Below are 72,089 nucleotides of genomic sequence, written 5' to 3'. Positions count from 1 at the left end.
GAGAATGGATAATCTGAGTCATGGCTTTTGCCATTCTCTTCACTTCTGGATAAGAGTCCTCTCTCAGAGAGGGAAAGGCAGGAGGAGAGGCAGAAAAAGGCAGGAAAACTCAACTCAACAAGGCACTTGTTAGACTATTTCAGTGAAAGTGAATTTGTAACCAATGGAAAATATTAAAAACTTGCATGACGTAAGAGTTTCGCCGTTGTGTTCTCATATCCCTACTGCATAGGCATTAGGGAGTCAGTCTCACAAAATTTGATCTTTACTTATTAAAAGAGTTTCCTAGGACTGCCAGAGCAAAGTACCACAAACTGGGTGGCTTAAAACAACAGAAATTTATTGTCTCACAGTTCTGGAGGTTAGAGGTCTGAAATTTAGGTGTTGGTAGGACCATGTTCTTTCTAGAACCTGCAGGTGAATCCTTCCCTCCTTCTTCCTAGCTTCTGCTGGTTTGCCAGCAATCTCTCGTGTTCCTTGACTTGCAGCAGCTGCATCACTCCAATCTCTGCTTTTGTCATCACATGGCATTCTCCCTGTGTTTCTCAGTCTTCGCATGGCCGTCTTCACATAAGGACATCACTCATATTGGATCAGGGGTCCGCACTACTCAAGGATGATTACATCTTCCTCATATTAACTCATTACATCTACAACAACCTTATTTCCAAATAAGGTCACATTCTACGGTACTGGGGGTTAGGGCTTCCAAGATATGTTTTTTCTTGGCTGTGAGGGGAGGGAGGAAGGAGGATACAATTCAATCCATAACACTGTCAAAGGACATCAGCTCGTACCAGAAATCGCACATAGGATCCAAAATACATTTTTCTACCTGGAAGGAAAAACCAAAACTCAAAAAAAAAAAATCATAAACTGTCGTAAGATGCAGAATTTTGAAAAGTTAAGGTTTTACAGAAAGAATTTAAAGGCAACTTGAATATTCCATTCAGGTTGATAGCATGGAACATATCAGAAAGCAAGATTAAAAAGCTGACAAAGTGACATCAAAAATTAAAGGTAGTATATTATAGTAAAATAGAAAACGAAGCAATAGGTAGTATAGTCTAGTGTCAAATCGTCTTCTGGTTTCAAGCAGTTTACCATGTCAGCAATGCCATAATCTAAACCATTTACCTCATTTATGGTGAGAACAGCATCTAAGCACTTCCTTCCTAAAGCCAATCACAGAATCCTAACATTGTTGTATGTCCACATAATCTGATTCAACATGAAATAATTTGTTTATTTAGTCAGTGCTACACTTAGCTGCCATAACTAGAAAAGAACAGATGTTGTGAGAGGAGGTCTATTTATTTAGGATTTTCACAAATGTGAAAATTTAATCTTCAACCTACAAAATGTACCCTGATTAAATTCTTCATGGACCGTGTAAGTAAGACCAAACTGTATCTCATATCAAACACTATGTGTGTGATTGAATTTTGGTCAACCTCATCGTAATACAAACCAAGAGTTGGCAAGCTTTGTTCGTAAAGGGCCAGATAGCAAATGTTTTAGGCTTTGTGAGCCATATGGTCTCTGTGGCAACTCTTCAGCTCTGCTCTTGTTGCACAAAAGCAGCCACAGACAATACGTAAACAAATGGGCAGCATGGCTGTGTTCCAATAAAACTTTATTTAGAAAAACAGACAGCGGGACAGAGGGCAGACCGTGTGAAGACACAGGTAGAAGACAGCCATCTACAAACCAGGGAGAGAGGTCTCAGAGGGGACCAACCCTGCTGATGCCTTAATTTTGGACTTCTAGCCTCCAGAACTGTGAGAAAATACATTTCTGTTGTTTAAAAAAAACACAGATATCAGCCGAGATTTGGTCCATGGTTGTAATTTACTGACCCCTAGATTAAACATACTAGAAGGCAGCTTGTTCTGTAAACTAAACTTGTAAGGTGTTCTTTATGACATAAAAAAGTCTTTTTTTTTCCCCTGTTCCCCTGCCCCACACACTTTTGTTTTTGAAATTGAATTTAGAATATTGGATTTGCTTTAAACAAGGTAAACACATACTGAATGTGATTTCCACTAGAAGGAATCTTGAGCAATGATTTTGCTTAGTCTCCTAACATCAAATAAACCTATGTCTAAATTGCCTCAGAAAGATGAGAATTTGACGATCCACTAAGAGCTGCAAGAAAGAGAGATCCATAATTGCCTTATAGTCCATGCTCTACTCAAAATAAAATCGTTTTTCCTAATAGCTAATCCCATTCTCTTCCAGCTACTTAAACCCATTTCTTCTATAGAGCGAGTGGGCATCCAGCTTGTCACTTCCTTCAGTATCGCCCACCTCAGGCCAATAATTTATTCATAAAGTCCGCCAAAGATAATCAAGGATCATTTGGCTGTAAGATAGCTTGTCCTCTTGGGCAGTTCTTAAAGCCACAAGCACGTTCATAGAGGCAGTGATGTCTTAGCACAGCATTTATAATCTTTTATGCGTCTTTTTTTTTTTAATTGGGGTATGGTTGCTTTACAATGTCGTGTTAGTTTCTGCTGTACAATGAAGTGAATCAGCTATATGTATATATATATCCCCTCCCTCTTGGACCGCCTCTTTTAGCAAGCCTTTATTGCCATCCCCATCCCCTCCCTGCAACACTCCAAGCAGGTACAGTAAGTATTAAAGAAATTAAATGGTCATTGGACTGGTTAAAATATGGTTTTTAAATATCCATTATTTAGTCATTTAGCACATTTGGCTTCCTCTGTAAAACTCATGCGTGAGCCTTAATAGAGCTGACCTGTGAGAGAGAACTAGAGAAATCCACATGGGAAATGTACAGTCTGCCTGCAGGAGGAATCTGACAGGCTTGTCACATCTGGGACTCCTCTAACCTGGCCGATGTGGTTTTACTGTGAAACTTCAGGGCCCCTCACTGCATGCACCTTCCAAGGCCCCAGGGAGGAGTCCTAGCTACGTGCTCACACAGTCAGACGTTTCTGTAAAATATGCAAAAGTCAGTGTCTTAGTTCGGGCTGCTATAACAAAGTACCGTGGACTAGGTGGCTTAGACAACAAACATTTCTTTCTCACAGTTCTGGAGGCAAGATCAAGGTGCAGGCAGATCCGGTGTGTGGTGACAGCCCACTTCCTGGTTGGCTGTTTTCTTGCTGTATCCTCATCCGGCACAGAGCAACGGGAGGGAAAGCAAGCTCTCTTGTTTTTTTTATAAGGGTACTAACCTCATTCGTGAGGGCTCTGACCTAATTAACTCCCCAAAGCCTCACCTCCTAATCACATTGGGGGTTAGGATTTCAACATATGAAGGGGGTCGGGGTGGGGACACAAACTTTCCGTCCATAGCAGTCAGATACTAAAATTCCAAACAGCTACAATGCTGTCTCTTTCCACTCCAGCTCAAGTTTCAAGTGTACAGCAAAGTGGTTGAGTTTCATATATATATATACATATATATATATGTATATATATATATATATATTCTTTTTCAGATTCTTTTCCATTATAAGTTACTACAAGATATTGAATATAGTCCTCTGTGGTCCTTGTTTATCAGTCTCCAAAAAGGTACTCTTTTTTTTTTTTTTCGGTACGCGGGCGTCTCACTGTTGTGGCCTCTCCCGTTGCGGAGCACAGGCTCCGGACGTGCAGGCTCAGCGGCCATGGCTCACAGGCCCAGCCGCTCCGCGGCATGTGGGATCTTCCCGGACCGGGGCACGAACCCGTGTCCCCCTGCATCGGCAGGCGGACTCTCAACCACTGCACCACCAGGGAAGCCCCAAAAAGGTACTCTTCATCACACTTTCCCTCCTGTAGTGTGGCGGCAGAGTGGCTGTGGACATTCTTAATAAATATTCACTTCAAATTGGATTTACTTCTGAATAAATGTTCACACTCAAATCTAATTTTGGATATTTTTTCTTAATGTGAGCTCTCACCCACCCCCAAACACACACACACACACACACACACACACTCACACACACACACGCCATCCCCAAGATCTATCTCTGTATCCTGACTATAATCTCAGAAAGGAAAAAGACCAAATGTGGTTGGAACACATGGGATGGAAACTAAGTCAACTGAATTGCACCTGTTTGGAGAAAGTGTGGCCCCAAAAAGGGAGTAGTCAGGCTCCAGACTAGAAAAGGAAGCCCAGAAACCCAAAGTGGGCCATGTTTATCCTACACTGGCTGAGAAGAAACACACACAGCCAGGATGAACAATCCATTGAGCTTACTCACCACATCTCTCTTGATTCCATCGTTACTGCTTTCTTCTATAACAACTCATTCATCTCTCCAAATTCCCTCAACAAGAAGACAGTTACTATGGCCAAGAGCCATGAGTCTTCTGGCAATTGAAACAGTATATCTCCCATGCTAAAAGATTGATAAATTGTCATTCTGCCTCTTTTAAACATGGGTCAGCCCCTTCAGAGTATAAACAGTGCTGTGACCATGGAAACCAAAGTTCAGGTTCTGGATCTGCAAGGCTGAAGCCAACCTGGTCAGCCTGGTCTGGGCAGCTAGCCAAGTCCCCAAGGGACAATCCTTTATCTTGATGTCGCCACCTCCAAACTATGGCGCTTTAGAGAAAAGGTGATATCCGGGAAACCAGATGGACCCTAAACTGTTTTTGAATTAGATCACCACAACCATGTCACATCCAGGAAGATATTCTCAAAGAAAAACAGATTAATAAGTCCCCAAAATGTATTCATACTTCTTGGGTGATGAAAGAGAATCTCAAACTTTGTATAGGAAAATAAATTTTCTACTGGTTATCATGAAGAAAAATCCTCTCTGCTGTAGTTCTGAAGAGTTTCTCTTTCCAATTCTCCACCCCTCAAGCCTACAACCATCTCTTCTGATCACAGCTACTATGTGCCAGGCACCAAATATTTACTACTTGCAGTTCTTCCAACTGCCTTGCCAAGTAAACATTATTGCTTACACAGATGAAGAAACCGGTTGAGTAACTTGTCCATAATTACAAAGCCATGAGGTGGTAGAGCCAAAATTAAAATGATGCTTTTCAAAGTATTCTGCTCTCTCAGAATTGCTAGCATTTTCCAGACTACTTTGAATCCAGAGTAAATAGTGGGATATCAGTTCTACCATTTATTCTTTTTAAAAAAGTGCGAATATATTGACAGTAGGTGTTAGGCACCTAGGTATTCACCTGTGACTGGAGTGGCAAAGGAGCAAAGGCATATATGAAAATGTGTTACTTTAAAAAAATATACTTCTCCAGGGACCTCCCTGGTGGCGCAGTGGTTAAGAATCCGCCTGTCAATGCAGGGGACACGGGTTCGAGCCCTGGTCCAGGAAGATCCCACATGCCGCAGAGCAACTAAGCCCGTGCACCACAACTACTGAGCCTGCGCCCTAGAGCCTGTGAGCCACAACTACTGAGCCCGTGCTCAACAAGAGAAGCCACTGCAATGAGAAGCCCTCGCACCGCAACGAAGAGCAGCCCCTGCTCGCCGCAACTAGAGAAAGCCCGTGTGCAGCAATGAAAATCCAATGCAGCCAAAAATAAATACAATTAAAAAAATATATATATAGATACTTCTCCAAAGAAGACATACAGATGGCCAAAAAGCACATGAAAATATGCTCATCACTAATCATTAGAGAAATGCAAATCAAAACTACTATGAGGTATCACCTCACGCCAGTCAGTCAGAATGGCCATCATCAAAAAATCTACACACAATAAATGCTGGAGAGGGTGTGGAGAAAAGGGAACCCTCCTACACTGTTGGTGGGAATTTAAATTGGTACAACCATTATGGAGAACAGCATGGAGGATCCTTAAAAGACTAAATATAGAACTACCATATGATCCAACAATCCCACTCCTGGGCATATATCCAGAGAAAACCATAATTCGAAAATATACATGCACCCCAATGTTCACTGCAGCACTATTTTCAATAGCCAAGACATGGAAGCAACCTAGATGTCCATTGACAGATGAATGGATAAAGAAGATGTGGTACATACATACAGTGGAATATTACTCAGGCATAAAACAGAATGAAATAATGTCATTTGCAGCAACATGGATGGACCTAGAGATTGTCATACTGAGTGAAGTAAGTCAGACAGAGAAAGACAAATACCACGATATCACTTGTATGTGGAATCGAAAAAAAAATGGTACAAATGAATTATTTACAAAACGGAAATAGAGTCACAGATGTAGAAAACAAACCTATGGTTACCAGGGAGGAAAGGCGGGGGAGGGATAAACTGGGAGATTGGGATTGACATGTACACACTACTATATGTAAAATAGATAACTAATAAGGACCTACTGTATAGCACAGGGAACTCTACTCAGTACTCTGTAATGGCCTATATGGGAAAAGAATCTAAAAAAGAGTGGATATATGTATATGTATAACTGACTCACTTTGCTGTACACCTGAAATTAACACAACATTGTAAATCAACTATACGTCAATAAAAGTTTTTTTAAAAATTAGAAAGTAAAATAAATATAAAATTTTAAAATATACTTAAAAAATTTTACTGCCACTTCAAAGCTTCAGAAGAGGAGGCCTCTTTTGGATTGAAGATTCTTGGCTTCACTAAATACCATGGAACCTCTGGCATACTGATAACATTCTCTACCTTGATTGGTTTCACAGGTGTATACTTAGATGAAAATTCATGAGTTATGCCCTTTACTGGATGTATATTATACCTCATTTAAAATAAAGAGCATGGTACAGGACAGTGTGTACAGAAAGCTTGCATTTGCATAAGAAAGAGTGGGGAGATTCTCTAAGTACTTGCTTGGATAGGCATATAATGTGTCTGGAATGATGCAGAAAGAGCTGGCAACAATGGTTGTTTGGGGCACTGAGCGATGATATAAGGTGGACGGAGACATTTGCACTGTATATCCTCCTGCATCTGGTGAATTTTTACTATGTGAATGGCTTATATATTTTAAAAATTAGTAAATAAATAATTTCAAGGAAAAAGAAACACACAAAACCCACAAAATTTCCATGTATGTACCAAAATCAGTCCAGAAAGTCGGTCTGCATTTGTGATGCTTGAGGGAGTGCAATAATAAAGTGGAGATTTTCAAATACGGTATTCTATTTTTTCAGTAGCAGGAGAAATTATGAGGATTTGCACTCCCTCTCTCCACGGTAGTTGCTATGACACTCAGGTAATGATGGGGGATGAGGGTGAGGTTGGTGGGTACATGGAAAAGGAACAAGGCAAACCTGCGTTGGTAATTACCATGAATGAATAATTGTTGCTGGGTATGATTTTACATTTTTGCTTTTGTCTTTCAACTCTTTGCTTTCCTTCTATTTTTATTCTTCTCGAGTATGTGCATGTCATAGAAAGTAGAGATGAGAAATTCAGAGCAAACTCTGTTCAGAGGGCATCAATTGAGATGCTATTGGGGTTAAGGAAAGAATGATGTACATGAAAACTAGAAAAACAGATCAATCCATGTGTCTCGTTTAGACCCCTATTCCAATACTACTTGTCCTTTTCCTCCCCAACTCCCGAGATGGCTTGTTCTTTCGTTAGGAGGTGTTTGTGTGTGGCAGCTGTCATCTCGAAAATGTCGAGTTATTTGTCCCTTGTTATCTGCAGATTTCAGACCACTTTGCAAAAAAACACATGATTATTTTAGATCTAAATGAATTAACAAATGAGGAACAGAAGAAATTAAATGATGAGCACAAGATACCTCAGTAAAATAATTTCACAAGCACAACAAGGATCATTAAAAAAAACAAACAAAAAACTTTTCTTCAAGTCTTTGTTTCCTCTTAGTTTTACTGAGCTCTCCTACAGTGTGTTGAAAGAACTTTATGCTCCACTTTGTTTCTAGGTACCTCTAGAGATAAGTTTACCATTTCCTACAACAGGTTTCTCAGCCTCAGCACTACTGACATTTTGGGCTAGATCATTCCTTGTTGCAAGGGGGCTGTCCTGTGCATCTTGGGATGTTCAACAGCACGCCTGGCCTCTACCTACTAGATGCCAGTAACACACCCAAGTCATGACAACCAAAAATGTCTCCAGATATTGCCAAATGGCGCCTGAGGGGCAAAATTGTCCCCAGTCGAGAGCCACTGCCCTAAAAGTTAATATCTAGAGATCTTTATTTTAGGTAATACACCAGCATCTCTTATTTCCAGAAAACAGGCACATGTGTGCAACAGTGCATATGTATACCCACAGACTCCGGCCTTAAAAAAAGAATTTATAAGCTTTTAAGAGGAAGTGGTGGTCATTTATTTTGAAATATTTTTTTTAAATATGATGGAATGAGTGATAGATTGATAGATAAGTGATAAAACAAGTACAGTAAAATGTTAATTGTAGAATCTAGGTGGTAGGTATATGAGTGGTCACTGCAACATTCTTTCAACTTTTCTGTATGTTTGAAAATTTTTCATCATAAAATGTTGGAGGAAAAGATTTTATGAATATTTGACTATCGCAAGCTAAAAAGCAAGAGGTTCATTTTACTTAATTATCTTAGAGAAAAAAAGGAAAACATCTCACTGTCAGTGCTAACAGGGATATTCTTTTTCTTCCAAACCATGTTGTGAAATCTAAGTAATCTAATCACATAAAAGAACTACCTAATTGTCGTGAGGCAGATCAAAATAGTGAGCATTGATTATAGCTGAAAGAGGACTTGGTTTCTTCATTTGCAAAATAGGACCCTTAGTGAATCTAAGTCCAGGAGAGAGCATGCCCTGTATCTTTAAGGAATTGCTTTAGGGACTTCCCTGGTGGCGCAGTGGTTAAGAATCTGCCTGCCAATGCAGGGGGCACAGGTTCGATCCCTGGTCCGGGAAGATCCCATATGCCGTGAAGCAACTAAGCCTGCGAGCCACAGCTACTGCAGCCCGCACGTCTAGAGCCCATGCTCCGCAACAAGAGAAGCCACCGCAATGAGAAGCCCACGCACCGCAACGAAGAGTAAAGAGTAGCCCCCGCTCTTCGCAACTAGAGAAAGCCCGCACGCAGCAACAAACACCCAGAGCAGCCCCAAATAAAAATTAATTAATTAATTAATTTAAAAAAATAAAGAAATGCTTTAGACAGGAGTCTTTTTCTAGTCTTCTAGTTTCAAGGATTCTGTCAGTGAACGTTTATTTTAAAATAATCTTAAACACTATTTCCCCCTGGGAGCCTCAAGGCCCAATAAAATAAGATACTGAAATATTCAAGTTAAACCAGATACATCACCTTCTGAAAAACCCTTCCTACCCTTATAGTGACTGTTGCCTTTAAGCAGTTCATTAGACCATAATTCAGCCAATGTTTATTCAAAATATCATATGTCAGGAACCATGTGTACAGTACTGACCGTGAGAGCATTGTGAATTGTAGAGATTTATACCAATGTGAAATGGCTGTGCTGTTGTCCTGTTGTCCTAAGACTTTTGGAATCAGATGACTCCACAGGTACAGGCTAGATTCTTTGAGTTTAGTATTTTACAAATTTTTAAAAAGCAGGCACGGAATGAAAGATGCTCAAAAATCATCAGAAAATGCAAATTAAAACCATAGTAAGAGACTACTATACATAACCTCCCCCCAGAATGTCTAAAATTCAAACACCTGATACTTCGAGGTGTTGGCAAGGATGCAGTACAAACTGGAACACTCATACGTAGCTGGTAGGAGTGCACGATGGTACAGCCACTTTGGAAAACAGTGTGGCAGTCTGTTATAGAGTTAAACATAATCTACCATACAACCCAGAAATTCCACTCCTAGATATTTGCCCAAGATAAATGAAAATATGTCTAAACAAAGAACTGTACACAAATGTTCATAACAGCCTTAACATGGCAGCTAAAAGCCAGAAATATCCTGTATCTATCAACAGACAAATAGATAAACTGTGGGTATATTCATACAATGGAACAGTAGGCAGCAACAACGAGGAACAAACTACTAACACAACATTGATTCATTTCAGAAACGTTACACTGAGAAGAGGATTCTCACACTTTGAGAACCACTGCATTACTCCAATACTTACAAATTGTTCCATCTCATATAGCTACTTGTTTTCATGATATCTTTTCTCACTGATGCAACAGACGTGACACTCCATGTTACTATGAGCATATGGTCTAAGAAGTAACTTGTAAGCACTGCAACAGTAGAATCAGTTTTAGAACTATACAGGAATTGTGAGGTCAACCACCACAATTTCCCAACCCTTTTCAAAAATCTCCTTAAAGTGCACCAGTTCTGCCTTTTCCCTTGTCAAACCCAGAATGCTGAAAAACAGAATTTTCATCAATTTAGGACCCTGCAGTTCTTCATCTGAAATACCAATTTTTATTTTATAACATTGACCCATGTAGACAGCAGGAGATATGCAGGTTTATCTGGGTCTTTGTGGTTTCCTTTGATTTCTACTCCTGCAGCTTCCCATCTCTAGCAGTTCTTTTGGACTTGGTTTCCCCCTTCCCCTCTCTCGTCCTCCCGCATTGGGTCAGTTTATTCTCAAATTAAGAGCACTTCTTTCATTGATTTTTTTTTTTTTTTTTGCCATTTTTTCTCAGTCAATAAATGACCGATACTGACAGGGTTTTTGTTTGGTTGGTTGCTTTTATGTTGTTTTGTTCTGATATGTGTCTCTAGCTGTAAAAATTCTATCTCTACAGTTTTACATACCTTGATTCTTTCAAATCTTTTCAGACTCTCCAGAAAATTTGCTACACATGTGCCGTTTTCCTGACATTTTTCTGAATATTTACATAATACTTTCACATAAAATATGTTCTCAAGCAACCTTGACTCGGGGCGAGAGATTACAAATTAAATTACTACCCCCAGGCACCTAAGCACTGACTTTACTAGCCAGCTGATCCCATTCATTCACATTTGGCCAGAGAATGTCTATCATCTCAGCTTCATCTACACTCCCAATCAACTCTTGCTTTATAGAAAACAAAATCACCTCTACTCCTTTCAATTTAAAAATGAACAAGTGGGGACTTCCCTGGTGGCACAGTGGTTAAGAATCCGCCTGCCAATGCAGGGGACACAGGTTCGAGCCCTGGTCCAGGAAGATCCCACATGCTACGGAGAAACTAAGCCCATGCACCACAACCTGCGCGCCACAACTACTGAAGCTCACGTGCCTAGAGCCCGTGCTCCGCAACAAGAGAAGCCACCGCGATGTGACGCCCGCGCACCGCAGCAAGGAGTAGCCCCTGCTCGCCGCAACTAGAGAAAGCCCACACAGCAACAAAGACTCAACACAACCAAAAATTAAAATTAACAAAAATAAATAAATAAATAAAAATGAACAGGTAGAATCCCTGGCGGCCCAGTGTTTAGGACTCTGTGCTTTCACTGCCAAGGGCCCAGGTTTGATCCCCGGTTGGGGAACTAAGCTCCCACAAGCCACGCGGTACAGCCAAAAACAGAAAAAAAGAACAGGTAATCTGTTTCTCAGATTACCATAAAGCAGAAACCCTCCAGTGTAGTGGAGGAAAAAGCTCTCCTCAGCCCTTTTAGGGTCCCAGGCTGGGTCTGAAAAATTAAACCGACAAAGACAGATTAACAGGAGAAAAGCATATAAATTTATTTAATGTAAGTTTTATATGACAAGGAGCCGTCATAACGAAATGAAGACCCGAAGAAACAGGTCTGGGAATATTTATGCTAGGTTTGATGAAGAGTGGACAGTTGTGGACAAATAGGAGAGGCAAGGAGTACAAGATATATGTAGCAAACTGGGGGAAATTTAATAAGACCTCTTTGGACTCTTCTCAGGGTCCCTTTGTCTTTGGAGATAATGATGCTCCTTTCTTCCAGGTATAGGGAGGGTACCTATCACATGAGGGTTTTATGATCTTCTCCAAAAGGGATGCGGTGGAGGGGATCAGAGTGACCTTCCTGCTTCTGCTCTTTCTCAAACTCCCTCAGCTTAAAATATTCAATACACCAAGGTGTTATATTTGGGGGAAGCATATTCGCAATCCCAACACCAGTCTTTGTTAAAAATAAAGGTATTCATTCGAAAAGATGAATTTTCTCCAGTTTTGGCTATAATAAATTATTGCACTTCCTCAATCTGAACAGCAAATGTAAGGCTCTGTTTCAGCTCTACAGCTTACACAAATTTAACTTTTTAAAAAAGAGGTTGTACATTCACATGATTAAAAGAGCAAAGTGAGGGCTTCCCTGGTGGCGTAGTGGTTAAGAATCCGTCTGCCAATGCAGGGGACATGGGTTCAAGCCCTGGTCCGGGAAGATCCCACATGTCACGGGGGAAGCCTATGCATCACAACTACTGAGCTTGCACTCTAGAGCCCACGAGCCACAACTACTGAAGCCCACGTGCCACAACTACTGAAGCTTGTGCGCCTAGAGCCCATGCTCCGCAACAAGAGAAGCCACCGCAGTGAGAAGCCCGTGCACCACAACGAAGACCCAACACAGCCATAAATAAATAAATAAATAATAAAGTAAATAAATTTTTAAGAAAACTAAAAAACTTGCAGAAGAAAAATAGGAAAAAAAATTTTTTTAATCAAAATGAAAGTGTGGGTATTCTCACTCTCAATATGATTCCTTTAACCCTACTTCCTCCCCCACCCATACAGATAACCACTTCTATTTATTTCTTATCTATCTTTTCCTTTTCCTAATACATCCAAACCAACATGAATATATTTCATATATTCCTAACTCTTTCAGAAAAGGAAGTATCCACTATTCTTTACCTTGCTTTTCTCATTTAATAATAAACACTGTTGGTTTTTTATTTCAGTATATAAAGCACTTTTTTTTTTTTTTTTTTTTTGCGGTACGCGGGCCTCTCACTGTTGTGGCCTCTCTCGTTGCGGAGCACAGGCTCCGGACGCGCAGGCCCAGCGGCCATGGCTCACGGGCGCAGCCGCTCTGCGGCATGTGGGATCTTCCCAGACCGGGGCACGAACCCGTGTCCCCTGCAAAGGCAGGCGGACTCTCAACCACCGCGCCACCAGGGAAGCCCCATAAAGCATTTTTATAGCTAAATGGTATTCTACTGTGTGAATATATCATGATTTATTTAATCAGTCTCTGATTAATGGCCACTTGGGTTGTTTCCAAACCTCTGCAATTATAAACAATGCTGCAATAAATAACCTTATGCATATGCCAACAAAATATAATCATGATTATCTTATCTCTAGGAAATAATATCATGGATTTGTTTTCATTATAGTTTTCTCCATTTCTAAACTTACAATTAACATGTATTACTTTTATAAGGAAATATAATAAATGTTATCATTTTTACAGGACTTTTTTTTTAATAAATAAATTTATTTATTTATTTTTGGCTCATTGGGTCTTTGTTGCTGTGCACGGGCTTTCTCTAGTTGTGGCGAGCGGGGGTTACTCTTCTTTGTGGTGCACGGGCTTCTCATTGCGGTGGTTTCTCTTGTTGCGGAGCGTGGGCTCTAGGCATGCAGACTTCAGTAGTTGTGGCACATGGGCTCAGTAGTTGTGGCTTGTGGGCTCTAGAGCATAGGCTCAGTAGTTGTGGTACATGGGCTTAGTTGCTCCACGGCATGTGGGATCTTCCCGGGCCAGGGCTCGAACCCATGTCCCCTGCATTGGCAGATGGATTCTTAACCACTACGCCACCAGGGAAGCCCTCACTTTGCTATTTTAATCATGTGAATGTACAACCTCTATTTTAAACTCGTGTAAGCTGTAGAGCTGAAACAGAGCCTTACATTTGCTGTTCAGATTGAGGAAGTGCAATAATTTATTATAGTCAACACTGGAGAAAATTCATCTTTTCGAATGAATACCTTTATTTTTAAATAAAATTTAACTCTCAACCACTGCGCCACCATGGAAGTCCCACAGGACATATTTTTGAAGTACCTTAACTCTTTTTGCAAACAATAGTTTTTAGTTAGAATACTTGGAGATGCTGAAAGCTGGCAGCGATTTCCAGTCATCTAAAGGTAGCTCGACACGCCCCTATCCCCATAACTTCCCCGCCCAAAAGAAAGCAAAAATAAATATCACCACTAAGCACAATGAGAGACCACCATCTACAGTGAAGGACAAAGGAAACTCCAAAATGGTTTGCATTTTTCTCGTGCTACCTCATGACATTTTGTTGTACTTAACAATTCCCCTAACTTTAGTACACCTGCCACTTGCCCATGATACAAAACCATCCTTAAACTAGTTAACAACCTACTCCCCTGCCCCGCCCAGAAAAACCTGTATATTTAGGAAGAGATAACTCATCTCTCTCTCTTTTTAAAAAAATTGTTTTTAGATATTTACTAATCAAACCAAAAGCAATGCTGGGGATAAATCAAACCAAGGCACGCATGTCACTCCATAACAGGCCTTGACATTGCTAATCATTTCTTTTTGTTCTGCTTTTAACTATTACTTTATATTTATAACTATCCTTTGTTTTATAACGTTAAGAATTTTAATGGATTGGGACCAGTAATAGACTTCATTTACCTACACTCAAGTTTCACTTACAAGAAACATAGTAAGCTCCCTTGGGCTTAACAATCAGATGAAAGAGAGAGGACATTCTGTTTTCTTTTTGAATTATCTGATACATTATAAATATTTGACAATTCCTAATTCGAGAAGGCTCTTTTTTTTGGATGCTTCCTTCCTTAATTTTTCACTTGTTTTATGTTGCAATACTTCTTTAATTACACTGAAACACTGACCCGCTCAATATTTACTGAGAATCAACAATGTTAGATGGCATTCTTGAAAAAGAGAAAAGTTCAAGTAAGGATGGGAGTGAAACCAGAACTACTATTCACCAGGTAAAAGAATGATAAACATATTTTATGATAAAAAATGGATCAGAGAACATTATTCAGCCATAAAAAGGAATGAAATTTTGATATATGCTACAACATGGTTGGATCTTGAAAACATTTTGCTTAATGAAATAAGCCAGAAACAGAAGGACAAATAATGTATGATTCCACTTATATGAGGTACCTAGAATAAGCAAATTCATAGAGACAGAGAGCAGAATAGAAGTTACCAGGGGCTGAGGAAGGGGGAAAGGGGAAGTTATTGTTCAGTTGGTACAGCGTTTATGTTGGGGATGATGAAAAGGTTTTGGGTATAGATAGTGGTGATGGGTATACAACATTGTGAATGTATTTAATGCCTCTGATTGTACACTTACAAGTGGTTAAAATAATAAAAATATTATGTTATGTATATTTTACTGCAATAAAAAAGATCAATTTAAAAAAGGTCAAGGGAAAAAATGTATCAGGACTTATGGGCCAATGGGAGAGATTGAACAAACACATAACACTCCATCACATAACACTCAAATTCCATTGATATGACAGAAATTATACTTTTTAAAAAGAATAAATAACAATGCTAGGCATAAACTTAACAAGAAAGGTTCAAAACTTATATGAGGAAAATGACAAAACTCCTAAAAGACCAAATGTAGCCTTGAAACAATGGAAAAGACCATATTTGGAGATAGGCAGACCTAACATCATAAAGGATGTCAACTAATTCTAAGTACAGTTGACCCTTAAACAACACAGGTTTGAATGCACAGGTCTACTTATAAGTGGATTTTTTTCAATAAATATACAAAAATACACTAGTAGAACATCATATGCAAAACTTGTATTGCAGTGGACAGCCTTACATAGCCATAAAGGTGAGTGATATTTAATATAAAATTAATATGTTAGTTTTCTTACTGTTTTATAACTTTGCTCTCAAAGAATTACATTATTGTACAGTATGCCTCTCCCTCTCATAATGGGAGAAGCTTCATATCAGGCTATCATCACAGGTAAGTGGTTTTTTAAAAAGTGTAACAATTTTCCCAATACTGTATAATGAATATGACTGTAATACTGTATGCCATAAAATTTTATAATGGTTCATTCATTAGTGTATAGGCTAGGCTACCATGAAGCAATCGTATCGATTACACTAGGCTACCTTAAAGCAATCATATTACTGCTTCTTCATTATCAATGCATGAATCGTTACACCTGTAAATAAATATGAATTTCTTTTTCATATTATCTTTTCATTTTTGATGTCTAGCATTAGTAACACATATCTCAGTGTTTTGTATCAGATAAGACAATATTGATATAGGTACTGACAGGCAGACAATTCATCTTGTAAACAGATAATGTAAACTTACAGTAAATGCAGTACAGTACTGCGAATGTATTTTCTCTTCCTTATGATTTCTTAATAACATTTTTCTTCTCTCTGCTTACTTTATTATAAGAATGCAGCATATAATACATATAATATACAAAGCATATATTGACTGTTTGTGTTATTGGTAAGGCTCCCAGTCAACAGTAGGCTATTAGTAGTTAAGTTTGGGGGGGGAGTCAAAAGTTACACACAAAAATGTTGCAGGATACATACACAGAAATCTCTTGCATTCCTGTATACTAACAACGAAAGGACAGAAAGAGAAGTTGAGGAAACAATCCCATTTACCACTGCAACAAAAAGAATAAAATACCTAGGAATAAACCTACCTAAGGAGGCAAAAAGCCGGTACTCAGAAAACTATAAAACACTGATGAAAGAAATCAGATGACATAAACAGATGGAGAGATATACCATGTTCTTAGATTGAAAGAATCAATATTGTGAAAATGACTCTACTACCCAAAGCAGTCTACAGATTCAATGTAATCCCTGTCAACTTACCAATGGCATTTTTCACAGAACTAGAACAAAAATTTTACAATTTGTATGGAAACACAAAAGACCCCGAACAGGGCTTCCCTGGTGGCGCAGTAGTTGAGAGTCCGCCTGCTGATGCAGGGGACACAGGTTCGTGCCCCGGTCCGGGAAGATCCCACATGCCGCGGAGCGGCTGGGCCCGTGAGCCATGACTGCTGAGCCTGCGCATCCAGAGCCTGTGCTCCACAATGGGAGAGGCCACAACAGTGAGAGGCCCGCGTACCGCAAAAAAAAATAAAAAAGACCCTGAACAGCCAAAGCAACCTTGAGAAAGAAAAACGGAGCTGGAGGAATCAGGCTCCCAGACTCCAGACTATACTACAAAGCTACAGTAATCAAGACAGTATGGTACTGGCACAAAAACAGAAATATAGATCAATGGAACAGGATAGAAAGCCCAGAGATAAACCCATGCACATATAGTCACCTTATCTTTGCTAAAGGAGGCAAGAATATATGGTGGAGAAAAGACAGCCTCTTCAATAAGTGGTGCTTGGAAAACTGGACAGCTACATGTAAAAGAATGAAATTAGAACACTCCCTAACACCATACACAAAAATAAACTCAAAATGGATTAAAGACCTAAATGTAAGGCCAGACACTATAAAACTCTTAGAGGAAAACATAGGCAGAACACCCTTTGACATAATCCACAGCAACATCTTTTTTGACTCACCTCCTACGGTAATGAAAATTAAAACAAAAATAAACAAATGGGACCTAAATAAACTTAAAAGCTTTTGCACAGCAAAAGAGACCATAAACAAGATGAAAAGACAACCCTCGGATGGGGGAAAATATTTGCACACAAAGCAACTGACAAAGGATTAATCTCCAAAATATACAAGCAGCTCATGCAGCTCAATACCAAAAAAACAAACAACACAATCAATCAAAAAATGGGTGGAAGGCCTAAATAGACATTTCTCCAAAGAAGACATACAGATGGCCAACAAACACATGAACTAATTATTAGAGAAATGCAAATCAAAACTACAATGAAGTATCACCTCACACAGGTCAGAATGGCCATCATCAAAAAATCTACAAATGATAAATGCTGAAGAGGATGTGGAGAAAAGGGAACCCTCATACACTGTTGGTGGGAATATAAATTGACAACCACTATGGAAAACAGTATGGAGGTTCCTTAAAAAACTAAAAATAGAACCACAATACGACCCAGCAATCCCACTACAGGGCATATATCCAGAGAAAACCATAATTCAAAAAAGCACATGCACCCCAATGTTCATAGCAGCACTATATACGATAGCCAGGACATGGAAGCCAACTAGATGTCCATCAACAGAGGAATGGATAAAGAAGATGTGGTACATATGTACAATGGAATATTACTCAGCCATAAAAAGGAATGAGATTGGGTCATTTGTAGAGACATGGGTGGACCTAAAGAGTGTCATACAGAGTAAAGTAAGTCAGAAAGAGAAAAGCAAATATCATATAATAACACATATATGTGGAATCCAGAAAAATGGTATAGATGATCTTAGTTGCAAAGCAGAAATAGAGACACAGACGTAGAGAACAAATGTATGGATACCAAGGGGGAAAGGGGTGGGGTGGGAGGAATTGGGAGACTGGGATTGACACATAAACTTTATTGATACTATATGTAAAACGGACAACTGATGGGAACATGATGTATAGCACAAGGAACTCACCTAGTGTACTGTGGTAACCTAAATGGGAGGGAAGTCCAAAAGGGAGGAGATATCTGTATGTGTATGGCTGATACGTTTTGTTGTGCAGTGAAGGCTAACACAACATTGTAATGCAACCATACTCCAATAAAAATTAATTTAAGAAAATACTGTGGTCCTCCAAAGGGTCACAGTACGTAAATTTAAAAAGCTATACACAAATTTTCAACTGTGTACCTAATAAAAACAAGCTCATCAAAAACAAGGTAAGTCTGAGAAACTGTCACACCAAGAGGAGCCTAAGGAGACATGAAAACTAAATCCAATGTGACATCCTGGATGGGATCCTGGAATGGAAAAAGGACATTAGGTAAAAACCAAAGAGATCTGAATGAAGTACACACTGTAGTTAACCCTAACCCTTGCATTATTCAAGGATCGACTGCATATATATTTAATATATTGCAATAAAAAATATCAGAGGGACTTCTCTGGCAGTCCAGTGGTTAGGACTCTGTGTTTCCACTGTGGGGGGCAGGGGGTCCATCCCTGGTTGGCAAAATAAGATCCTGCACACCGCAGGGCGTGGCCAAAAAAAAAAAATCAGATTTTTGTCTCCTGGACTTGATTATAAAGTACTTTAGGAAGGACAAGCAAGCAAGAGTAGCCAAGAAACGCCTGAAAAAGATAGGCAGTGATGGGGGCTTGCCCTATCAGATACTGATAGGGCAATAATCCAAATAGCGCATAACCCAAAGTGAAAAATAAGTATCCAAGAGTTCACACTGATATAAATAAGTGATTGAATAAATAAATAAATGTAGACGAGACAAATCTCTCGTGCATTATTCCATTTAATTTATGTAGATAATCTGACCTCAAGGAAATAGAGCCTAACTCCCCACTCCTTAAGTGTGGGCTGCACATAGCGACTTCCTTCCAAAGAGGACAAAATAGAAAACAAGGGGAAAAAGGAGTAACTTTACAGTGAAGAAATCTGACAAATACTACCTCAGCCAAGTGATCAAGGTCAACATCAACAGTGACAAATCGTGTTGATATGGGCCCTTGATATAATGCGATGAGAATGGCACTTTACCTCTGTGCTCTTCTGCCCCAAAGCTCATAACCTCAGTCTAGTCATGAGAATAACATCAGACAAATGCCCCAATAGAGGAGCATTCTACAATATACCCGACCAGTGCCCCTTGAAACTGTAGAGCTCATCAAAAACAAGGAAAGTCCGGGCTTCCCTGGTGGCGCAGTGGTTAAGAATTCACCTGCCAATGCAGGGCACAAGGGTTCGAGCCCTGGTCCGGGAAGATCCCACATGCTGCAGAGCAACTAAGCCCGTGCGCCACAACTACTGAGCCTGTGCTCTGGAGCTCGTGAGCCACAACTGCTGAAGCCCGCATGCCTAGAGCCCGTGCTCCACAACAGGAGAGGCCACCGCAATGAGAAGCCCGCACACCGCAACGATGAGTAGCCCCAGCTCGTCGCAACTACAGAAAGCCTGCGCACAGCCACGAAGACCCAACACAGCCAAAAATAAAGAAATAAATAAAATATATAAATTAAAAAAAAAAAAAAACAAGAAAAGTCTGAGAAACTGTCACACCAAGAGGAGCCTAAGGAGACATGAAAACTAAATCCAGTGTGGTATCCTGGATGGGATCCTGGAATGGAAAAAGGACATTAGGTAAAAACTAAAGAGATCTGAATGAAGTATGCACTGTAGTTAATAATAACATATCAGTAATGGTTGATTAATTGTAACAAAGGTACCATGATAACTTAAGATGTTAATAATAGGGGAAACTGGGTGTGGGGTATATGGGAACTTTCTCTACAATCTTCTCAATGTTTTTGTAAATCTAATACTGTCCTAAAAAAGGTCTATTGAAAAAAATGCTGCACAAAACAGTTTTGTAGATGTCACCTTTTGGCCTTTGCTGTAGGTTAACTGGAGAATACACCTAGAAGTGAAGATGCTGGGTCATATAATTCAGCTTTGCTAGATATTGTCAAATTGATCTTAAAATGCTTGTACCAATTTTCATCCACACCATCAGTGTATAAGAAATCTAATTCCACCCCCCCCCTTCCCCCATAACACTTGTGTACTCTTTGATTTTTGTATTATCAGACTTAAGTTTTTGAAAATTTACTGGGTGGAAACTTGACAGGGATAGTTGTATTAACTTGCATTTCTGCCGTTGCTGGTGAGGTCGATTATCTTTTCCTGTTTCTCGACCATTAGGCCTTTCTCTTCTGTGTATTCGTGTTTGTTAAGTTTGACCAAGTTCCTATTTAATGAGTTTCCTGTTGTCTTTAACATTGTGATTTCTGGCTCTTCATATAGTTTAGAACATTTGTATATTATATAAGTGTCCAATGTTTTTAAACCATTTTAATAGTGTCTTTTATGACAGAAAACTTTTAAATGTTGATGTAGTTAAATTTATCTTTTTTTTCTTTATGGCATATACATTGTGCTGTTCCTTTGAAAAATCTATCCTATTGAGATAATAAAGCAATCTCCTATATTTCCATTTGAAAAAATAAAGCATATAAAAAAGCATATTACAAAGCCTCAATAATTTAAAGTAGGGTATTGGCACATAAGCAGAGTATGGAAACTTGGCATATAAAGGTGGCATCTCAATACTGTGGCGAAAAGATGGACCTTTAATAAATGGTAGTGGGGTGACTTGTTAGCTATACAGAAAAAGATAAAATAGGATCTGACAAATTCCAAATAGAACAGAGATTTAATAGTAAAAAAGTAAGCCACATGTCTAGGACAGATCATATGTGAATTCTTCTATAAATCAGGAATGTAAAAACCTTCCTAACTAGGACGCATCCAGAAACAAGAAGAGAAAAATATTGCTAAATTTGACCACATAAAATTGAAAAAAGAAAACTGCATGCCAAAAAACATCACAAACCAAGGAAAAGGACAAATGGCAAATAAGGAATATTTGCAACTTTCATCACAGATAAAGGTTTAATTTCCTTTATGTAATTGTTTAAAAATAGATAACTAAAAGGCCATCTGCCCCATACAAAAAAATGGGAAAGAGAAAAGAACACACATTTCAAGAAAAAGAAATGCAAATAAAATAGTCTTTAAACATGAAAAGATGCTCAGCCTCGCTGGTAATAAAAGAGATGCAAATTAAGTTACACAAAGATACCATTTCTCACCTATCAGATTGGCAAAATCCAAAAGTTTGATGACAAACTGGCTGGAGCACCAGTGCAAAGTTGAAAAAGAAGCAGTTAAAATTGACTTCCTGGTCCCATGATCTCAATATTTAACCATTAAATGTGATGTAGACTTTTTGTAGATACACTTTACCAAACTGAGGAAGTTCCCTTCTTAGTTTGTTGAGAGTCTATATTTTTTATAATTGTTTAATTTCACTAAATGATTTTTCTGGGAAATTCCCTGGCGGTTCAGTGGTTAGGACTCCTGCACTTCCACTGCAGGGGGCACAGGTTCGATCCCTGGTCAGGGAACTAAGATCCTGCAAGCCACGCAGTGTGGCCAAAAAAAAAAAAAAAAAAAAAAAAATATTTTCTGCATCTGATGAAGTGATAAAGTGGTTTTTTCCCCTTTATTCTGTTAATGCGATGAAATACATTGATTTTGAAATGTTAAACTGGTCTTGAATTCCTGAAATGAATCCCAGTTGGTCATGATATATTGTCCATTTTTACGTATTGCTGGATTTGATTTGTAATATTTTTTCTAGGATTTTGGAGTCAATGTTCATGGGAGATATTATACTTTCATTTTCCTCTTGTAATTTCCTTGTTAGATTTTGGTCTTAAGGTTATGATGGCCTCATAAAATAAGTTTGAGAGTGTTTCTGCTGTTTCTGTTCTTCGGAAAAATTTGAATAAGACTGCCGTTATTTCTTCTTTAAAATTTTGAAAGAATTCACCATTGAAGTGACCTGGGCCTGGAGTTTTCATTATGGGAGGCTTTAAATTGTGGATTCAATTTCTTTAAAAGATATAAGACTCTTCAGGTTTTATTCAGATTCTCTGTATCTTCTTGAGTAAATTTTGGTAAATTGTATTTTTTGAAAACTTTATCCATTTCATGTAAATTTTCATATCCCGCCTTCCCTATAACTAAGTAAATCTAAAAGTATCCAGATAGTTGATGGGAAAATGTTCTTTTTTCTAAAAGAATTCAAGCTTATAAATTATTTGTTCAAGAACAAATAATTAAGTTAGAACATCACTATTTTGTAATCCAAATGAAATCATGGAAATAGGCAATCATTAAAAGCTGCTCAAACACTAAGCGATAAGCTGCTGGGAAGTTTTATAATGGTTGATTTAGGCTGAGACCGCTTGAACCACTGATCAGTTTTAATGCTCCCAAAAGAGAAGTAATCAGACATTATGTGTTGCCTCTTGCAATACAACACAAAGTATATACCACTACCTATGAAATAGTCTTGCAAAAAAAAAAAAAATCTAATTATGTCTGGTGATTTAACTATCAGTTGACAGGTAACATAGGGGCCAAAAGAACATGTTAAATGACACCACAAGGAGGTAATCAGCAACATTCAAAATATAGTAAGTTCAATAAGGAAATGACCTGGTTTCTTCAAAGAATAAATTATAAGAAAAAAAAAAGAGGAAGTGGGTTCGATAAATTAAAAGAGAATTAACAAACTTAACAGCAACCGCATACAATGTGTAGACCCTGTTTAGACACTGATTTGAAAAAAACAACTATAATAAAAAGAAAAAAACTTGACATAATTGAGGAAATTTGAATACCGAGAGGATATTTCATACTATTAAGGGATTATTATTAATTTCTTTGGTGCGATAATAGTAATATAGCTTTCTTTAAAGAGTCCTTGTCATTTAGAGATACATACAAAAGTAATTACAGGTGAAATTATACGTTTGGGATATATCTCAAAATAATGGGGGGGGCAGTGGTTAAAGATAGTGGGGGAATGTAGCTGAAATAAGATTGGCCATGTGTTAATCGTGGAAGCTGAGGGATGGGTACATGGGGGGTTGTTATATTATTCCCTCTACTTTTATATATATTTAGAAATTTCCAGAATAAAAAGTTTTAAAAAAACATAATAGTGCCATTCAAAGACCAAAATTTTTGTGAAATTCGAGACATTTGACAGCAGAGGGGACCAGAGGAGAAGTCAGAGGACAGGAAACCACAGATCAAGTCATCACAAGGGCTCTTGCCAAAGCAGCCTTGAGAAAAGCAGGTGAGGAAGTATGCCTTCCCAGAGTTATGTATTTTCAAAATTTAGTGGCGTGAATACGGACAATTAGCCTCCTTTCTCTCCATCTGGCCCTTTTTTCCCCTCACCTGAACAGAACTGTTGGCAGGAAAAGTCCAAGATAGTTCTCTAACTGGCCCTAATGAGGGTGTAAAACCCTGAGAAAGTAGCAATGGCAGTATCCTAGGGTCAGGGAAGAGAAACTAGAAAACAGGTTCCATCCCTCTAGCTTTCCGGTAAGTCCTCCATGGAACTGCACCTGCCTACTACTCCCTGCCCCTACCTATCTCTAAGGAAGGCCTCCTGCTGCTACAACCTGGCCTCACACTGAACCTGCACCCAGCCCTCCTCTTCAAAGGAGCCCCTGCCAGGAAAGCAGACCTACAGAGCCGCCAAGAAAACCCACTCCAGCTATCTATATTAACCAAAACAATCCTTTTATTCATAAAAATAAACTGAAAGCCAAGAGTTGCCAGATCTTGGAGAAAAACCAATCCCGTAACAGAAGAGTAAAATACAAAAAGTAGAACAGATTGCAATGAAAAAGAAACAACCGAAGACACAAAAAGGGTTCTTAGCAAATGAATGAATGAATGAATATAATTACTGACCTAAGTCTTTTAGTTAATAGGCTGAATGATAAAACCTGCCTAAAAGACCAAATTCGTGGGCTGGAAATAAAACTAAGGAACTAACCTAGAAAACAGAGGGGGAAAGAAAAAAAACGGATGAAAAATACTAATAAGGGGACTTCCCTGGCAGTCCAGTGGTTAAGACTCCATGGTTCCACTGCAGGGGGCATGGGTTTGATCCCTGGTTGGGGAACTAAGATTCCCACATGCCGGCGTGGTGTGGCCAAATATATATATATATATATATATATATATATATATATATATATATATATATATATATATATATATATATATAAAAGCTATGAAGGAAAAGTCTAGGAGCTCCAACATCTAACTGATCAATGTTCCAGAAGTAGAGGATAGACACTATGTCAGGGAAGAAATAATCAAAATTATTATTAAAATACAATTTGCTAAACATATTGATGGGGGTATCTCAAAGGGACACAGGAGCCAACAGAAAGAGCTTCCAATGAACAAAGCTGGAATAAGAGCAAGGAAATAAAGTCATATTGGATTATAGTCCAAAATGCAAAATAAATCTCCATTAATCCGAACTGATATAAATGACTGAACAAATTAAGGAATGAAGGAGAAAATACATACCTCCTGTGCAGAATTACAAATAATTTATATAGCTATTTCACACATAGTGACTTCCTTCCAAAGAATGCAGTAATGGGAAGTGGAGAGAAGAATAACTACAAAAAAGAGAAAGCTGACTAACACTAGCTCAGCCAGGTGACCAGGGTCAACGTCAACAGTGAGAAGTCATGTTGATAGTGTGTACCCTGATGGGATATGATGAAAATGGTACTTTACCTCTGTGATATCCTTCCTCAAGGCCTGTAACTCCAGTCTAATCATGAAAATACATCAGAAAACGTTCAACAGAGGGGCATTCTACAATATACCTGACCATTACTCCTCAAAAACTGTCAAAATCATCAGAAACAAGGCAAGTCTGAAAAGCTGTCACACCAAGAGGAGCCTAAGGAGACATGACAACTGAATGTCACATGATATCCTGGATGGGATCCTGGATTAAAAAAAGTAATATTAGGTAAAAACTAAATCTGAATCAAGTATAGACTTTAGTTAATAATAACATACCAAGACTGGTTCATTAATTGTAACAAACGTACAACACTAATGTAAGACGTTAATTATAAGGGAAACTGTGTGTGGGTCTGAGGGAGATACATGGGAATTCTCTGTACTATCTGCTCAATTTTTCTGTAAACCTAAAGCTGTTCTAAAAAATAAAGTCTATTGAAAAAGCACAATTTGCTTGAGGCAAACTGAATCTTCAGAATGAAAGGATCTAAAGAATGCTGCGTATAATGAAAGAAGAACACTGTATTTCATTTCCGTGATTCTGAATCCCTCCCTCTCATATTTACTGAGCACTAATTTTGGGGCTCTCAATCTCACAATCTAGGGAGTGAGTTTAGACCCTCCCGCTGGCTTTGGTTTTTAAATGTTAGCTAATATGTATCTTCTCTGTAATGACAAGAACACACAGCAAAAGGACACTAACATGCATTTTTAAAGTTCTCTAATTCAGTTTGTAAAAACTCACATTTCGAGACAAATTTATGAAATTTCAAAACTCCAAGATAAAAGAAGAAAATCTACAAGGCTTTCAAAGTAAAACAAAAAAAATTACAAAAGAAAAGGTTACCCAGAAAGTTCAAAATCAGACTGACATCATGCAACATCAGACAGTAGAATACAAAGGAGCAATGTCTTCGAAATTCTAAAGGAAAACTATTGTCAATCTTGAATTGTATGAGAACAAAAGATATTTTAAGCATACGAGAACTCGGAAAGTTTACCTCCCACACTTATAAGAGTTACTCAAGATAATAGTTCAACCAAAAATATAAGTAATCCGAGAAAGAGCACATGACGTAAAAGAAACTGAGTTTGTTCCAGATTGGGGGTGAGGGCGAGAGGATTAGAAGGAAAGTTAAAAGAGGCTTTATTACATCTTGAAGCTTGGAGAATTCTCCACTGAACCGTGATGTTTTATAAATATTTCCTTTCTGTGGCTCTAATCCCACTACTTAGGTCTACATAGGATGATGTTTCTATAGAATCACATTGTGAATTCTGTTCATTTTTCCTTTTGAAGTGTGATTATTGATATATTTGGATTTATTTTTACCATCTTTTATGCTTCCTATTTACTCTTTCTCTATGCTTCTTTCTTCTTCCTTTCCTGGCTTCATTTAGATTGCTTATTTGTATGTTTGAAATGTATTTGTCCTCAACTAATAGTAATTCATTTAGGGATTGCTCTTAAAATTTTAACATGCAGGCATACTCAAAGTGTGAGGTTAATCAATATGTTTTGGAAGAATACAAGGACTTTACATTAAGAATCCAAATATTTCAGTTCTACATTTGTTTCATTGCCCTTCCAACACCCACCCCCCCGCCCCCCAGCTCCAGAAGACACTTAACTATTGTTTTACACAAGCAATGTTGGCTTAGATTTACCCACTGTAGTGGAGACTGTTGGTGTCCCACCCAGATCCCTTTTACTGGGCCAATATGCCTACTACCCAGCTGTATATTAACTGCTGACGGCTAACAATCACACCATTCTCTTGACAGTTGCTCTCAGCAGGACAGTGCCTCCCTAGCCTGGAGGTTACCCACCCCAATCCCTAAGGGCAGACTGCAGCCAGTGCCTGATTGATACGGGAATACAAAAAGCTAGCTCTCTTGCCACAAGGGGACACAACTCAGTGGTGCCAGTATTAGATTTCTATTGCTGCTGTAACAAATGATCACAAACATAGTGGCTTAGAACAACACAAATTTATTATCTTACAGATGTGAAGGTAAGAAGTGCAACACGGGTCTCACTGAGCTAAAATCAAGGTGTCGGCAGGGCTGTGCTCCTTTCTGGAAGCAATAGGGTACTCTGTTTTCTTGCCTTTTCCAGCTTTCAAGAGGCCACCAGCTTTCCTTGGCTCATGGCCCCCTTCCTCAGTCTTCAAAGCCACAACAGCGTCGGCCTGATCATTCTTCTTCCATATTCACATCTTTGTCTCTCTTCTGCCTTCCTTTTCTTTTAAGGACTCTTGTGATCACATTGGGCCCACCAAGATACTCCAGAATAACCTCTTTGAGATCAGTTGATGAGCAACTTTAACTCCATCTGCAACCTTCATTCTCTTTTGCCATGTAACCTAAGGTATTCACAGGTTTGGGGGATTAGGACATGAATATCTTTGTGGCAGTGCGGGGGCAGGGGTGGGATTATTCTGCCGGCCCCAGTGCCCTTCATGCTCCAGAGCTACTTGCAGGATCAGGCTAAGGCTAGATTCCAGCTGAACCCACATAGATGGACCTACAGGAAGTTGTGTTCTTATTCAACAGTAAACGATATTTGTCACAGTAACATATAAAACTACATAGAATTTAATAAATTGTTACTACAAAGATATGAAAAGGAAGGCGTTATAGAGCTAAATCCACATCTATCATAATAGGAAGTACAAGCCAAGTTATTTATCATAATAGGAAGTCCAAGAAATATGGTTGCAGTAAATACCAAGAGAAACAACTAATATAGTTGAAACTTCTGTGGGGAAAAAGCCACTAAATTGAGGAATGGTAGGACAGAGAAGTGCTCCTTTTCTTAGAAGCCTTATTTATAGTCAAATACCATTTGACTTCTTGGACTATATGTATTATTTTGACAAAAACCACTTAAAAAATAAATTCACTGAATAAAGCAGAAATAGCCCCCTAAAATAGCAATAACCTATTAATTTTAATTCCTATTCCTGGTTCTAAAAAAACAATGTTTGCTTCCTACAAAGTAACATGTACTTATTGTAAAGACTTCAGATGACACAAAAATGTTGAAAATGCAACATGAAAATCCTATATACCAACCTCTCAGAGACAGCCTCTATCAGTATCTGTATGCACTCATGCTCACCTGCATATTTTTTTAAAAGTGGGGTCATACTTTTTGTAACCTGATTTTATCACTAATATGTGGACCTTTCTAGATCAATTTATATAGCTCTACATTCCTCTAAATAATTGTATAGAATTCTATCATTTGAATATGCCATAAAAAGTAATAATAATTTAACAAAAATCAGGAGGCCAGAGGGTAACAGGGAAGAAGTACACTTATTTTCCTCATCTTTAATAACAGGGAGTTAGCAGATATTATCTAAAGCTGGTAACTAAGGACAGAAAAAGCATAATATTTAAAGTAATAAAGATATCTACTAGAAAAACTGAAAATATATTAGCAATCAAAAAAAAAGGGAGAAACAGTGGATGTGCACAAAATTCCTTACCTTTCAGAGTGCACATTCAGTGTATATCAATACTATCCAAACTTGGACAATAAAAATAATATAAGTATAAATATATTAAAATATATGTATAAAGAACTTTTCATAATGGTTGTCTCATAAAAGGGGGTGAGGGTGGGCACTTGTATCTTTCTGTCATCATAAATGTACCTATTATAAAAAGATATTTATAAGTGAATATAGCTATTTATAAAACAGTACATAAACTGACAATTTTTATACAAAATACACATAATATGTATTCATATATATGCAGAAAAAATTCCAAAGGCTATGTATCAAAATATGGACAATCATTATCTCTAGGTACATCACATTATCGACATTCTATATATTCTTTACGCTGATGTATTTTCTATAATAAACATATTTCATTCATATTGCATTTGAAATAAGAAAATGTTAAAAATCATCTTTTTTGTGAGGGAGATTGGGGAGGGTTCTAAGAATAAAAAATAAAAATCAGTCAAAATGTCCTTACAAATTTTCTAAGCCACAAAATATCTATATTCCACATACTCAAGTTTTAATAAATCTTGCAAACAACCTTTATGCCCTCAAACATAAAAATCCCCATTTTAGACAAAGGCAGGCTATAGGCTTTTCATTCAGGCCAAGCCCCACCAAGTCATTTCTAACGGAGCTTCTGATTCTCGGGGCTGCCATACTGAGAAGATTTCCTATAGGTTGACACCAACTCTAGCACAGTAAAATATGCTTTTCACATACTCATTCACAACATCAGCTGAATACCTATGGTGAGCAAAGCATTACACAGGCTGTGTCACAAGTTATAGATTAATTAACACCGCACACGACTGCCTCAAGTAGCGTACAGCCTCGTGGGGAAACGGCACGGACACGAGGCAGAACAAGGGGCACTAACAGAGAGGAGAGAGTATGGAGAGAGCTGATAATATTTTACACTGGTATACAAATATTTTCAAACAAATCAACAAATACTTGGAAATGTATAGGTAAAAAATGAAGTGCTCTTTTTCACTTTTCATTCATGTTTGGACTCTGAAAGTAGTTACCTCTACAACTCATTTGCCACTAAATCATACGCCAAGTTCTCCTATAGTAGTATGTAACTTTTCATATAGGAATATTTAGTCTTTATTTGAGGGCAGACATTTTTGTGCCCCCCACTTTCCCAATATATCACACACAGAACAGACACTATAAATATTTCGAAAATGAACAAACTGAGCCAGCTCCTAGAACTTCCCACAGTAGCCTGCCACACTGCATCAGATGAAAGGTATCATGCAGACATGGCACACAGAAGCGTGGCCCAGGTTCTACCTAACGTAGAATATTTTTCCCTTTTAATTCCACAGTCATGAAAAGCTAGGCAAGGCAGAAAGAGAGAAAAGCTCAAAGAAGAAAAATTAAGTATTTATAAGCAACATCACTTCATATTAAGAAAGTCTGAGTTTTATTTAGCATTTTATCTGAGGCGCTGAGAGTAAAGGAAGAAAATGAAGATCAATCCCACATTCAATTTTAAGGAGTCTTGCAAAAATGAAAGCACACAGACTATAACAATCTCAAAAGCATGAAATGCCTTATGTTTACAATACACAAAAAATACTATAGAGACTTCCTATCAAAAGGAGATAGTCTTGAGTATCTGCAAAGTCTTTCCAATCTGAAGATTCCAACACATGTTGTTCTGCTGTTTTTCCCAATTCCAACGTAGAACTCTGGACAAAACAAACAATACAAAAAGCTTTTCTAGGCCAAGGACCCTCTGAGGGAGTGTGATATTTGCCCTGAGAAACAAGTCAACTGGCCTAGTGTTGGGACCAACATAAAATGCTACCTAAAAAGCTGAAAGCCTCAGCATTTACATCTCAAGACTAGATCAAAGAGATGATTCTCTTTAAACTGCAATTTCATGATTATATAGAAAATCACTGTTCTTCAGACAATAAATTCATACTATACTACTAAGTATTTTAAGGTGATTTTTACCTCTTTGTAAAGAAAGGGTCTAAATAATAATTAGGATTTTTTAAAATGAAAAACAAGCTTCACTCAAAGTTAATAAAACGAATCAGTGACCCAACTATATGTACCCTCAAAATAATTAATTCTACCCAGGCTGCCAAGATAAACAAATGAATAAAAAAATTAGAAGCTTATATGCAAGAAGATATTTTTACAACTACAGACATCAAAAAAAAAGAAGAGCTTTAGACATGTAGTATTTCCCTAGAAGAGCATTTACTACAGTTATTACATAGTAAGCAAAGTAAGAATTGCAGGAAAAAACAACCTAAAAATTGGTATTAAATTTGTTTAGTAACTTTAAGAATTCTATTATTTGTAAATCCTTCCATAAAAGGGCATTACAGTTCTTCAGTTTATTGCAAACATATCCTTAAAAAAAAAGTCAGCCCTACTGTTGAAGCTATAATACAAATTTTTAAATTATTGGCACTATACTAAAAAGCACAATGGAGAACATCTTATTTAAATAAAATGATGATGATACTTCACTGGGGAATATAGCCAACAAATTTTTCTCTCTCTCCATATCTACATCCAACGGTGGTGTTTTATAGGCAAATTTTAAACAAATGCAAGTTTTTAAAAAATAATGAAAGCCATGATTTGCTCAGGAATACTATTATACACAGACCATATAGATTGTTTTATAGCAGATACCAGTCTGCCAAATTTCAGATGGCAAAATGCTAAGCAGTGAGTTTGGTACTGTCCAGCTAGTTGTTTCTTGTCATCCTGGAGAATCTGTCAATGGGTAATGCTGAGACCATCTTGTCACCACCATTTCTCTTCTCAGAGGTGACTCCACTGTGATAGAACATTCTTATCCTTAAGATGCAAGGCCTAGCAAAAAGCCTCCCACAAATCCACTGGATATCACAATGTTCTGTTTGACAAATTCTGTTGCCTGAAACAAAGTTTAAAGAAAAATACTCTGATTTGTGCTACAACATGGATGAATCTTGAAAACATTACAGTAAGTGAAATAAGACAGACAAAAATCGACAATGTTGTTATAATTTCCACTTATATGAATAGTCAAATTCATCAAGACAGAAAGTAGAACAGAGGTTACCAAGGGCTGGGGAGAGGGGCTGATTGTGGGAATTACTGCTTAATGGTTACAGTTTCTATTTGGGATGATGAAAAAGTTCTGGAAATGGATAGTGGTAATGGTTACACGAAAGTGTGAATGTACTTAATGCCAGTGAACTGTGCATTTAAAAATAGTTAAAATGGTAAATTTTATGTTATGTATATTTTACCACAATAAGAAAAAGAAAAGATATAAATTCTTAAAAATACTCTTAATTATTAAATCCAGAGCTAAGTATCGTTTTCAGATGTTTTCCTCAATTCAGTAAATATTTAGCAAAAATTCTTGTGTACCTACTATTGTAGGTGCCAACAACCAGGCAAGATGCCAGGGCTGTCCGTTACAGACTGAAGGAGCCTAGAGCCCCCAGCCAGGCCCAGTAAACTTCCTGCTTCTGAGATAACAGGCATATGGACAGCAAAATTCTCACAGGTAAAAAGAAATCTCCCTATAGGGCTGGCATAAATGGTCCATTCAGCAAGTTTTTAACGTAGATGATTTAATAAATTCCCACAGCATATGCACAATGATACTTATTAACAGTCAGTTCACTTAGCCAGTAGGAAAAAATGCACAGGATCAAAAAAATAACACCTTGATAAAATGTTTAACCCAAATAAAATCATGAAGAAGCAATCAGACAAAGCCAGACTGTACGATACTCTGCCTAGATGTTTCAAAAATGTGTCATGAAAGACAGAAAAACAAAAACAAAAAAACAGATGAGGGGACCATCTAAGATTAAAGCAGACTTCAGAGACATGACAACCAAATGCAAATGTAATTCTTAATCGGGGGGAAACGATGTAAAAGATATTTTGTGGAAAAATTGTAATATGAACTCTATATTAGGAAATATTATTGTATCATGTTAAGTTTGGGGGGATTAATAAGGGTAATGGTAATAGTATAGGAGAATATCTGTACTCTTGGGACATATGTGCTGAAGTATTTAAGAATAAAAAGACCTGATGTCTTAAACAGTTCGGGAAAAAACAAAAAAAAAAGGGTAAATTTCTCACTCACACACACACACACACACACACACACACACACACACACACACACGCACCAGCAAATGTGGTGAAACATGAACAATTTGATGAATAGGTGAAGGGTATTTGGGTATTCACTGTTTTTGTCTTTCAACTTTTCAACCGATCTGAAATTTTTCAAAATAAAAGTTGGGGGAAGTAAAAGGACAGAATTAAAATAAAGGCAAAGGAGCATGCAATTCAATTCTAAACAGAATATAAGAAGAAAACAGGCAAAATTCACATAAAAACATGAATAAAACTAATATATATGTTAATAAAATAAATATATACATTTTCAAACTATTCTACTTCAAAAAAAAGGTAGTTTTAGTTAACAAGTAAAAAAAATGAGTGATTTAAATGGTGGCTTGATCCCAAATTTTACTTAACACTCTAGATATGACCAGAAACACCATTTTTTTTTTAAAGAAGATAATCCCTAGTCACATTTTCTACTGAGATTCACTAAAAAAAAAAAAGGAGCCAAAAATGTACATTGTCTTACTTCTTCTATTATATTGTTGATTTCAGGTGCTGCCTTATTTGCTCGTTTCTTAATCTGTCTTTTTGCTTTGTTTACATCTTTTTCAACTCTCTTCCAGTCGACCTGCACATAGCCACTGTGACTGGCAATCTGCAAAAATGTGATAAAAATGGTTAATTCTAAACCAACTACGTTGCTAATATATGAACATTTAGATTTCAAGAAATGTATGAAGCTTATGGGTAAGAAATCACAATTTATCCACTAATTTATTCATTAACAGACAGTGAGTGCCTATTCTGTGCCAAGCACTGTTCTAGGTCTCCAAGTTGTGGCCAAGAACAAGGGAGACATAGGTCCCCACCCTCAGAGAGCTTATGGTCCATTAGGGAAAACAGACTTAAGCATAAATAATTACTTAGATGTGATGAACACTATGTTAAGAGAAGTATAGTACTTAATGGGAAAAGATTCCAAAAATTGTATTATAACTATTCTATAATCCTATCATAATTTTTGGAATTTGAGAATTAGCTAAAAAGGCACAGAGACTATTGAAATTATATAGCTAATAAAAAAGTACCTTTAATTAAAGAAATGTTTAATTATAAGAGATCAGTAGCCAATCAGCTATTAGGTCACTAAAGTAGCTTGATAAAGGCTCTTCACTAACTCTGACTCTTTAGTCAAATTAAGAATACTTTCTGGTAATTGCTTTTGAAAGTGAAATATAAAAGAAAATATGCTCTAAACAACCTTCATGCCATAAATCCTTTTAATAAAACTACAGCTAAATGCCTACTACCCCTAAGAAAAACTCTCATATGGTGCTACTGAGACACTGCAAAATCTGAGCAGGAACAACAGTGTGTGTGTTAAGTCAGTAAAGGTAGTCCCTCCGAATAATACAATCAACATATAAAGAATCACATGAGTAGTAAACAATTGAGCCTTGTATACCATTATAAATCACTTCTACCAAGCTTATGCTTTCTTTGTAATCTTTTAATACATCACTTTAAGTATGAACCACACATAAAATACTTCAAAAAATAAAAATATCTGATTTTATATAAATAGGCTGGGAATCTTAGGTTCCATTTTCACTGTGAATGACTCCATAGAAGAATCTATTTATCTGCATTTATCCCTATATTTACTCACCTTCTATCACTTCTAACTCTAGCCTCAGCAAAACAGAGTGGTAATGAAACCAAATGGCAAGTGAAAGCTTTTCCTGGCAATACCTGACATGGCAATTTGGGTCACAGACATGGAGGGGATGATGAACCTTAAGGTCCCTCCCATAGACAGCGACTATAAACCCTGGTTAAAACACAAGGGCTCCAGAATTAACAAAAGGAAGCAGATTTTGAAGAGGAGGTGAAACTTGTAGGAAGAGACCAATGTAAGGTAAGTTGCCCATTTTTTTGGCTTTATCCTGAGGATAAGATGCAGTTGCAGGGTGGCTAAAAGTTCAATAGAAAACATGCCACCTTTCTGGCCTGAAGAACCAGAGGGCAGAGCCCAGGACAATAACAGCTGCCAGAAAGGACACAGCTAGAGAAGGGGAGCCCCAAATTCTATGTGTAAACTCTACCCAAGTTCTGAACCACACATTCATGGGGCATAATGAAGCACTCTGGCTAAGGCTTAAAAAATAAATAAACTGAGGGCTTCCCTGGTGGCGCAGTGGTTGAGAGTCCGCCTGCTGATGCAGGGGACACAGGTTCGTGCCCCAGTCTGGGAAGATCCCAGATGCCGCGGAGCGGCTGGGCCCGTGAGCCGTGGCCGCTGAGCCTGCGCGCCCGGAGCCTGTGCTCCGCAGCGGGAGAGGCCACAACAGTGAGAGGCCCGCGTATCGCAAAAAAAAAAAATAAATAAAAATAAAAAATAATAAACTGAGATTTGAGCCACTATCCACCACAGGTGAAATGGAGTTTGCAATTTGAGTCTAACCAAGTTAACTGCCTATTAAAATCAAAACATTAACAAACTTCAGAGGAATAAAACAGAATCCAGATTCTCCACGATGTAACATTCCTAATGCCCAGGGATAAAATACAAAGTTATTTGATATGATAAAACAAGAAAATGTGGCCTAGTCGCAAAAGAAAATCAACAGATGCCAACTCTGAGATGACCCAGATATTGAAATTTACAGGACTTTAAAGCAGTACTGTAACTATGCTCAATGAGGTAAAGGAAACTACAGTTGTAATCACTGAAAAGATAAGAAATCTCATCAGAGATATAGAAAATATAAAAAGAACCAAATGAAAATTCTAGAATTGGAAAATACAGTATCTGAAATAAATTCACTGGATAGCCTTAACGGCAGAAGGTAGATGACAGAGAGTCAGTGAACCTGAAGCTAGATCACTAGAAATTACACAATCTGAAAAAAGACTGAAAAACTAGATGAACAAAACCTCAGAACATTATCAAAGAGCCCAACATTCATCAATCAGAGTCATGTTCAGAAGGAGAAAGAATAGGAGAAAATATTTAAAGAAATAATGGCCAAAACCTTCCTGAACATGGTTAAAGACATTACTTTACAGATTCCAGAGCTCAGTGAACTCCAGGTAATGATCTAATACAATTATGAAATAACAATACTCAGATGATGTGGGGGTTGGGGGGGTGGGGCACACAGAGAAGTTCAATACGTCATAGCTAAATTCCCATATTCCATAACGGGAAGCCAACAGTTAATACCTCAAACTGAAAGATAAATGTCCAATTCACTTGTTTAGGAAAAAGGAAATAAATACCTTAAGAATCAGCTAGTAGTTCAAACTGGTTACCTCAAGGGAGGGAAAAATGGGGAGGTAGCGAGGGAGGCAAAGAACTACCCTAATCTGTAATAAGCATTATACATGTACTTGACCCTCTGAATTATGGGCATGTACAACTCAAAAAAATAAATAAATAAATTTAAAAGATTTATATACCACTGTCTGTTTTAAGATGGCAGTGTGGTAAATATCTACTGGAAAACACCTGAGTTACTAGAAAAGCTTTAAGTTGTCAGCAAACTAATATTTATCTTTAATAAAAATATGGAAGCGAGACTAAATAATAGGTAATTAGCCTAAATGCCATTTGTTTCTTTTTTCTTCTTTGTTTCCTTCTACTGAGTTTTCAAGGTAAGTCATATTTGTGGGAAAAATTGGTTTGATGCTGACAGGTCTCATGCTCTTCTAATCAGTGACTTCAAACAATATGTGGACTAGACACGAAGTAGAAGGTGGCAACAGCAAAACGTGGGTTTGAAGGGTACATATCAAGTGGACTGAAATGGACTTCTGAAAAACTGACATGCAGAGTACACTGAAATGTATAATTCTCTCTATCTGTTAACATTTTAGGGAACTCTGTTTTGGTCCAGTACCCTTTTCCACTAAACAGAAATGACAACTGAGTTTTCAAAATAGCTATAGAATTCACTATCTTGATTCTTGATAACTATATAAATATCTTAATTCTTGGTTCTATATAAACCCAAGTCAAAAATCAGCTTAAATAAAATTCTCCTTTGTACAAATACTGGCATATTCATCCAAAGGACTAAATTTAGATATGAACCATATTCCTTTTTACCTCTTACCACAAGTCATAAGCAATTACCCCTAATAATACCACCAACAGAAAAAAAAATACATATATATATGTATATATTTAAACTGCTTAGTAAACAACTTAAAATCTGTGCTTAACACATATGAATCCAGTCCCTTTGTACTTCAGGCAATGACACTGGTTATTACATGATCAATGGCTTAGGTGCTGAACTCAGATTTTGGTTGCTATGACCATCAATCATTTTTAAAATCTGACAGATTTCTGTATCTTTAAAATTGTTGCTAACATTCATTCCCAGAAATTTTTAATTTTAGGATTTACTATATTTGATCTTCAGGGAATGATATTTTGGGGAAAATATATGCCAAACAGACATGAATGCCAGATAATATCCTGATAAACATCCTCTAACAGCAAAGCATTTTTGAACCTTATACTTAGAGGAACATGAACAAGACTAAAACTTCAAATCCACTTGCCTCAGAAATAGGATTATGAATGATTTTTTAAACCCAATTTTCCACTTTCTATATTACTATGGTTCCCTAGTTTTAAAAAACATGTTAGAAATTGCTAACAGCATTTTCCCCTAGGAAGGAAAACTGGCTAGGAAACAGGAAAGAGACTTCTTGAATTTTATATATTGTGTATGAGAGTGTGTGTGAATTTTTTTTGAATTTTTGAATTATATTTTATTTTTTTATACAGCAGGTTCTTGAGAGTGTGTGTGAATTTTAAATATATGTTTTAAATGGTCAGCATGAACAGGTTATGCTATTGATGAAATGTTTATTTTTCCAGGGAGATGCTTCAAGGAAAATTTAGGTAAATAACAAAAAATGAGATACCTCAAATTTTAACAGTTGTGTTTTTAATAGCTGGGATCAAACTATGCTTAAAAAACCTCAGAAGTATTTAAATTGATGCTTTTCATGACAGATGCCAGCTTTCAAAACTCATTTAAGTTTTTCCATAAACTGATGCCTAAAAGAGAAATTCCATCTTCTATTAAAATGGACAGGAGTGAAATGGCTAAACTTGACTTTCTCAGTTCCTAAGGGCTACATATGTAAGCAGAGGCAAGGACCAAAAGCTCTGACATACCTGAAGGAGAAGAAAGCCACCACCTACTGCAGTTGCTGCAAGTTTTCCAACTTTCTGGAATAAAAATCCCGCACACCTTTAATGGAAGAAATGACAATGGATGAGAACAATCAATGATGTACTAGACTCTCTCCCTTCTTCTTTTCACTGCTTTCCTAATAAAATCTTAATGTCTTCCCAGTTCTTTTGATCATGCCCCTTACCCGCTCAGAAACCCACAATGTTTCCCGTCAGTTATATAGACTAGTCAAAAGTGCATAACTAAATTGTCTGAGATGTGCTTCAAAATAAGGGATGGAGAGAAGAAGAGGGGAATTTACAGGAAAAAGACTGGCTACTGAAACTAAATGTTGAGTACTCAGGGGTTCGTTATACTCTTCCTTCTATACTTGTATTAAGTTGAAATTCCTCATAATAAAAGTGCTCAGTTTTGTTTTGTTTTTTTTTAATACACTCAAGATGTTCCACACACCTGGCCGACTCTCACTCTACCCAAACCTTCTGCTCCAACCCAGTTTCCAAATATGTCACCACTGTTGCTCAAGCTATTAACCTCCCTGTTTCTAGGGGTTTCTACCTAGCTCTGCCTATCTAAAACTTTCCTACCCTTTAAGGTCCAGCTGGAGTTCCACCTTCACGACTATACTTCAGCCCATATTTCTCATGGCTTCCTTATCTATTCCTATCTCTATATTAAACCTGTTTTGTCTCATCTATCCTGTAAGGATGTCAACCCATACTTCTTTTTTGATTCTCTCCTTCAGTGAGCTCATTATTCCCTTAAGTATTCCAGACCCAGTATGCAAAAGAATCTCAGATTCCCAACTCCAGCCTTCTGTACTGGGTTGAAGAGTGTCACCCCCGAAATCCATGTCCTTCCCAGAACCTCAGAATGTGACCTTATTTGGAATAAGGTCATTGTAGATATAGTTAGTTCAGATGAGGCTATACTGGAGTTGGGTGGGCCCCAAATCCAATGTGTCATAGAGATACACTGAGGGAAGACAGCCATGTGACGACAGAGGCAGAATTGGAGTGATATGTCTACAAGTCAAGGAATGCCAGGGATTGCTGGCAACCACCAGAAGACAGGAGAGAAGCATGGAACAAATTCTCCCTGAGCCTCCAGGAAGGAACCAACCCTGTTGACAGCTTTCAAATTTCTAGCCTCCAGACCTGTGAGAGAATAAGTTTCTCTCATTTTAAGCTACCTAGTTGTGGTACTTTGTTACAACAGCCTTAGGAAACTAATACACATACACCTTCATAAATGGAAAATTTACATTTCCAATTAAATGATGAGCTTCTCTTGCCACCCAGAACCACATATTCAAAATGTCCCAAAGCAAACATCTTTCCAACCAAACCAGCTGTTGCTAAGGTCCCAATTTGTAAGTGACTGCACCATTCTCTAGGCCTGTTATCTCATGCTCATCTCAGGCTGCCTTCTTCATTGCCTTTGGGGTCCAACTGACGGCCAATTGTATATACTCGAGTATCGCCAAAACATCATTTGATTGTCTTTTGTCTTCTTTCCATCCTCAAGGGCATCACTACCCTGCTTCCAGACCACACTAAGGACACTCTAGCTAATCTTCACACCTCCCATCTCGCCTAGCAGCCACCCATCCTGCTATCAGTTTTAATTTCTTATTATGATCAAGAACCTATAGCTACCTACAGCTAAACATAATCTCCTCAGTTTCCCATTCATGTCCTGAATTGGTCTGAATTATTAACTCGTTAAGTTAACATCTATTAACCATTCCTCCTTAATGTATGCCACAACAGTACATCAGTTTCATACCCTAAGAAAATTCCAAAAATTTATTACACTGAATCTAAAGTCATTGCAATAAATCACCTGTATAATATTAGGGTCCTATTACACAGCTCCTGGACTGACACCTGGCTACAGTTCAAACATATGTGTCCCTCAGTAGGGGAGACAGCAACAAAGACTCAGAGAAGGGAACAGAGGAGGCAAGCAGCAGCCAGGTCTTAACAACATCCTGGGGAATGTGCTCCACAAGCATGTCTATCCTTTGCTTGACGGCATGAGCCACTAAAATGAGTCTACTAACTTCCCCTCTTCTGTCTCTAGGCTTTCCAAGCAAACGCTTGCCAATCATTGGGCTTCTCACCAAGCTTAGCCTACAAGGAGAAAACACACAGCAATTTAATTCTATTGCTCAATTATTTTTTAGTCTCTTTTAAGGTGGGGCTTTAGGCCTTGACTCACATTAACCCATCACCCATGGCACCAAATCGCGAGCTTATTTAAGCGGAAGGCCAGGCCCTGAATTGTGGGCATCAAGGTACCACTGGCCTGTGAAAAATCATCTGAATAACCAGGGCTCTGACCAGGCATCTCTCTAACTGCAGGCTTTTTTCATAAGCAGCACTAATAAGTACACATCATGAATAAATACTGCACCTCTTTGTCACAGAATCTTCACAGTGAGTGTTTCTACCATAAAATGGCACTTATTAAAAAAAGGCATAAAAGAGTGCACCATTGTTCCAAGGTGCAAGTAAAACACAAATCAAAAAAATCATTTTATACTCAGTTTAAATATGTAAATATTTAAATTAATGTAAGATGAATTTAACTTAGAATCTAAGAAATAAATGATTACTCACAAGTTAAGCACGTACACTAACTTCAGAAATTCTCTAGGGTCATGAACATTTTCAAAATAAAGAGTCAAACTTGTTTCTGACCCTTGTTATTTGGCTAATCTTTTAGTCTAAGAATAACAGAATTATATCTACAGTAGCAATTATATAATCATGTGATCTGAAATGTTAACTGGTTAGGTTAATGCTTATTAACCTCTCCCCCTTAATGTACTCCACAGTATTATTACTGAGTAAGCAATCAGTCCTTTAATTCCAACCAAGACCCAATCTACAACTCTTCTTCAAAGTATTATCATAATCCAAATTAGAATCATCTGTAACATAATCAGTACTTTTTACTGAGAATTTTACACTGCTCTCCACAGGGCCGATAATCCTGGAGACCAGTTTTACTGCGGGAATTCTCACAGGGTTTTCCGGTTGTTAGCACTGAACAAGTAAAGATTATTTACATATAATTAAGTCTTCTATATTTTTCCCTCCTTACCCACTGTCACTGAATCAGATTCACTAGATCTGCGAAATCTGAAATGGGCGAAAATATACAAAGAATCAAAGGAAGGGTGAGGAGGGGACAGTGGAGGGTGGCGGAGGATGATCACCAAAACCCAACAGTCTCTGAGTGTTGATTACACTAATCATACCACAGAGAAAAGCCTCAAGGTACAGCTCTTCTGGGATTAACAGTGTAAAGCCACTGACTGAGCACGTAATTGGCCCAGATACAAAAGGGCAGTAGTCAGGCTCCCAATGAAATTTAACAAAAAAAGACGTTTTTCTCACCAGCCACTCACTCCACCCATTACAATCTGGGTGGCTACTGAGTATTTTTCTACCATAGGTCCGGAACTGTGGCCAAACACTCGATTCCACCAGTGGTGTCTTCTTGCATACTCAGTTAAATCCAACACTTCGTAAGAATCATCATCACTTTCATATTCTTCAAAGCAAAAAATGAAAGCAACAAATTTACAGTCAACCGAAAGTTAAAAATGCCCTGTACATTTTCATCTGTTACAACTCATTGTTACATTTGGCATACAGCTAAAAACGCCCAGATGGAAACAAAGTTTCTTAAACCCAATCCCTGAGACTAGGGCCTTGACAGTAAAGGGCCACGCATCTCCTTCTCAAAGGCCCAGAGACCGGCCTGGGTGCCGGGGCAACGTCACTTACGCAGCAGAGGGGTCACCCCCGCACCCCAAATCTCAGTAGGGACAGGTCAGAGTTTCACAGCAGGGTCTCCCCCCAATCTCAGCGGGTCAGTTCAAAGTTTCACAGCATGAAAGGTCACCCCCAAATCTCAGGTTCAGGGTCAGTGCAGGGTCCGTTTTCATCAGTGGGAGAAAGAAGGGGGGGGGTCCTCCACTGATGGAACCGGTTAGAGGCCCGACAAGAAGAAATGATTTCAAAACCAAGACTTAAAAAAAACAACAACCAAAAAACGTTAGAAGATGGACAGGAACGGCCGGAGGTGAAGGTAAGGCAGGAGATGGGGCTGTGTTGAGGGCGAGGGTCCTAGAGGGGAGAGCGAGTCTAGTCCGAAGTGGGTGCTCAAAGGGTTGCCTCAAGCAAACAGAGCCCCCAGGAACCCTGGGACAGGGGAAGGAAGACGCACCCCCGAGCCAAGGTCGAGAGCTGTGAGCCGTCTCTAAGATACTACTTCGGGCCCCGGCCGCTCACCTTGGGGAGGGGCGTTCCGGGTCGCCATGATACCGCCGGCGGCCTGTATTGAAGGTGGTCCCAACCCGCCCGCCTCTCCCCGCTACTTTAAGAACCGCTCTAGGCCCAGGTGGAAGTCTATGGTCTCTTTTTTTCCTCCTCCTCCTCCTTTTCCTCCAGGCGCGTAGTTCTGTCCCCGCCCCCTCCTCTAAGCGGAGGGCTTTCCGCGCAAGCGCAGGGCACAGGGGCGTGGGGAGGGAGAGAGGGGAGAGACAGGCTGGATACCAGCCTGCGAGGGTTTGTGGGAATTGTAGTCCGTTGCCCTCCACAAGCCTGGTTTCCCACCCCTCCCCCTCTAGAATTTACAGAACCTGAATTTTGGTTATTTTGTTTTAAAGCGCCTCAGGGCTGGAGGGGAGGAGGCGTCACTTGGTTAAATCGGAAACCCGCTTGCTATTTGTAACACTATACCAGAAAGAGGCTTTTAAAAAGAGATAAGAGAAACCCTGTTTCAAACCACACTTTTCAAGCAGTCAAGGGCTCAACTAACGGATGGAAAATTTTTCTAACGCGCTGCAGCTGGGAACTGGAACGTTTTCATCCTCTCCTTCTCCACGCGTTTCCTGCCAGGAACCTGAGGAGGAAGAGGGAGGCCTAAGAACTGACCTGACACGAGTTATTCAAGAGGACATAATTTTTAAGCATCATTTTTATTATTTAAATCTGACAGGAAAAGGGCAAGTTCTTCACCCAGAAGCCTCACGAGATTCTGTTGAATGAAAAACCGTGTTGATTGCCAAGCAGCTAATTCAGGTTCACGTAAACCAGCCCCCAAACTTGTTTTGAGCTTGCATTGCACCCGCATTCGCTGTACAATTAAAACAGCCCTATCAGTATTCCTATTCCGAGAATATGGAGATGAAGGAAAAACAAGAAATTCTGGTAGAGGTTGTATTATTTAAAATACTGACTTACATAATTGCACTTGGCTTTTCAAGTCCTGGTGCTCTAAATGCAAGGGTTGATTCAAGTTCCTCACCCTGCGCCCCCCCAAAATACAATTCTAAGACTGGCTGGAGATGTTAGTCTTCAATTTGCGTAAGATTACACGTTTCGGAAACAAAATAACTTTAAGGGACATAACTTCAGAGATCTTCACTGAAATATTTTTTCCAAGAGTTAACAGGTTTGAGTTCATACACTCCTTCCTCCCCATTGCCTACCCACTCCTAATGAGGTGCTAAAGAATAAGAGAAACAGCAAATGATGGGCCACTGAAATGGAAAAAAGGAGAAAAGAGAAATACAAACTGAAAGAGCAAAATTACAAATTGGAAGAGGGTTGACTGGGCCAATGACATCCAAATGACACTTTCACATACTTATAGCAGTATCTGCCAAGTACAAAAAGAAGCCACTTTCCTGTCATGGAAATGGTATTTAGAATCAAACGATTATGGAGAAATGGGGAGAAAATGGAAACAAAACAGTGCTCTTAAGATAACAAAGAATAGACCTTTGTATCCAAAATGCATCCAAAACATGTCCAAAAATGAGTTAAAAGGCAATCATTTCTCTAAAGGACCTAAGGGCTGAGAAGGAACTTTTTAATGCTCTTCCCTTTTTTCTTGCGGTGATATGCCCTTGCCATTACCTCAAGGAATTTGGTTGTATAATATACTTTTCTAGTGTGAGTTTTTTTCTTTCCCAGTATCTAAAAAGCTGTCATTTTGTTGGCTCAATGACGAGTGGTTTAATATGTAAATTGTGTACACAGGCTTTAAAAGGTGCTTTGATCCTCCTGATGGGTTCAAGGCGGGTGATTTTTTTTTTTTAATTCCCACTTTGAATAGTGGGGGTTTTTTTTGTTTTTTGTTTTCTGTTTTTTTCAGTCAGCAGTAATAAACATTTTCATTATGAACACTGATATCTTAACACTGGTACCAACTGTACCAAAACATAATTCATGTAGCCTCCAGCTTTTCAATGGGTAGTGTTCCAAAAGTTTGAGTAACTTATTTGAAATAGAAAACATTTTCTATTTACTCCATAATGAAACTATAATGAAACTATTCCTTCCTGATCTCCACTTTTCCTCATTGTCTTTGGAAACCTCATTTGTTAAAAACAATTTAGTCAGAATTGAGAAAACAAAAAGCAGACAAAAAAACAAACAGAAGAACAATTCAGTCCCTGGGCAATCTAACCTCCCCCATTGGCTACAACTAATCCCAACACAATGGATCCCACTCACCCCACGTTTGCACACTTAAAATGCTGTAAGTGACCTTTCAAAGTACTGAGGTAATCAATTGCTGATGAGAAAAGTGTGGCAAAGTTGATGCTGCATGAACTAGCTTGTTGGAGTGTAAACAGGTAGAAGGTTTAGTAATGTGTATCCACAATTTTAAAGATGCCACTTCAATAATCCCACTAAAGATCAGTGCCGAAAACTATTTAAAGTGATCTTATGCATAAAGATACTCATTGCAGGGTTGTTGTTTTGTTTTGTTTTGTTTTTCATGATGAAAAGGAATAGAAACAATAGGGAAAATGGAAAGTATCCAACAGTAGATGAATAGTTATGGAAATTATGGAATGTTATGTTTAAAAAGACTGTAATAACAAGAAAGTGCTTAAATGAAAAAACTGTTTACCAAATTGTATTTACAGTTTTATTGCAAGTGATTTATTCAATTTCTGCTAAAAAAAAAAAGCATTAATACTTGATAAACTGGAATGGATTATGTTGCAGACTTGATTCTAGCCTGCTGGCTGTTACTGAACACAAGTTCGTGTGCCCAATGCACAGTGAGGCCAAACAAACCAAAACATCAGAGTCTGGAGCAGAGAAAGGTTTATTGCAGGGCCAAGCAAGGAGAACAGGTGGCTTGTGCTCAAAACCCCCAAACTCCCCAATGGTCTTAGGGGAGAAGTTTTTATAGGCAAAAGTTACCTGAAGTTACCATCCTCCACCTGGGTGGGGGCATTAGTTCCTGCAGAACTCAAAGGTATTGTTATGTATATTCCTTGAGGAGAAGCCAGGACCCTGCCCCAAGTCTGCACTATTGTTTCTTGACCGCTCCTCCCTTGTTTCTACATCCCCTTCCTTCGCTAATTAGCGAACTGTTTGAATCTGCCCTTTGGAACTCAGGGAAGGTCAAGGGGGCTGAACGAAGCCTATTTCCTACAAACAAGAAATGGGGGACATGGAAAGGATTTGTACCAGGGAGGGCCCCACAGGGTCCTGCTTGGTTTCAGAACTAAATGGTTTACAAGGTATTCTTACTGAACCAAACTTGGGTCTGCTCACCTGCATGCAGTAAAGCCAATCGACTGACACCAGGCTGTGGTTGTAACAGGGAAGAACAAAATCTGACTCCATGTTGGATCTGTTTCTTTTACTTTGACCTTTGCTTTCCATTGCTTTTGTTCTATCTATAGCTATTGGCATATGTAATGGCCTTCCTCGGGAAACCCTGCCCCTCTGCCTGAATGTTAAACTAAAGTGCCTTTGTTCAGCTCACAGGGAAGCACCCTGACCCTGCCCACCTGTGAATGGCTGCAGAAAAGAAGAAATTAACATATCCCCTCCCCGAGGCTGGCCAAAACCAGGAGATATTTTGCAAGACTTATGGCCTTTTTACTTTACTTCCTCACCTCCTCCCCTCTCTGTTCTATAAAAGAAACTAGCATCCAGACACTGATAAGACACTGTAGGACACTAGTCTGCCATCTTGGTCTGCCAGCTTTTGGAATAAAGTCGCTACTCTTTGCCTCAACACCTTGTCTCCCGATTTATTGGCCTGTCATGCGGTGAGCAGAGAGAGCTTGGACTTGGTAACATGGTGGAGGAAAGTGCAGCATTTATTGTAAGGTGCCATACAAGTAGTCCAAGACAGCTAATGCTCAAAAAGCCCAAACTCCCCAATGGGCCTCAGCAAAGCATTTTTAAAGGCAAGGTGAGGGAGGAGGAGTCCCAGGGTAAGTGATCAGCTCGTGCACAGTTCTCTGATTGGTTGATGGTGAGGTAACAGGGGTTAACATTATCAATCCTTAGGCACCAGTAGATCTGGGGACTACATGCTCATGGTCATCAAGTAGTTAATTTCTTCCATTTTGTGGGGGTTTTTGCATCTGTAAAACAACTCCAGAAATGTGCAGCAGATACTATTATCTAGGTACTTCAGACAGGAGCTAAAGCAGAGGATATGGGGGAGGGGTCTGTCCTGGGAAGACACCATAGGGGCCTGCTTGGTCACAGTAGTGATAAAAGAGTACTGGTTAGAAAAATAAGCAAAGATAGCCAGGAAAATGCTAAAAGGAAGAGCAATGAGAGAGGACTAGCCTGACCACACATGAAAACGTAATTTTTTTAAAGTTACTGATTAAAACAGTGTGATACTGGTATATGAGCAGACAGACACACTAAGAGACTGAAATAGAAAGTCCAGAAATAAATACAATATATACCAGGGAATTCCCTGGCAGTCCAGTGGTTAGGACTTGGCACTTTCACTGCCAGGGCCCGGGTGCAATCCCTGGTCAGGGAACTAAGATCCTGCATGCCACGTGGCACAGCCGGAAAAAAAAAAACCCAAATCAAAAACAATATGTACCAGAATTGAGTATACAATAAAGGTGGAATCTCAAGTAGTCAGGGAAATATGAACTTTATTTTAAAAACTGCTGTTGGAACAACTAAGGCTGATATCTGACATCTGGAAAAACATACAGCTAAATCCATTCCTTACAACATGTACCTGGATGAACTCCAAATGGCTCAAATACCTAGATGTAGAAATTAAAATAATAAAACTAATTGAAGAAAACTGGACAAATTCCTTTATAACTTTGCAGCAGGGATGACCTTTTATAAATGACTCAAAAATTGATAAATTTGGGCTTCCCTGGTGGCGCAGTGGTTGAGAGTCCGCCTGCCAATGCAGGGGACATGGGTTCGTGCCCTGGTCCGGGAAGATCCCACATGCCACGGAGCGGCTGGGCCCATGAACCACGGCCCCTGAGCCTGTGCGTCCGGAGCCTGTGCTCCACAATGGGAGAGGCCACAACAGTGAGAGGCCCGCATACTGAAAAAAAAAAAAATGATAAATTTGACTATATAAAAGTTAAAACTAAAGCATAAAAAAACAAACAAAATCAAAAGACAAACTGCAAACAGAATAATGTTTGCAATTCTTATCGAAGGCAAAGGACTAACCTCCCTAATATATAAAAGCTCCTTTAAAAGGGAATTTATAAAAGACCAACCACACCAATAGAACAGCAACAGACACATACACAATTCACAGAAAAAAGAAATACAAATGGCCCTAAAACACACAAAATACTCTCAACAACAATTATAATAATTGGACAGTATAATTCTCACTCAACAGATTAATTAAAATTCATAAGTATTACAACAGACTTGATATGTTCATGTGATACATTCACATGTGTGTATAAGCTTATTCACTGTAGCACTGTCTGAAATAGCAAAAGACTTAAAACAACCCATGTGTCCAGCCTTATTGGACTGCTTAATAAACCATAGTATATCTGCATAACCACAGCTGTAGTAAATAAGTAAATAAAAAAATAAGAACAAAGAATTTATCTATGTCCTGACTTGGAAAGTTCCCTAGGATATATTGTTAAAAGTAGAAGAGCAAGTTGCAGAAAAATGTGCTACTTTTTTTTTAAAAAAAAGCTTTATTGAGATATAATTCATATATCATATAATTTACCCATTTAAAGTGTACAATTCAGTGTCTTTTAGTATATTACATTATTAATTTTTTAAATTGTAGTAAATATATACATATATAATTAAAATTTCCATTTAGCCATCTTAAGAATATAATTCAATGGCATTAATTACATTCACAAGGTTGTACAACCATCACCACTATGTATTTTTTTTTAACATCTTTATTGGAGTATATATAATTGCTTTACAATGTTGTGTTACTTTCTGCTGTATAACAAAGTGAATCAGCTATACATATACACATATCCCCATATCCCCTCCCTCTTGTGCCTCCCTCCCACCCTCCCTATCCCACCCCTCTAGGTGGTCACAAAGCACTGAGCTGATCTCCTTGTGCTATGTGGCTGCTTCCCACTAGCTATCTATTTTACATTTGGTAGTGTATATATGTCAATGCTACTCTCTCACTTCGTCCCAGCTTACCATTCCCCCTCCCTGTGTCCTCAAGTCCATTCTCTATGTCTGTGTCTTTATTCCTGTCCTGCCCCTAGGTTCATCAGAACCATCTTTTTTTTTAGATTCCGTATATATGTGTTAGCATATGGTATTTGTTTTTCTCTTTCTGACTTACTTCACTCTGTATGACAGACTCTAAGTCCATCCACCTCACTACAAATAACTCAATTTCATTTCTTTTCATGGCTGAGTAATATTCCATTGTATATATGTACCACTTCTTTATCCATTCATCTGTCCATGGACACTTAGGTTGCTTCCATGTCCTGGCTATTGTAAATCACCACTACGTATTTCCAAAACTTTTTCATCACCCCAAACAGAAATTCTGTAATCATCAAACAATAATTTCTCATTCCTCCTCCAGTCCCTGGTTACCTCTATTCTATTTTCTGTCTCTATGAATTTGCCTATTCTAGGTACCTCATAAGTGGAGTCATATAATATTTGACCTTTGTATCTGGTTTATTTCACTTAGCAAAGTGTTTTCTATGTTTATCCATGTTGTAGCATATATCAGAACTTCATTTCTTTGCATAGCTGAATAATATTCCATTGTATGGATATACTTGACTTCTCCTCTCAAGCTATAAAGGTCCTAGATGTTACCTTCTTCCAAGATAAGGCTGTTTCTTATACATAGAAAATCTGTTGTTTAGTGTAGCCACCTTGATTTTTTTTTAATTTTTTTTTTTTTTTAATTTTTAAAAAATTAATGTTATTATATTTTTTATTTTTGGCTGCATTGGGTCTTCATTGCTGTGCACAGGCTTTCTCTAGTTGTGTTGAGCGGGGGCTACTCTTCGTTGTGGTGCACGGACTTCTCATTGCGGTGGCTTCTCTTGTTGCGGAGCAAGGCTCCAGGCATGCGGGCTTCAGTAGTTGTGACACGTGGGCTCAGTAGTTGTGGCCCGTGGGCTCTAGAGCACAGGCTCAGTAGTTGTGGCGCATGGGCTTAGTTGCTCCGTGGCATGTGGGATCTTCCCAGACCAGTGATGGAACCTGTGTCCCCTGCATTGACAGGTGGATTCTTAACCACTGTGCCACCAGGGAAGTCCCTGTAGCCACCTTTATTAATTGATTATTTTGGCTAGATTTTCTGGATAACTTGCTGCAGCTTCTACATCAGCAGTTGGTTTTTCACCTTGCAATTTTATGTAATGGAGATGGTTTCATTCCTTAAACTTCATGAACCAACCTCTGCTGTCTTCAAACTTTTCTTCTGCAGCTTCTTCACCCCCTGTCAGCTTTGTAGAATTGAAGAGAGTTAGGGCCTTGCTCTGGTTTAGGCTTTAGCTTGAGGGAATGTTGTGGCTGGTTTTGTCTTCTATACAGACCACTGAAGCTTTCTCCATATCAGCAATAAGGCTGTTTAGCTTTCTTATCATTCATATATTCACTGGAGTAGCACTTTTAATTTCCTTCAAGAACTTTTCATTTGTATTCACAACTTGGCTAACAGTCTGGTGCAAGAGGCCTACCTTTTGGCATATCTCATGCCTTCCTCACTAAGCTTAATCATTTCTAGCTTTTGATTTAAAGTGAGAGTCGTGGGACTCTTCATTTCACTTAAACACTTAGAGGCCATTGTAGGGTTATTAATTGTCCCTATTTCAATATTGTTGTATCTCAGTTAATAGGGAGGCGCAAGATGAGGGAGAGAGATGGGGGAACGGCTGGTTGATGGAACAGTCAGAACACAGACAACAATTATAGATTAAGTTCATCATTGATTTGTGGCTCTCCAAAGCAGTTGCAATACTAACATCAAAGATCACTGTTCACAGATCACCATAACAAATATAATAATGATGAAAAAGTTTGAAATATTGTGAGAATTATCAAAATGTGACATGGAGACATGAAGTGAGCAAATGCTGTTAGAAAAATGGCACCAATAGACTTGCTCGAGGCAGGGTCGCCACAAATTTTCAATTTGTAAAAAAAAACGCAACAAGTGAGAAGCACAATTAAGCAAAGCACAATAAAACAAGCTATGCCTGTATTTCTAGTAGTTTTAATTACATATGCTAATTAGAATTCTTAACCCTTAGAAACCTTAATTGATAGTGAAAACTAAGTAAGCACTTGTGAACTATCTGTTACACCAGCATTCTCTATATTGGCAAATTTACAGATACATTTCATAATTTCTAGAAGCATGTTCTTCCTCATAGTAAATTTTTCAATAAGTTACAAAGCATGTTTACTGAAAAACCCAAATATCTTTCATTCCTTTGTAAAAAGCAAAAGTAGATAAACCTTTGTTCAGTAATTAATATTTCAATATTTAATCTTATTTGGAAATAATCTGTATACTCAATGAACATCCATCATTTAACTTAACTTAGTCTTGCTCTAAGGTTTCAAGTTACCAAAAAGATTTTAGAAACTATTTTTAAGTAGACATACCATAAAACATAATTGTTGTAGAAAAGTTAATTTATAAACTTTTATCTTAATTACATTCATTTAATTCACTTGTTCTTAACAATTATGTTTAGATTACTCATAAAAATTTCATGAGACATTGAACAGATAACCATCATCTTAAGTTTTTTTGTTTCTTGCTAATGACTAACAGGGATAACACGAACTTATTTTACTAGTGAACTTGGGTAGAATAAAAGTTCTGTGTCTGCATTATATTAAATGCTGATAACTCGGAAGACATGCCTATTTTAATCAAATCAACAAACTTAAACCAGCTTTTATTTACTTAAGATTGTCCCAGATCACATGAACTTGAAAAACATTTAGGTTAGTTTCTATATTTTTGAGAGTTTTAGGCGTACTTGATTTATATAAGTATTCCTTTTTCTTTAAGCCAATTAAATAAAGTTCACAAATTAATTTTGGCAGTACCATCCAGAGGTGGAAAAATCACACATCTATAACATATCTGTCCGTCTATCTATCTATCTATCTGTCTATGTATCTACCTATCTGACATACAGAAACAAAAAGACAGATGCAAACAGAGATGTTATAGCTTTTGCTGTAAAATTTTAGCCATTAGACACGTACAACAACGCAAAACTCACTAGTTTATAAAAGAACAGTTGGGTCCGAATTGTGTTTTTGGCAGATGGCATAAGTTAAAGTTACCTGCTCAGATGGCTAAAGTTTTTTACTAATATTAATGGAGAAGACATTTAAGATTTTCATTCCCTGGTATCCAAATAGCCCCTCTTTTTTTCTTTTCTTTTCTTTCTTTTTTTTTTTTCTTTCCACTTCTTATAAGAATTACCTCCCTATAGTTGGCATTTCCAAGAGATGGCTCTGGGTTCCTAGAGAAGACAAGGTAGAATATTTACATCTCAAAGGCACAGAAGAAGGATGTAACTTTCTCCAAGAAGGATTTTGTTTCCTTAGTCCACATCTTTTATGATATCTACAAGCCTTTTGAGATGAATAGGGGAGGTTTTGGGTTTGGTAAAAAGGATAGATGGGCCTTAAATTGCTTTTAGAGCTGCATTTCTGTTCTTATACTCAATTGGTAAGACAAGAAGAGTTGTTTTTAATTCCTCAAAGAATTGGGTTGCAATCTGAGTGATATAGGGGCTGATCCAACTACATTGTCTTCAATTTGCTTCTTTACATCAGGGCGATTTCCGACTAAGATGGAAATCAAAAGATTCCTATCAGGGACTTCCCTGGTGGTGCAGTGGTTAAGTATCCTCCTGCCAATGCAGGGGACATGGGTTTGATCCCTGGTCCAGGAAGTTCCCACATGCTGCAGAGCAACTAAGCCTGTGTGCCACAACTACTAAGCCTGTGCTCTAGAGCTCACGAACCACAACTACTGAGCCCACATGCCACAACTACTGAAGCCTGAACACCCTAGGGCCCGTGTACCATAACTACTGAACTCACATGCTGCACCTACTGAAGCCCACACACCTACAGCTCGTGCCTAGAGAAGCCACTGCAATAAGAAGCTCGCACACCACAACGAAGAGTAGCCCCTGCTTGCTGCAACTAGAGAAAGCCCGCATGCAGCAACAAAGACAAAAGAAAAGATTCTTGTCTTAATCAACCAGTATGTAATTTTCTGGTCTACCTATCTTAGGGTGGAAGGTCTAAAAAAACAGTTCCTATCAAACTCTGAATATCAGCTTCCAATATGGCCAACTTCTGACCATAGAGCTACTTAAAAATACTCTATCAAACATCTTATCACTTTCAGTCAGGACAAACAGTAAATATCCCTGGAAGTGTTGAACAACTTTTTTTTTTCCTTTTTCTTTTAAACCAAAGGCATATCTATCAAATGACTCAAAACCAAAACCAATTAGCCCTTTATGACTTACCCACGGATGCAAGAGGTGTCCCCACCCCATAGAGAACGCAAAAGATACTATCCGCCCAAGATCTAGGGCCATGCCCAAAGACAACCAAAAGAAAGATACAGACAAGTCCCCTGAGAGCTGGCAAGTCAGTAACATGCTAGCTGCAAATGGGGTGCAACCCACATTCTGTCTGGCCATATTTTCAGTGCCCCCAACCTGACAGTTGAGCCACCTGCATAGGCAGAACCCAAAATCTCCATGGCCTGAGCAGGCAGAAAGCCAAGCCAAGTTCTCAGAACATACAATGAGAAAAACAGGAGAACAGTGGCTGTCCCTGGGAGGGAAAAGCTCAATAACTAATAGGTACCCCAAAACCAAATTTTAACCAGCATCACAATCCAAAGAACTAAGTCTTACAAATGCTTTCCTCCTGCTAATCTGAATTTGGAGAGGAAGGGACAACATGAAATTTTTACCTTTCTCTCTTGACTGGGAACTACAGACAGAGAGCTGACTTTGGTAAGAATTCTTACCCTTCACTGGCTTCTTCCAGTTTTCCAGGATTCCATCTGCAGGCTCTGAAGCAAGTAGTGTATCTCAGTGGGTCCCATCTGTGTTGCCAAAACTGTGGGGGGAGGGGCGGGATAATTTTTCTCTAGCACTCTAGGTTCTTGTGTGAGACCCCATGTAATAAAAAGATTAACAGGAGAAAAAGGGAAGTTTAATAAGATGTATATACCTCATGTACACATGGGAGATACCCAGGAAAACTGAGTAAAATCCCCCCAAATGGCCTAAGCCATCACCTTAAATACCATCTCCAGCTAAAGACAAAGGAAAGATGTTGTGGACTGGGGAGGTCAGTTATAGGAAGTTATCAGGAAAAGCACAGTAAACAAGGGGAAGTTCGTTATGCAGATTCAAGTCAGGTGCCTGCTCCACTGAGTTTCCTGTGATTTAGAGTCATCCTTCTCTTTTAGGTACAGAGAGGAAGATACCCCAACAAATGGAGATTTCCCTTATAAATGTAAATTTCCCTTAAAAAAGGGTAAATTCTACTCTGCTTTCAGAGTTTCTCCTGTGTCTGCAGCCTCTCAAAAATAACCAGATGAAAATAATCTTTAGGCCTAAGAGGCATATTTTGAAGAGGCATATTCTGCTATTCTTCAACACTAATAAAAGCTGTTGAGGATGACGAACAGGGTAGGTAGATATGGGAAGTAAGACTTCTCATTAGGTATAACTTTTTATATTGTTTTTAATGGTTGACCATTTTTAACTTATTGCCAAAGCAAAAAATTCAAGTCTTATGATGTTCTAAATTTACTTACAGCAAGAGACCCATTAATGAGGTAGAAACCTACATATGTGGAAGGGTGAAGGGGCAAAGTAGACATGACTAATAAGTTATCCACTCTGCAGTTAGTGAACTATTTCTATAAGTCCAAAGTGAGTAAAGAATAATTTAGTTACTTAATTCATTCTTTCAAACCATGTTTATTAAGTTTTTCCTTTATGCAAAGGACAGGAATGTCAAATTATGCTCATTATTTTTTACCTCTAATGTTTATATTAATATAATGATAGTTGTAAATAGCACACAGCATTACTAATAATATTGTTAGAAAAAAAATTCAACCAAGTAAATTTGAAGATCTAATTGGTCTTATTTAATGATTCATCCCACTTAGCAACTAGAAATACACTCAGAGGGGTTGTACAAAATGGGAGGTTTTTATAGGAAGAAAGGTGGGGCAAGGGAGCTATTAGCAAAAGAAAAGAAAGGGTTATTTTTAGGGCAAGACCTCTCCTTTTGGGGAAAAGGGAATTGCAAGGGTTTTATCATGCAGATTGCCTCTTCTTCCTCTGGGGGATGGAGAGGGCCCAGCTGGTAGATTACCTCATTGGTGCTGACCAGAAAATTACATACTGGTTGATTAAGATTACATTTGTGGTGAAGGTGGAAATGACAATTAGTTTAGGTATTAAATCTAGGTTTGGTTTCATGGGCTTTAGTACAAGTGATGCCATTTTGGACCTATGGTTTTTCTCTTTAACAATGCTATCTCTCTCTTTTTCAAATTACAGTATCCCGGGATGTAAAATAAAATAATCTCCGTAGGAGAACAGTGGTTGAAGAAAGTCAATTGCACGAGGAAATAAATGAAATAAAAAATAAAGCCAAATTTCCCTGGTTCTGTCTGGAGTAGATAGCCTTGCTGGAGAAATTAAACTCACACTGTCTCATACCTCCTTCCAAAAATGTCAGGTTTTAATGGCCCAGGAGCAGGAAAAGGAGACTGGGAAGCCCTTTTATTGTAACCAGAAAGGCCGAGAGCAAGAGAGAAATCATTCATTTTCCAAAGAAAAACACAGAAGAAGAAGACAAGGTTCATAATAATGTCACCCAATCATTTAACAAAAGGAAAATGAAAGCAACAGTCTTCTCAGATCAGTAAACACGCTATTGTTAAAGAGTATAAAGAAGAGAACATTTTTCACATGAGTCAGAGATGGTGGAGTAAGGAAATAACTCTCAATCAGATATGAATCCTTAAAGTCATAGACAAAATTTGCTGCAGCACCTGGCTAATCAGAGGCTATACAAAGCTTGTTTGTCGGTCCCGGGAAAACTCCGTCTGTGGCTTATCTTTTCTGGCTAGTTTCTCTATAACTCAACACACTTCCTCAGGGAACTAAAAGCAAGCATGTGACCAGCACAGTCAGCCCTGAGTATATCAGGAGACAGGAAAGCTGCCAACAGCCCCATTCCCTGATGTCAGTCTTCCTGCCCCTAAGCAGATTTCAAAACAACATTTCTCACTCCAGAATATCTAGTGCATTCTGACAGTTCATGGAGCGGTGGAAGTGGGTCTGTTCTTTGAGGGTGTTTTGAGAGTACATCTCTTGCACTGAGTTTTGAGACCCTACATTCAATGGAGAAACATCCAGAACATCAGACCATTAAAAACAAACATACAAGACAAAACAAAAAAAGACCAGCCTTTTCAGCAATCTGCTATGCTATAATCACCTGGCTGTGTCTCCAGGGCTAGGAGCTGAATGGGATCATACCCCACCCGGGGCAGGCAGCCAATTCATTTCCTCTGGATTTGAACCCTTCCCCAAATTAGAGCACGCGCATGCGTGTGTGTGTGTGTGTGTGTGTGTGTGTGTGTGTGTGTGTTTAAGCCATTGTCATCTGCACTGGGAAAACTAAGTATTAAGAAGGAAGCTTGTCTAAAGACCGATATAAACTCAGAGTCTTTGTTTCACCTATAGTTGGATCCAGATAGTCCACAAATGGAGGTGGGAGAAGGTGGGAGGGTGGGAGGGTGGGAGGAGGAAGTTGAGCTGTGCAGGTTTAGTCTCTCAGTTGAAAAGTCATATTGGAGGAAATGCAGATCCCTCAATTCTATAAGGTGCAGTTAGTAGAGTTCATTTCTATCTTCTCATACTCATAATTATTCTAGCATTAGATGAATTTTGAAAATCGTTGCAAGCATTAAAAAAATATCTAACTTAGTGCCATTATGCTTTACTTTCTTATAACAAGGTAGTTAGCAGCTTGTTCTTTAACAGATACTCTACTTTCGTGGTGGGGCAGATTTGTTTCTTTTTGCATAAAAAAGATTTCAAATGTTGACATGCAAGGTATCATTCTTGTTATCATTGAAAAATGAAAAAGATAAACATACCAATCTTCTGATTTTAAAAAGCTATTTTAAAGCAATTTGAGAGTTGTTTTAAAACCATTTTGAAGCTATTGTATAGGATTTAAATGACTGGGTGAAATGGGATTTTTATCTTATTTATGATTTTCTCTATTTTCCAAATTTTCTATGACATTTAAAAAAAATTTAAAGCAAAGTTCATGTTCCTATAATTTAACAGTTATACAAGGATTGTTGCAAAGAACAGCAATTCCCCAGTCCCACAAGCCCGTATCTCCAGAGGCAACAATTTTCAACTCTTTTAACTGACTGTATTTACCCCGATATTTCCAAATATTCTTGATTTTGTAGTTTCAGGCCCTACCTATTGACTTCCCTCTATAGTAAAAGAGGATTTACCTCTTTCATACAGGCATGACTCCCGTTCCACTTATGGCCATTCTGTCAATATAGTCACATTGTCATTTTGGCTAGATCAATTAGGTATTTACATCCCTATGACTATATAAGTCCTGCTGACCACTGAACATGTGGTTTTGTATACAGAAGATTATATTTTTTGCTTTACAATTTGAAGGAAAAAAATAATTTACACTGGCCACTTTGGAAATGTAGGTCATTCATCTGTATACTGTGTTACTCAAAGACTGGGAATTTGAGAGAGCTTTTTGTCTGACCATCCATCCGGCACATTGCTGGCACTCAGTACATAGCTGTAGAATGAATGATTAAACACGGGCCTTCAAGTGACAAGTTCAGTCTGTTCAAGACACTGATTATTTGACCAAGGTACACTATGTGAACACGCCATTTGAAATCATCGAAATGGTCTTTACTGACATTATAGCTGTGTCGAAGACTTTTTTTGTTGTAATCACATTCCTTGTTTCCCAAACTCATGTGGGCAACTTTCCCCTCACCAGAGAGCATATTTCAGTATGGAAAAGCAGGCTTCTAGTTTTTTACATACTGCTCATTTCTTCCCACATGGTGCCAAAAAACCACGTGATTTAATCACACACAGAGCTTTTGATTTTCTTGCAGTGCAGCCGAACTCTGGTGGTTTGGTTGTTTCCCACGGATTATTTTCTATAAATACAGGAGGGTGTGGATTGGCATCAGGTTGAACCTGCTCCAGGTACACCCCTCCCACTTTGCTAGGCTACATCGTGGCTCATCAAATAACCACTAGTGAACAAAACCTCTCTCCTCCTATAGTATGACTTATCAGTTAGAACCCGAGCAAGCTGTCAGGCAGCCCTTCCTCTTCCTATATGTGCTGCATATTTGCTAAGCACTGAGTCATACTTGACACTTCAGTGGTTTCACCTCACTGTAAAGCAAAATACCAACCTAGTACGTGATATTATTTTTACCAGTAGCGAATCTGCTTTTTCTTCGAGCATCATATGTAGCATCAATTTTGAACTGGCTTTTATAAGCTTCCAGAAGTAATGTGATTTATGTGTGTGTTGGCCACAAGAAGGGCAACTTTGAATTGTGCCTCTTTAGGTTGGTCTTTTCTCTATCTTGAGGTATAAAATTCATAATTTATGTAATGGGAAGCATTATTTTATGCTTTCCTTGAAGAAACACAATAAATTTACCAGGGAGGTCACTCTGATTTGAAAAATGACAAGAGTTTCAATGTCTTCATCCCACTATTTAACAAAGTTACATAATAGACTGTGTCCTGGGGAGGTTTAAACAGATCACAGGTCCAATAAAATCCAATTTTCAGATATTGCTCATTATAGTTCCAAATCAAACTTTTCTTTTTCAACTACTTGTCAGAAATCATCACTAACAGATTCACTTGTACTGGCCTTTACAGACTCACAGTAAAAATTAAATTGGAGTTTGTTCATTATATTTATGACATTATTTTAAGTTGGAGCATTTATAACACTATTTTCATCGAACCACTTGTGAGTCATTGACCCATTTATATGAATTGTGGATCAATAAAACAGTAACTATGAAAAAATGCAAAATTTACAAATGTACTCAATAGCTTGGAAACAATGCGAGGTAATATTAGCCAAGCCCCAAAATGCTGTTAACTTAATGTCAGCAGTGATGAACCAGCTAAAATGGTACTTGCAGAATATGTTTATCCAAAGATATACAACTTCAGAAACTGAAAGGAAGCATACCTGAAGCCAGATTTAGGGACTGGGTCCACACCACTGGTTAGTGGGAGAATGAGCACGCTATGAGCACAGTAAAAGGACCTAGACCCTTCGGCTACCCGCTCCTTGTGTTAAGGTCTAGCTTTTCCCCACTGCCTCATCTAACAGCCTTTCATCACAATGTTAACAACTGTCAAGCCAACAGGGTACCTTAAACATTGCTGAAAAGTTAACCTTTTGGAAGGATCTGCTCAGACATCTTCCCTACTCACCACTCTTCCATCTCCCACCTATACTAAAAAGGCAATGCTCATTAAGAAAATGCAGTTGACTGGAGATTATCATAGTAAGTGAAGTAAGTCAGACAAAGACAAATATCATATGATATCACTTATTTGTGAAATCTAAAAGAAATGATACAAATGAACTTATTTACAAAACAGAAAGAGACTCACAGACATAGTAAACAAGCTTATGGTTACCAAAGGGGAAAGGTGGGAGGGAGGGACAAATTAGGAATTTGGGAGTAACATATACACACTACTATATATAAAATAAACAACAGGGACCTACTGTATAGCACAGGGAACTATACTCAATATTTTGCAATAAACTATAACAGAAAAGAATCTGAAAAAGAACGGATATATGTATGTATCACTGAATCACTTTGCTGTACACCTGAAACTGACACAACATTGTAAATCAACTATACTTCAATAAAAAATAAATTTAAAAAAAAAGAAAGAAAATGCAGTTGACCCTTGAACAATACCGGTTGGAACTGCATGGATCCACTTATAGGGTGACATTTTTCAATGGTAAACACTACAGTACTGCACTGTCTGTGGTTGGTTGAATCCTTAGATGTGGAGGAACCTTGGATATGGAGGGCCAACTATAAATTGTATGAGGGTTAACCCCTGCTGTTGTTCAAGGGTCACCTGTGATAGGATCACTGTGAAAATAACAATTAACCTTACATTTCAAATTTGATGAAAGTGGATGAACAAAATTGTTTCAGGACTTTTTCCTCTGAAGCCCACCTCCCCATCCACAGACCCACTCCCCCCTCCCTCCTCACCCCGTTGTTCCACAGGGATCTTCAGTGGCCTACAATGCACAGCTTTAGAAGCATCGCTTTAGTTTTTACTTTTCTCATTTTCCTTTTCTTCTTTCTTTTCCCTAAGTTAAGGTAGACAATATAGATCATAATGAGATATGTGAAGAGACTGTTAGAAGATTTAGGAAGGTCCTCTTTGAGGGAAAAGAGGAAGTTAGTGAGCAGCATGTCAAGGGATTATGGAGCTGACAGGAAGGATGCTTATAGAGGATGCCCTCTATCTATTTCCCAATCACAAGTGATAGAAGGACCTCAGAGGTAACTCAGTTCCATCTCATTTTACAGATGAAGAGCCCAGTTTCTGAGGATTTTTTAAGGTCATGTGATAAATGTCGTAGATTGTTACATTAATGGCCCCCAATGAATCACATCTTCTCCTGGTATCCAGGTTCTAGTATAGTCTCCTCCCGCACTTACTCTGGGTTTGATCAGGTGACTTGCTTCAATCAATTGGACATTAGCAAATGTGACACAAGCAGAGGTTTGATCAGCCTTCATGGACTGGGGCATGCCTTCTTGGAACCCTGATACCCCTGTGCTGAATCATCATGCTGTGAAGAAGCTAGGATGAAAGGCCACATGGAGGTGAGTCCAGGGGCTCTTGTCCACAGCCCACAGCAAGGACCTGACACGTAAATGAGGCCATCTTGGACACGGCAGCCCCAGTTGAGCCTTTAGTTGACGGCAATAGCATGAGTGACTCAGGACATATCAACGGAAGCACTGACCGGCTAACCCACTGAATCAGGAGCAATAATACATCATTATTGTCTTAATCCTGTAAATTTTGGGCACTTTGCTTCCCCATGATAGATAGCTGACACACTGAGTTACTGGCATAGTGAAGACAAGACCCAAAGCCACTTCAGAGAACATAAACTCAGAATTCAGACAAACTTGGGTTCAACCCTAGTTCATTCACTGACTAGCTAGACGACCTTGGGTAAGTTTTGGAAATTTTCTGAAGCCTCAGTTGTTTCTTCCATAAAATGGGAATAATTATAACTACCTGAAGGCATTTTCATGAGGATTAAAAGCATTTACCAGCTTACATGTGTAGGGGAGGGAAAAAAAGTTTAGTGATTAGTAACTCAAAGGGATAGCTATAGCATCTTAACAAAGAACAATTAAATTTGTAGAGAAGGGACAAGACAAAGGAAAAGAGTTTTAAGCTTCCAAGGGCAGCAGACTGTGGGAAGGTAAATATATGGGGGAAACTAATGGAAGATAAAGGCTGTTTCCATCAGGTTTGTTGTGTAGATTCCTCTCAGTGTAATCTCTGAGCTGATAAGCAGCTTCACTGAAGGTGATTGAGAGACAGAGTCTGCTTTTAGGCAAATGAAGGGGAGGGCAGAGAGCTTTTTTTCCCAGGCATCTGATGTTTCTCAATTGCCTTCAGCTCCAAATTATCCCTATGCCAAAATGGCATATTTTGGGGTGGCATACTGTGATCCCCTACACGTGTATTAGGCTTAGAACAGTGCCTGGCACATAGTAAGTATCCAATTCACATCTGTGAGTATTAGTATTGGAGTATTAGTATTAGTAATCACCCTTGTAAGGTACATGGCACATAAATAATAAATACATGGTGGCTATCATTACTTCTCTTCTGAACTTTTCCTGTACTCTTCTTGTTTCTATCTCTTGTGCAACTGTTATCATTATGTTGCCATTTGTTATGTACATCCTCTCCTTGCTAGCTTATAAATTTCTTTAGGGCAGGCTGTGTCTCACTCACCTTTGTGTAGACCCTCCATATTGATGTGTTAAATGACTAGGTGCTTGTAAAATAGGCCATTGATCATAACATTACAGTTTCTGTGGCGAAACACTATTATACTGTGAGCAAATATGTTTTAACAGCAGCCTTCCCTACAAGAGAATACAATAGGATCTGGCCTTCTTCTAATGCAATACAAAATACGCACTTAATTAAGTAGATGTTTACTGATATCACTAGCTGATCCAACCAACAGTTGTCTTCCTTCATCAGAGAAGTATAAATTTATTAATTTTCCCTTTTTGTGGCAGTGGAGCTATATTCTAACTATAATGTGGTTTGATGCTTTCTATATTTCTGTCTAATCTAATTTCTATAAGAAATACTTCAAATATGGATAGGTAAAAATGTATTTCTCTTTCCTCTAAAAAATAGATTATACTAGCATACTAATGAAGATAAGTTGAAAAACAGTAGAATTTTAAATCAGAACCGACATTGTATGTCATGCTGTTTTGCTTCTAATGCAACAAGATGTTTTGTGCTTTCAATAAACGCAGACTGCATAGTGACAACAGATGTAGTAAACATAGAAAATACAAAGATACATTTTGTCATCGTGAGTTTCAGACTGTAAACAAATTAAAAGGCTCCTATATTTGGCTCCTGAGAAGGCAATAGTAATACTTTGCTTATTAGGTTAAAGAATTTTATTCCTATCCAAAGGAAAAATGAATTTAAAACTCAAATACAATGACAAAACTCATATAAACTTGATTCTACACTCTACGTGAGTACATGTAGAAACGTACACATAGCTATAACTACAACCCCAGCAGGAGCTGCAAGATCTGGGAGTCAAGAGACTGGAAAGAATTATAGAAACCCATCCAAAATAAAGGTTGCTTTACAAGGTCACCCACTGAAAGATGGTTTATTAACTCTACAGCAATTAAAACAAAAAAGAAAACAGAGATGGCCCCTGTCCTGAGGGGATTAGAGTCTGAAAAAATGTAAGCAGAGATGTCTCAGGTATTATTAATAAGCTATGTCAAAAATTAAACTAAGGTGCTCACTTCGGCAGCACATATACTAAAATTGGAACGATACAGAGAAGATTAGCATGGCCCCTGCACAAGGCTGACACGCAAATTCGTGAAGTGTTCCATATTTTTGCACATATATACAATGGAATATTACTCAGCCATAAAAAGGAACGAAACTGAGTTATTTGTAGTGAGGTGGATGGACCTAGAGACTGTCATACAGAGTGAAGTAAGTCAGAGTGAAGTAAGTGTGCTAACACATATATATGGAATCTTAAAAAAAGAAAGAAAGAAAGAAAATGGTCAGAAGAATCTAGAGGCAAGACGGGAATAAAGATGCAGACCTACTAGAGAATGGACTTGAGGATACGGGGAGGGGGAAGGGTAAGCTGGGACGAAGTGAGAGAGTGGCATGGACATATATACACTACCAAACGTAAGGTAGATAGCTAGTGGGAAGCAGCTGCATAGCACAGGGAGATCAGCTCGGTGCTTTGTGACCATCTAGAGGGGTGGGTTAGGGAGGGTGGGAGGGAGGGAGATGCAAGAGGGAAGAGATATGGGGATATATGTATATGTATAGCTGATTCACTTTGTTATAAAGCAGAAACTGACATACGATTGTAAAGCAATTATACTCTAATAAAGATGTTTAAAAAAATTAAACTAAGAACCTTCTATCATTTTAGATTTACATAAATGGTATCACACTGTACATATTGGGCAACTGGCATTTTCCTCTCAATGTTATATGTTTGAGATACATCTGTATGCTCCATTGTACAAGTATACTACATTTGTTTATCCATTCCATTATTGATGGACATTTACTTGGTTTATGTGTCCCTTCTTAACTCTGCAATCACTAATGTCAGGAGCTAGAAATCAACCCCAGTGTATTCACACCTGAGAAATCTGAAATGTTAGAAAACAGAGCTTTTTATTCACCCAGAGAGCCAGTGGTCACATACTACCCAGCAAGCTACTGCATATCCTGGTGTTTGTGTGAAGAGTTTCTCTAGATTATAGCACTAGAAGTCAAATTTCTGAATCTTAAAATACTAACGTTTTGGGCTTCCCTGGTGGCGCGGTGGTTGGGAGCCCACCTGCCGATGCAGGGGACACGGGTTCGTGCCCCGGTCTGGGAAGATCCCACATGCCGCGGAGCGGCTGCGCCCATGAGCCATGGCCGATGAGCCTGCGCGTCTGGAGCCTGTGCTCCGCAACGGGAGAGGCCACAACAGTGAGAGGTCCGCGTACCGCAAAAAAAAAAACAAAAAACTAACGTTTTAAATTTTATTATATGTTGTCAAATTGTCCTGGAAAGTGTTTGTACCATTTTATCTTCCCACCACCAGTGTAAAAGTTTACTTTTTCCAAATTCTCACCAACATTTGGTATTTATTTTTGTCAAACTAATGGGTCTGAAATGGTATCATTGTTTGGCTTTTGTTTCTTATTAACTGCCTTATTGAGATATAAGTGACATAATAGATTGCATTATGTAAAGTGTATAAATTGATGTTTCCATTGATAAGCGATGACACTCATAAAACCATTGCTGTATCATGACAAGCAATAATGAACATATCTATCATCACTGAACATTTCCTTGTGCTTCTTTGTTATCCTCCCGTTTCTCTTACCCTGCCCCAAGCCTCAGTCAATCACTGATCTACTTGATATCACTATTGATTAGTTTGCATTTTCTAGAATTTATATATATAGAATTATACAGTATGTACTCTTTTTTTATCTAGCTTCTTTCACTCAGCATAGTTATTTTGAGGTTCATTCATGTTGCTTGTAATTCATTTCTTTTTATTACTAACTAGTGTTTCATTTTATGGTTATACTAATTTGTTTATCCATTCACACATTCACTGATAATTGGGTTGTTTCTAGCTTTTGGCTTTTACACATAAAGCATTTATGCACAAATCTTTGTGTGGACATAAGCTTTCATTTCTCTTAGGTAAGTACCTAAGAATGGTGTTACTGGGTCATATGGTAGAAATAGTTTTAATTTTATAAAAAATTGCCAAACTGTTTTCCAAGCAGTTGTACAATTCAACATTCCCATCAGCAGTGTATATGGGAGTTTCAGTTGCTCCGCATCCTTATCAACACTTGATATGGACAGACTTTTTTGCATTTTAGACCATCTAATATGTAATAGTAATATCTCTTTGTGATTTTTGCATTTCTCTAATGATTAATGATTTTGAGCATCTCTTCATGTGCTTATTTGCCAGCTATATGTCTTTTTAGGTGACGTGTTTGTTCACAACTTTTGCCTATTCTTTTGTTGGGTTGCTTGTCTGCTTATTATTGGGTTTGAGAGTTCTTTATGTATTCAGAATACAAATCCTTATCAGATATGTGATTTCTAAATATTTTCTCCCAGTCTATGTCTTATATTTTCATCTTCTTAACCATGTCTTTTGAAGAACAGAAGTTCTTAGTTTTCATGAAGTACAATATATCTTTTTTTTTTCTTTTTTGGATTGTGTTTTTGTACTGTATCTATGAAAGCTTTCCTTCATCCAAGATCACAAATATTTTCTCCTATTTATCTGCCAGAGGGGGGAAAAAGATATATTAGGTGGAAGACAGCGGAGGAACATCTTTAAAGTACTGGAATATTATATCAATTGAGAATATCTGTCAAAAGCTAAGGCAAATAAAGACTTTTTTGAACACAAAGACCTGAAAGAATTCATTACCAGCAGATCTGCACTACAAGAAATGTTATAGTCCTTCAGGCAAAAGGGAAATAACACTAGTTGGAAAGTTGGATCTGCATAAAGGAATGTAGAACACAAAAATCATATATAAATATATATATATATCTATATATATATATCTATATATCTATCTATCTATCTATCTATCTATCTATCTATCTATATATATATATATATATATCAATGAGGGCATACTGGTTTTCCATTGTTGCTGTAACAAATTACCACAAACTTGGTGACGTAAAACAACAGAAATGTATTCTTTTACAGTTCTGTATATCAGAAGTCTGACGCGTGTCTCACTGAGCTAAAATCAAGGCATTGGCAAATCTGTGTTCCTTTTGAAACCAAGCAGGGCCCTGTGGGGCTCCTGGGCACAAAAGCCTTTCTGTGTCCCCCATTTCTTGATTACAGGAAATAGGCTTCATTCAGCCTCCATGACCTTCCTGAGTTCCAAAGGGCAGGTTCAAACAGTTGCTAATCAGGGAAGGGAGGGGATGCAGAGACAAGGGAGACAAGCTAGGAACAGTCAAAAAACAATAGTACAGCCTTGGGGCAGGGTCCTGGTTCTCCCTCAAGGGATACACAGAACAATATCTTTGAGCTGTTTTGCAGACACTGAAGCCCCCACCAGGTGGGAGAAGTTAACTGTTTGCTGCCCACAATCAGTAGATCCCAGATCGGTTGTAACCAGAAGGTTGATGATGCTGACTGCCACCTACCTCAACACCAACCAATCAGAAGAATGTCCACGAGTGACCACGCCCTCCTCTTTGAACCATTACTATAAAACTTCTCACTACCTCCTCCAAGTTGGGGCACACAGTTTTGAGGGCATTAGCCCTCTGTGGCCCCCTCTGCCTGGCAAAACAATAAAGTTATTCTTTTCTACTTCACCCAAACCTCTGTCTCTGAGATTTAATTCGGTGTTGGGCTACAGAGGCTGGATTCAACTTCACTTTGGGGGGCTCTAGGGAAGAATCCATTTCTTCTAAGAGCTAAGGACTACCCTTAGCTCTTAGAGCTTTCAGTCCTGGCATATTATAACCCCCTACATCTCAGAATCTTCTCACACTGCCATTTTTCTGATTCACTCTTTTGTTTCCCTCTTCCACTTCTAAGACTCATGTTAATAGATTGAGTCCACCTAATAATCAGGATAATTTCTCCATCTCAATGTCCTTATTCTTAATCTCATCTACAAAGTCTCTTTTGCGACGTAAGGTAACATATTCACAGGTTCTAGAAATTAGGACATGGACATTTTTGGGGGGCCAATGTTCTGCCAATCACAGTGGTAAACATGAAAGACTGCTTTCTTATTTAAATAACTTTAAAAGATATTTGGCTGTTTAAAGCAAGGATAAAAACAATATGTTATGGGATTTATAACATGTAAAACTCAGATATATGACAACAATAGCGCACAACCCTGTAGGGGAGAAAAAGGAATGTAATGTAAGGTTCTAATACTGTATATGAAGTCATATACTGAAAGTATTGAAGGGAGACTGTGACAAATTAAGCGAGGTTTCTAATTTTACCTAATATGAGAAATGCACATTGTTGTGCATTTTTCCTTGTATTGTGAATGAGGACTTCTTTAGGTTTCTATCAATGAAGGGAATTTGTAAGGTCAGAGAGCATGTGCATATTCAACTTTACTAGAAATTGCCAAAGTAATTGTATTCATTTATAGATTTGTTAGCAATACATGAGAATTCCTGTTTTATCATGACCTTACTTGGTGTTGCCAGATTGTTTAACTTTCATCAACTTCATAGGTTAGAGTATGATATCTCATTTCATTTATTAAGCATCTTTTCATACCCTTCTACATGTTTACTTATCATTCAGGTTTCCTCATCTATGAAAGGCCTATTGCTCTGTTTTATTTTTATTTTTTGTTGGATTTATGGGAATTCTTTATATATCTGTATACTGACCCTCAGTCAGTTATATAGATTGTAAAAACCTTTACTTAGTCTCTGACTTGTATTTTCATTTTGTTTATAGGCACTATTTTGTATAGATTTTTATTTTAATGCAGTCAAATTTATTGATATTTTCTTTGAAGGTTTGTATTTATTTTTATGTGTTGCTGAAGAAAACTTACATTTTCTTTTGAAAGTTTCAAAAGTCTTCTTCTCACATTTAAGCCTTTAATTCACCTGGAATTCAGTTTTGTTTAAGGATCAAATTGTTTTTTTATTTCCATTTGTCCCAGTTGCCCCAGTATCGGGCCAGTCTTTTGCTTTTGACTTATAATGTTACTTCTGCTATATATCAAATTTCCATAATTGTTTGGGCCTGTTTCTAAATGTTTACTATGCTCAATCAATCTATTTATCTATCTCTGACTATTAGCACACTGGTTTATTTTACTATAGCTTTGTAATAAGTCTCAATATTTGGTAGGGCAAATCTTACCTCCCTGTTCTTCAAGAGATTTGAGGGTATTCTATAAAATTCATTCATTGTAGACAGGAGAATTTATTCTCTTTATTGTAATGTTTTTTGATTGTAAATGAGCACTTACTTGCTTAAAAAGTATCTGTCAGTTTTCACCACACCTAGAAAAACGTCTAAATCCCTTACCCTGACCCGCAAAGCCCTCTGTGATCTGTCTGCAACACATTCCACCTTTTAGCTCTAGGAGTTTTAGAATTGGGTTGTCAAATTCCAAGTAAATTCATGTTTAGTTTTGTTTAAAATTGTATTTGCATTTGTAGATTTCATCTATTCTGCAATGCCATAGATTGTAAGACACATCATTATTTTATGTGCCATTAAGAAAGAAAAATCGCTTCCCATTAAACTATGACATGAGGATTTCTTATCACATTACTTTTTATTTTATACTTATTGAAAAATCTCCCTTAGACTTATTTAGATACATACTTTTATTGTATATTTTTTCTTGTTGGTCCATAAAAACGAAAATATAAGTGAAATAAATTGGTTAAGATATCCTTAAAACTTCTTGGCATTCAGAGTTTGACTTTTCTGAATCACTATAAAACTTCAATATCTGTGTTTTTTCCACACAATAATAGCTTCTGTACCATCAAGGACATTGGTAATGCAGTATTTATTATAAGAATAGTCCACCCGCTACTGTTTCTGAAATGTTCTTCCCAGCCACAGTACCAAAACATAATTCAGCTTCACCTACTTTTGAAGTATCTCGCCTTTCTTGGGTCCTTGACTGTTCTTGGCAAGAAATTATGCAGTTTCAGTCTTTCTTCTAATAAAAGAGATTTGCTTCCTTGATATCAAATTTATGCCTCCTGCTCTGTTTCTGCATCTTTCTGCATGCACCATAAATTTTCATTTTAATGCTGAATAATAATATTACCATTTTAGGACATTTGAAACAGCCATTAAACTCAACACATGTAGTCCAAAAATGCACATAACTCAATTGAAATGACAAGAATATTAACAGCTATGATGAAAAGTTTATTCATGCTCAGACAATGAGAGCTACTTCACAGTCTTTCCTGGGGAACAAGATGTAAGAAACCATTGGTTGTAAGATACATCCCAATCTTAGAGATGCTTTAAAAAGTATGTTTATAATTGATGAACTATGGTCTTTGTAGTGCAATTGTTACCTTAAAAAAATAGAGTTATAGAATTCTTAAATATCATAAATGGAGATTTAATATGGGTCTTCTTTTGGTCTTTTAATAATGTTTAGCATTTTTTCTTATAATTTTTTGCTGTTATAAATGCTATATTTTATACAATTGCGTTTTATAATTGATTATCGGGTTTAGGAACATTACTTTTGTTTTATATTGATTTTCTATTCAGTAATCCTGCTAAACCTTCTTACTAACGCTATAGATTTCCTTAGATTTTCTATCCAGATAAATAATGTTGTCTACAAATAACAGCATCATTTCTCTCCCTTGGCAGTCTATGCTTCCTAATTACTTTTCCTTTCTTGTTTCATTGGTTAGGACACTAATACAATTTGGAATAGATGTGGTTATAATGAACACATTTGTCTTGTTTAAAAGTTAATGCTTCTTAAATTTCACCATTAAACAAGAAGTTTCCTCTGGGTTTTTCAAGTTAAGGCCATTCCCTTATATTCCTGGTTTGCTGTAAATTTTAATGCCGAATCAAGTGTTAAATTTCATCATACACCTTTTCTACTAACGTGACCATATGGTTCTTCCAATTCACTCTGTTAATGTGAATCCCATTGATAAAATTTTCTGATTTTGAACAATCCTTGCGATCCTGGAATAAAGCCTAGATAGTTGTAATACTTTTTTATGCAGGGTGTCATTTAGTTGCTATTATTTTATTTAGAATCTTTGAATCCACAATTAGATGTAACATTAGTCTATAATTTTTCTTATACCCCATAAAGTAAATTAGGTAGCTCTCTCTTTTTCTATTTTCTGATACAGCTTGCATAAAACGAGTTTTGGGGAATTCATAAAACTTACCTGTAAAACTGTCTTAACCTGGGACTTTGGTGGAGGCAGATATATTTTATTATCAATTAAATTGGTTAGTAGTCTGCTCAAATTTTCTATTTCTTCTTAAATCAACTTTGTGTGTGTGTATATATATATTTATTTATTTAAATTACCCACCCCCTTTTGTTTCTTTTTTGTTCCACACTGTGTGGCATGTAGGATCTTAGTTCCCCAATCAGGGATCGAACTTTTGTCCCCTGCATTGAGAGCATGGAGTCTTAACCACTGGACTGCCAAGGAAGTTCCTTTAATTACCCATTTTATATGTTCTTTAATTTATTGGCACAAATTTTTTAACAGTATTATCTTACTATTTTTAAATTTCTACAGTAACTTAAGGATAGTTACTTTTTTTTCTCACTGTTGTGGCCTCTCCCGTTGTGGAACACAGGCTCTGGACGCGCAGGCTCAGCGGCCATGGCTCATGGGCCCAGCAGCTCTGCAGCATGTGGGATCTTCCCGGACCGGGGCACGAACCCGTGTCCCCTGCATCTGCAGGTGGACTCTCAACCACTGTGCCACCAGGGAAGTCCAATGATAGTTACTTTTTATTCTTAATTTTATTTCACTCAGTTTTTCTTGATCAGTATTTCTAAAGATTTGTCTTTATTTTGTAAAAAAAACTTTTTCATAAGTGTTTTGCATAAAAATATGTCTGTTTTCTTCCCCTGGGAATTAATTTTGTAATTTTTCAGTATCTTTATTGTTGTTTTCCAATTTAAAAAGTAATGCCTGGTCAATATTTTAAAATTTCAAAAGTAGCTGATGTGTTGAGGGTAGCAAATGACCTACTTGCTTATTTATTATTAGCTTGAAAAGTATGATCTTACAGCACATAATGTTTTAACACTTGTTATTATCAGGTATGATACATGTATTTTTTCCAAATAAAGATATCTTACTTAGGGCCAGGAAAGTATTAACCTTAATGATATCAGTTTAAACCTAAACAAAATTAATGAATTTGCTAAGTGTTATTTTGGCTCTAGACATCAACCTCCAATTTGCCACATACATTATATTCAGGATGAATCTTGCACATGCACTGCGTATAAAAATTTAACTCTGCTCTTTTAACTTTACTATACAGGTATGTATATTAAAAGTCTTCCTTTTTCTTGACTTGGCTTAATAACAGCTCACATTTCACCCTTAAATATATTGGTTTTGATTTTAATCAATTATGTCTTTAATGTCACTACTTTTCTTTCATCTTCAGAATATTTGGATTTCTCTTTTTTGGGTTTTGGAGCCCCAGTATACTCTCCATGTACACTGTCCTAGGTTCTTTAGAGCAATGGCCTCAGTTCTTCCTGTTTATGAATCTCAAGCCTCCAGCACAATGCCTGGACCATGACCAAAGATGACATTATCGATAACCACCACTCACTGAGCAAGTGCTATATTCCAGGCATTGTGCCAAACATTTTGTGTGCATTATCAAAATTTGTTGAGATAATAATTACTTTTAAAAAATCAGGCCCTCTTAAATCAAAACCACAATGAGATATCACCTCCCACCCATTAGGATGGCCACTGTCAAAAAACCAGAAAATAACAAGTGTTGGTGAACATGTGGAGAAATTGAAACCCTTGTGCACTGTTGATAGGAATGTAAAATGGTGAAGCTACCAAGGAAAACAGTATGGAGGTTCCTCAAAAAAATTAATAGTAAAACTACCACACGATCCAGCAATCCCACTTTTGTGTATATGTCCGACATAAGCAGAGTCTTGAGAAGATCTTTGCACACTTATGTTCATTGCAGTGTTATTCATAATAACCAAGAGGTGGGAGCAACCCAAGTGTCCACTGACAGATGAATGGATACACAAAATGTGGTATATACATACAATGGAATGTTATTCAGCCATTTAAAAAATCCTGCCACATGCTACAACATAGATAAACCTGGAAGACATTATACTAAGGCGAAAAAACAGTCACAAAAGGACAAATACTGTATGATTCCACTAATTAAGGTATCTAAAGTAGTCAAATTCTTAAAAACAGAAAGTAGAATGGTGGTTGCCAGGGACTGAGGGGAGGGGTAAAAGGGGTGTTATTTTTCAAGGGATACAGAATTTCAGATTTGCAAGATGAACAAGTTCTGGAGACCTATTGCATTAGAATGTGAATATAGCTTACGTGAGAAAAATGTTTTTAAAAATGGTTAAGATGGTCAATTTTATGTTATGTGCTTTTTTATACCACAATTAAAAATTAAATCAGGCTTTCTGACTTTAATGAAGGATGAAGAAACTAAGATTCAGAAGGTTTTATGGTTCATCCAGGGTC

General features: G+C 37.9%; 1 protein-coding gene and 1 non-coding gene across 2 annotated transcripts; one reads left to right on the top strand and one right to left on the bottom strand.

Moving 5' to 3' along the window:
* Positions 1 to 30,115: 30,115 nt before the first annotated feature.
* FUNDC1 (FUN14 domain containing 1) lies at positions 30,116 to 42,506 on the bottom strand. The gene is made up of 5 exons (XM_004318758.4): positions 42,349 to 42,506; positions 41,449 to 41,605; positions 38,023 to 38,098; positions 33,352 to 33,480; positions 30,116 to 31,620 (listed from the first exon to the last, which is right to left on the bottom strand). The coding sequence occupies exons 1-5, from the start codon at positions 42,374 to 42,376 to the stop codon at positions 31,543 to 31,545; spliced, it is 468 nt and encodes a 155-aa protein (XP_004318806.1). The 5' UTR covers positions 42,377 to 42,506; the 3' UTR covers positions 30,116 to 31,542.
* A 20,061-nt stretch (positions 42,507 to 62,567) lies between these two features.
* Positions 62,568 to 62,674, top strand: LOC117310495 (U6 spliceosomal RNA). The gene has a single exon (XR_004524639.1). It is a non-coding gene; the product is annotated as a U6 spliceosomal RNA (small nuclear RNA).
* Positions 62,675 to 72,089: the final 9,415 nt, after the last annotated feature.

The sequence above is a fragment of the Tursiops truncatus genome, chromosome X (assembly GCF_011762595.2).
Source record: "Tursiops truncatus isolate mTurTru1 chromosome X, mTurTru1.mat.Y, whole genome shotgun sequence".
Lineage (NCBI taxonomy): Eukaryota > Metazoa > Chordata > Mammalia > Artiodactyla > Delphinidae > Tursiops > Tursiops truncatus.
The sequence above is the reverse complement of the archived record's forward strand: the minus strand, read 5'-3'. Positions and strand labels throughout refer to the sequence as shown.

Coding starts and splice junctions, on each gene's coding strand:
- FUNDC1 (XM_004318758.4), bottom strand. CDS start 42,376: ATGGCGACCCGGAACGCCCCTCCCCAAG. Junction 38,099..41,448: donor ATGGGTGGAGTGAGTGGCTG/GTGAGAAAAACG, acceptor CTTCCATTAAAG/GTGTGCGGGATTTTTATTCC. Junction 33,481..38,022: donor GTGGCTTTCTTCTCCTTCAG/GTATGTCAGAGC, acceptor ACATTTTTGCAG/ATTGCCAGTCACAGTGGCTA.